Source organism: Acomys russatus, chromosome 4, assembly GCF_903995435.1.
Source record: "Acomys russatus chromosome 4, mAcoRus1.1, whole genome shotgun sequence".
Classification (NCBI taxonomy): Eukaryota; Metazoa; Chordata; class Mammalia; order Rodentia; family Muridae; genus Acomys; species Acomys russatus.
The window spans coordinates 17,527,831-17,598,920 of record NC_067140.1 but is presented as its reverse complement, the minus strand read 5'-3'; the positions used below and the strand labels follow the sequence as shown (position 1 = coordinate 17,598,920).

The window sequence follows — 71,090 nt, the reverse complement described above, 5'->3', positions numbered from 1 at the left end:
GTCTTCTGCATGTACCTCCAGCTGGTCAGCCTGGACGCAGTCATCACACATTTCTGTCCTATGTCTTCTGCATGTACCTCCAGCTGGTCAGCCTGGACGCAGTCATCACACATTTCTGTCCTGTGGTCTTAAGCAGTGGGATGTTTTCCTTTGACGTCTGCAAAGCTTCGCTCCTGATCTGAAAAGCAGTGTGTGAGTCACTCCACCAGGTTACTGTGTCCCTTCAACCGCTTAGGGCTCCAAGCACCTGGCTCAGGGGGCCGAGGAACAAACAAGGCAGATTCCCAAGTAGGCTGCAGCCTCGTTGCCTCCAGTGCCCAAACCCAGCCAGTGACCATTTCCTGGACCATGAATTACTCCTTGGCTCAAACAGCTGGAAACAGAGCCTGGACCTCTTTATCCTCTCGTTCTAAGGCAGTAATAGGGTCGGATACAGAAACCCCCAAAGCTCTTCTCTAAGTCAGCTTCTACTGAGCTGGAATTAATATTAATAAGTAGATAATTATAGCCAATGCTCATTAATAATGCCAACAAAATCACATGCATCGAGAGCCTCCCACACAATACTTGACATATTGAAGAAACACAGCCAGGGTTTCTCAGCTTTCAAAAGAAACTTCAAATTTACATTTTTGTTTTGTTTTGTTTTTTTTTTTTTGTTTTTCGAGACAGGATTTCTTTGTGTAACAGCTCTGGCTGTCCTGGAACTAGCTCTGTAGTGCAGGCTGGCCTCGAACTCACAGAGATCCGCCTGCCTCTGCCTACCAAGTGCTAAGATTAAAGCCCTGTGCCACCACCGCCCGGCTTATTTTGTTTTTTGAGACAGGGTTTCTCTGTGTAGCCCTGGCTGTCCTGGACTCATTCTGTAGACCAGGCTGGCTTCGAACTCAGAGATCCACCTGCCTCTGCCTCCTGAGTGCTGGGGTTTAAAGTGTGTACTATAATACATGGCTTCAAATTCACATTTTAACATGAAGCTTTCTTTTATTTTTCTTTTACTATTTTTGTTTTATTTTGTTTTTCTTCTCAAGACAGGATTTCTCTGTGTAGCCTTGACTGTCCTAGACTTTGTAGATCAGGTGGCCTTGAACTCACATTGATCCACCTGCCTCAGCCTCCCAAGTGCTGGAACTAAAGGTGTGCACCATCATGTCTAGCAGGCTTATTTTTTTTTTTTTTTTATGGTTTGATTTTGAGACAGGGTCTCACTATACAGCCCTGGCTGGCTTAGAATTTATAAAAATCCTCCTGCTTCTGTTTCCCGAGTGCTGGGGTTAAAGGCGTGTGCCACCACACCTGGCCTTCACTTTGTTCCTGAGGAAATTCAGATGAGGCTGGGCAGGCAGGCCTGAGGGAGGGCCCCAGGGGTCCTTGTCTCTGCCTCCCCAGCACTGAGGTTCTAACTATACACCACCACATACAGCTTTGTATTAGATGGTCTGGGTAGCCGGGCTGTGGTGGCGCACACCTTTAATCCCAGCACATGGGAAGCAGAGGCAGGTGGATCTCTGTGAGTTCAAGGCTAGCCTGGTCTACAGAGCAAGTTCCAGGGATAGCCAAAGCTACACAAACAAACCCTGTCTTGAAAAACCAAAACCAAAACCATGTTCTGGGGACTGAACTCTTTATGGCCCCCCAGACTTTGGGAACTGAGCCATCTCCCCCAGCTTTGAATCTGCATTTTCAGCTAGGGCTCTGAGATAGCCACGGAGTGAGAGGTCTAGGACCAGTGTGCGCATGCCAGAAGTTGTCCTCAGCACCAGCCTTCTTTCACTTCAGGGTACAGTGATGGCCTCACACTGGTCCTCCCTTCCTTTGAATGCTGTGAGGGCAACATGGTCAGCACACTGTGGACATGGGGTCGGGGTGTCACTTGTTCTGTATTCGTGGTCTCTCAACAATCCCTGCTCCCATGGCCTGAGTAAGTGTGTTCCTTAAAGGACAGTAGGAACCAGTGACTCTCTACAAGTGGAGACGGCTGTCGCTAGCATCTTGCTGGTGTGTCCACTTGACTTCCATGTTGCTGGCTTTGATGAGGTAAAGGGTCTTGCAGGCAATGAGGGCAGCCTCCAGCCAGCTGCAGATGAGGACCAGAGGACCAATGGGTGAGAGGCCTTGCACACGATGGAAGAAGATCCCACCTCAACTTGGCCTTGGCCCAGAACACACCCATCTCTCATGGCAAGTGAGCAGGGTTTTAGGACAGCCAGTGCTACGCAGAGCAACCCTGTCTCAGAAAAAAAAAAAAAAAAAAATAACATAAGATAAAAAATAATGTTTAAGGGAAAAGCGGGGAACCACTTATGAGTCACAAATACTTGGAACAGCCTGGTATTGTGGGACACATGTGCAATCTTTTTTGTTTTTTTGTTTGAGACAGGGTTTCTCTGTGTAGTCCTGGCTATCCTAGACTCACTTTGTAGACCAGGCTGTCCTCGAACTCAGAGAGATTCACCTGTCTCTGTCTCTGCCTCCCCAGTGCTGGCTTAGTGCAATCTTACTACTTAAGCTAAGAGGTGGGAAAACTGAACATTACCTGGGTCAGCTTGGGCTATGCTTACCTAGGTCAGCCTGGGCTATGCACAGTGACTTCTGTGCTAGCCTGGGTTACATAGTAAGTTCCAGGACAGTACAGGCTAGAATCTCTGTCTCAAAACAAGACAAAACAAAACAATAAAACCACTTTTAAATGGGAACCCTCCAAAGTGGGAGCCTCCCCTGTGATGGGGATAGGCTCTCCACACCTGGTGAGATAACACATTCCATCCTCAACACCCTGTACAAGGAGGAAAGACAGAACCGACAGCCTGGTTGCCACCCTCACCTGTGTGCTCTGTCACTCCTCGCCCCTACCCCCACAAGAGTGAATATAAATTTTAAACTTTAAAAGGAGAGAAAGGGCCGGGTGTGGTGGCCCATGCCTTTAATCCCAGCACTGGGGAGGCAGAGGCAGGTGGATCTCTGTAAGTTTGAGGCCAGCCTGTTCTACAAAGTAAGTCCAGGACAGCCAAGGCTGCACAGAGAAAACTCTCTCTTGAAAAACCAAAAACAAAAGGGCGGAGGTGCTGGGGGGACAGGAAAATCCATGTTTTGTATTTTTTTGCTTTGTTTGTTTGAAACAGTGTCTCATATGGTCCAGATTACTCTTAAATTCCATGTAGCCAAGGTTGGCCTTGAACCCCTGATACCTTTGAACCTCCCAAATGATGAAATTACAGGCATGGGCCTCCTTGTCTGTCTTTTTGTTTTATGAGGCAAGGTCTTGCTATGCAAACCCTGGCTGGCCTTTACCTAGGCAATCCTCCTGTCTTAGCCCCTGAATACGGGGACTACCTTCCCAACCACGAGGCTTCATCTTGTTCATGAATAAACAAAAGAAAGGCAGGAGAGCTGGTTCAAGGTCACAGGGTTAGTAGGAGGTGGAAAGTTCCAGATGGGGTGGCTCTGAGCCTGGCTTGGTACGGGAGGCGCACAAAAGAGCTGTCAGGGCTGAGCTGGATACAGCTCTAACAGACCAGAAGCATGGGAGGAGGGGGCAGGGGGCAGGGGGCGTATTGGATCTCAGATTCAGATTCAAATGCTTCCCTTTGAGCTCATAGTTTCCCATGAAAACCTAAAAGGACCACCTCACAGGCCACAGCTAAGGCTGGGGACATCTGCCTTCTGGTTAACCACAGTTCCCACAGCTCCCTTTCGTCTCCCCGCCACCATGGAGTCCCCCTGGCTCAGAATACACCTTCTTGTAGAGGAGTCTGAAAAAGGAAAGCTCTTTGCTCACACCCCGCCCACTCTCCTTGTCTTGTGACAAGGCACCTGAGTGTGCAGGAGGTGCTGAGGAGCCTCCAGAGCCTGACATCCAGAAGACCCCCTCCTCAGCCTCTCCTCCTACCAGGGGGACCTGAGTTGAGAGTGCTGAGGTCATCAAAGACAGCTGGCTGGCCGGCATGACTGGGCCTCAGGAAGGACAGCCAAATGTAGCCTCTGGGTGGAGGCCAACAAGGAAGTTTTCTCCATTTCGGTTGTGAAGGAGGTTCAAGGCAGGCGGTGGATGCTCTGGGCACAAGTGGGCCTGAGGCTCCTGGGCTCTAAGTGCCCAGAGGAGCTGGCCAAGTCCCAGGGAGCTGCAGGCCTTGGGAAGCCACGCATTTCACAGCACCGTCCTTGTGACTGCCTGCTGCCACCATGTCTGGGTTTTGTTTGTTTTGTTTTGTTTTGTTTTTGAGACAGGGTTTCTGTGTAGCCTTGGCTGTCCTGGACTTGCTTTGTAGACCAGGCTGGCCTCGAACTCACAGCGATCTGCCTGCCTCTGCCCACCACGTCTGTTTTTAAGACAGGGTTTCATATAGCCCAGTCTGGGCTTCTACTTCCTAAGTGCTGGGATGACAGGCATGTGTCACCAGGGTCTTATAAAATTTGGGATTGGCCCAGGGGTGGTGGCGCACGCCTTTAATCTCAGCACTTGGGAGGCAGAGGCTGGTGGATTGCTGTGAATTCTAGGCAAGCCTGGTCTACAAAGGTAGTCCAGGACAGTCAAAGCTACACAGAGAAACCCTGCCTAGAAAAACAAACAAACAAATAAAACAAACAAACAAAACCCCCCCAAACTTGGGATTGGACCAAGGCTTCCTGCATGCTGGGCAAGCACTCAACCAACTGAGCTACACCCCAAGGTAGGCAGTGGTCTTCTGCTAGGAAGGCACCCATGGCATGCTGGGACTTCCCTGGTCCCCAGTCCATGCCATCTTCCAATTCTGCCTTCCCTGGGAGCCGGCAGTCCCCATGCAGCTGCCATAGAGGACCCTCAGTTCTCTGCGTTCCCTACTCTTTCTCCCCAGAGGGTGATCTGAATTTTCCTCCTCCTTCAAGCCCCAGGTTCACCATCACCTGCCCCGGCTGCCCAGCCTTCCTGTCCCTAGGCCAGAGTGCTCTGCTCTGAGCTACAGCTCCCTACAATCTCTCTCATTATTGCCCCCCACATCAAACTTCTGCTCCAAGATGCGGCTTTACCCACATCAGCCTCCCTTGTAGACCAGCGCCACACTTGTCTTCCCACAGGCAGATCCATGGAAGGCTCAGAGTCTGTTAGTAATCTACCCGCAGACAGTACGAGGCCTAACTTGGTGTCTGATCCCATGGAAGCAAGGACGGGCAGAATCCATTTATCCCCTAACAAACCAGGCCTGCTCAGCCCACCAGTTATCCCAAGCTGTCAGCTCTCACCTTGAACTCTGGTAACAGCGCCCTGACACTCCTGTAGCTCACTGACATTCACTGTTGTGCCCAGGGAGGGCACTGACATGTCCAGTCAAGGAAGTCATGGTCCTGGCACAAAGCAGGTGCTTAATTAACACCCAAGCCTGCGTTGCCACTTCTAGTTTGGTTTCTCCGACCCCTCAAGTCACCGTCCACAGGGGCTGAACCCTCACTATTTCCCCTTCCTGGGCCTTGTGCTCTGGGGACAGCCACACTTTGGACGCCTCACAGGAGGGTTTCCTGGCTTCCTTTCATAAACTTGGGGTCTTCTAAAAAATTCTATGGTTGCCCTTAAGGATTCTACACCTGGCTGGCCACTGTCATTGGGGAGCCTTATCTTAGAGCTTCTTCCTCACCCGTCTCAGAGGATCTGATCTAGGAAACCATGGTAGTGGAAAGGCCGAGAAAGCCCAGGGGATTGGGAGGAGAACTTGACGGAAATAGGCTGAGGGCTTCTGCCTGAACTAGAGGCCTCTCTGGGGCCTCACAGGCCTGAAGCCATTTCCTGGCGGCCTCCATGTTTGCAGGGCAAGCTCCAAGGAGCTGAGGAGAGTTAAATATAGTCTCAGGCTCCCCGCTGCTCCTCTACCAGCATCCGCACCCGAGAGTGCCACCTTGTGGCCGGCTCCAGGCTCCTTGGTGGGATAGAAACCATCTCATGGGGAAGGAGTAAATCAAGATGGCTGCCTAGGAAGCACTGGAGGGGAGGGGGGAGGAGAGGGGAAGGAGGGGGAAGGAGGGCAGACACGTGGCTCTCCCTCCCTGCTGGCCACAGGCCCATTCCTACGGGTTGCTAACTCACCCCCAACATGGCTTCCCCAGAAAGCCCCAGTTAAGGCCTGGAGTTTTGGAGCGAACTCAGACCTCTAGAGCCGACCCTCACCAGTCAGTCAGGCTGCAAAACCCTTCCCAACCTTCCGTCCTCCTCACCCGCAAAGACAGCATCCTGCCATCAGCAATGGTTTCCAGGGAGATAAGCCCCTTCTATTTTTTTTTTTCCCCCTTGAAGCAAAGAATTAGGACTAAGGTGCCCAGCTCCTTGCAGACCCCCCCACCCTTTCCCAAAGCTCCTTAACCTTGTTTAAAATAGCGGTAGCTGGCAGGAAGCTTGCCCCCCCTGTCCCCCCACCCCCACCGAGGGCTGGTTAAGCCACCTCAGGCCATCCTCCCCACACACCTTTCAGAAGAGACAGAACAAATAAACACTATGAAGAAATGGCAACGGGTTGCCCTTATCCTCTGCAGTGTAATGCTGCTGAGCTGGCAGCCCAGAGAGGGGACATAACTAGCCCGAGGTCACATACCTAAAGTAGAGAGGGCAGGAGTCCAAGGTAGGCTGGAGTCCGCAGCCTTCAAGCCTGAGCTAATAAACACGGCCTGGAGACACGTTCCCAAGCAACTGGAGAGGAAGAAGCAGGTTGCAGATGTCCTTGAGGCTGGGGAGATGGCTCAGTGGGGGAAGGACCGCTGCATAAGCATGAGGACCTGGGTTCGAATCCCTAGTAACCATGTAAGACGCAGGGCACTACGTGGCACACCTGTGACCCTGGTTCCCTGGGGATGGGGTGGGGGAATCTAGGTAGGAGGATCTCCTGGGGTTCCCTGGCTGGCTTGTCTAGCCAAAACAGGTGCGCTCCAGGTTCAATGAAAGATCTTGCCTCAAAAAATAGGTGACGAATGAAAGAACTCCCATGTGGACCTCTGGGCTCCACATATGCCTACATGGCTGAGTATACGTAAATGCAGCTCATACAGAAATTGTATAACATTTTTTAAAAATTTATTTGCTTGGTGTAGTGGTCGATGCCTTTAATCTCAGCATTCAGGAGGCAGAGGCAGGTGGATCTCTGTGAGTTTGAGGCCAGCCTGGTCTACATAGTGACAGCCAGAGCTAGATAGTGAAATTCTTGTCTTGAAAAATAAAATATTTGTGGGGCGTGGTGGTACACGCCTTTAATCCCAGCACTTGGGAAGCAGAGGCAGGCAGATCTCTGTGAGTTCGAGACCAGCCTGGTGTACAAAGCAAGTCTGGGACAGCCAAGGCTAACATGGAGAAACCCTGTCTGGAAAACCAAAAAAAGAAAATATTTATTTATTTTATGTTATATGTGAGAGTGCTTTGCCTACATTTATGCAAGTACACTATGTGTGCAGTGTGTGGTAACAGCAGGGACCGGAAGAGAGTGGGACTCCCTAGAACTGGAGTTAACAGATGGTTGTGAGCTGCAGTGAGGGTGCTGGGAACGAGTCTTGGGTTCTCTGCAAGAATAGCAGATATCCTTAACCACTGAGCCATTTCTCTAGCCAGTGGTTAATTAATTCCTTAAAAGGGAGAGCAAAATGGCTCAGAGAATAAAGATAGTTACAGGCAAGCCTGATGGCCTGAGTTTAATTCCCAGAGCCGCCTCTCACGCCGCCCCCCCAATGTAATTCTTTTTTTTTTTTTTTTTTTTTTTTTGGAGACAGGGTTTCTCTGCGTAGCCGTGGCTATCCTAGACTTTCTTTGTAGACCAGGCTGGCCTTGAACTCACAGTAATCCACCTGCCTCTGCCTCTGCCTCCTCCAATGCTGGGATTACTTATTACTTTTTGTATTGCTTTTTTTTTTTTTCAAATATAATCTTTTTTTAAAAGACAAGGTCTTACTATAAAGCCCTGGAACTTTCTAAACAGACCAGGCTGGCCTCAAGCTCACAGAGATCCATCTGCCTCTGCCTCCTAAATACTGGGATTAAAGGTATGTGCCACTGCCATCTGGCCCACTTAAAATTATTTTTTTATTATTATTTTTAGAAACAGCAGAACTCTTTGAAACCAAGCACAGAGATAAGCAAGGAGGGGAAGAGAGGGACTCCTACGACCTGACCCTGAGGGACTGCAGCCAGCAGCTGTGCTCGTCCTAATGTTACTTGGTGTGGGTTGGAAGCTAGTCCTGACTTATCAGCAGTCCCTGGCTGCTGGAGCTCTGTGCAAGGCTGCACCCTGTTAGGGGCTGGGTGCTGGCTCATACAGGGTGCTTGAATGTCTGGAGCTGGGGGAAGCCTCCACAGCCGGGCAGTGACAGCTGAGGGATAGGGTGGCTCTGTGGTACAGCACAGTCCAGGTCTGACTTAGCAGGCAAGTGGCCCTGAGCTCTCTCGCCACAGCTCCACAAATAAACCAAAACAAAAATAAATGAGAGAAGTCAGAAATTCTAATTTTGTGGGAAATATCCTAGTGATTTCCAAATACTGATGGTTTGTTTTTTGAACCAGGGTCTCACTGTATGGATTTTTAATGTCCTGTAGCTCCCTATGAAGACCAGGCTGGCCTCAAACTCACAGAGTTCTATCTGCCTCTGCCAGCTTGGTGCTGGGATTAAAGGCACACGACACTACACCCAACCAGCACATATCTTTTAACTAGTCACAGGCCAAACCAAACATGACCTTGCTTAAGGGGCCCTATGGGTACCCACTGGTGTCCTGACCTCACCCATTTGTGCAAGCATGAGTCTGGGCCCTTTCGCCTGAGACATGGCTCCTGTACTCACTGCCAAAGCCAGCACGGGCAGCCTCTCTAATTACTAGACAAGGAGGACCAAGCTCACCCAGGCCACGCCGTATTTCTTCAGCTGACCCTGTCACACCTGGAGGCTCCCAGGCACGCACTTGTCCCCCTGAAGGGGGCCTGTACATCAAGTACAGCTGCCACCAGCAGGAGTTTGTGTCATGCACAACAGAGACAAGTGTGCATCCCAACAACACAGGCCGATATGCAAACATCTCTCCAGGTATAAACAGGGCCCAGTTGTAGCTTTAAACCCTGGACCCATACTATAGCCAGAAGTATTTCTGGGTTGTTCACCATAGAGTCTATAGGAAAGGGTCCTCAGTAAAGAGGAGGCAGGGGCATGTTAGAAGGACCCAATCCCCAAAATACCTAAGGGATCACAGGTGATGGCGGGTCAGTGAGGACAGAGCCAGGTGGCCACTTAGGCAGGCGAGGAGAAGCCATAGTTCCTTTGACCCATGGAAAGCAGGAGATTGGGTGACAGGGTGCTGGGGACATGTCAAGCTGTCAATCCTGGCTTTGTCTTTCCCAGCCTACCAAGGCAGAGCTGATCCAGAGAAGCCTGCTATTTATTATTACGTATACAGTGTTCTGCCTGCATGTACACCTGTAAGCCAGAAGAGGGCATCAGATCACATTATAGATGGTTGTGAACCAGCATGTGGTTGTTGGGAATTGAACTCAGGACCTTTGGAAAAGCAGGTGGCACTCTTAACCACTGAGCCATCTCTCCAGCCCTCTGGTTTTGTTTTTAAAGAAAGGTAGTTAGCTCACAAGGACTATTTCCTGAGCCCTCACTTCTGCATGCTATTCACCCATCGCATCATTGTGAAGGGGAGCTCCCCTTAATGGACTTGAGTCTCAGTCACCACCCAGGTCAGGAGGCCATCTAGCCCTGGTGCATTCACTCCCCAGGTCTGGGCTCTGGTGTGTGCTTTTTGTTTGTTTGTTTTAAAGGTTTATTTATTAAGTATACAGTGTTTTACCTACGTCTAAACCTGCACACCAGAAAAGGGCACCAGATCACATTATAGATGGTTATGAGCCACCATGTAATTGCTGGGAATTGAACTCAGGACCTCTGGAAGAGCAGGCAGTATTCTTAACATCTGCGCCATCTCTCCAGCCCCGATGTATGCTTTTTACGATAAGACTTGACTCGTCAAACTGTTTTCACGTTTGCGGGTGCATTCTTTTGTGAGATATGGAGATCTGTCTTCAGACCAGGGGCCTGGACCTCAACGCAATGCTCCAGAGAGCATGCCAGGTGGACCCCGTGGCTCAGAGCTTGCCCGGCACGCCTGAGGCCCAAGGTCCAGCGGGGAGGGGAGGGAGGGAGGAAAGGAAGGATGGAGGAAGTGTGTCTGTCCTGGGTGTGAGTCCACCTTCCCTTCAGCCTACAGGGCAGCCTCAAGGGACCCACTTAGTGGCCGCATTTCTGCTGCTGCTTTTGTGACAGGAGCTACCACTCTCTTGAATCAGAGTTGTCACTCTTGACTCAGTGAGTCCGGCACCAGGTCTTTGGCACAGGGCAGGGACACAGCAGAGAAGTAAGATGGGGTAGTCCCTTGTAGGGGTCACCTTGCCTCATTTTCAGGAGAACCCTCAGGCAGGTGACGCTATTGCCATCAGTCTGTATGGGCTGAGGAACCAAGGCCTTGCATCACTTGCTCGGGGGACACACAGCTGATAAATACTGAAGGCAGAATGTGACCTTCAGTTTTCTGGCCTCAGAGCTGACATCTGTAGCCATAAGAATTCTCGGCCACAGGAACTGTGCTCTTTTGGTTGATTCCCGTCAGCTCTGGTCTCTCTCTAATGTCCACCTCCCAGGACCTAGGGTGGTGCCTAGAAGCAGGAAGCACACAGACAGGCTGACTGACTGGCCCACTAATAGAGGAGTGATCCCAAAAATATTTCCATGCCACAGGAAGCACTCAAGGGCAGCCACCCCCACCAGGCCCACAAATCACTCACAATTTTCTCAAGATAATCTCCTAAGTGGCCTTAGAAAGGATCCCGCAGGCCACAGCCCACGCGTCTTTTCATTGGCCCCTCTCTGTTCTTTGTAACTCCCTGGGCATAAATGGTTCTGCTCAGAAGGGAAGGGGGCACAGCCTCACACATAAGGGGCACTCAGGGGACAACCAGTCAACATTTTCTCTTTCTTCTTTCCTGTTGCCCCTTAAGCTAAAATGTCACTCAAAGCTTCCAAGCTGGGTCCGCCAAAAGCCTGGAGGGGCTGGCCCTGCCTAGAGTGGAGGTATAAAAGCTGCTCCACCCACCATCCCGCCCACTTAAAAGCAAAGACAGGCGTCCAGTTGCTGAGGTCAAACACCTCCGAGTTTGCCGGGCCTCCTTTCTCTTCAGTTTCCAACCATCCAGTTGGGGCCACAGTTTTTACCTCAGAAGGAAGTCTCCCTCCTGCCACCTCGCTACCAACTGCTAGGACTGGGACCTGAGGCCCTCTTCTGACCTCTGTGGGCACCAGGCAGGCAGGCATGCAGACATACATGCCAGGGAAACACCTAGACACATAAAACAAAACATAACATTTAAACTAAAAGGGTAGAAGTCTGCCAGGCAGGTGGTACATGTTCACCTGGGGTGGGGGTGGGGGTGGGGGGACACAATGTTACGAGTTCAAGGTTAGTCACGGTTATGGTGGGCCAGGATGGACAGAGGAATTAGACTCCACAAAGGCTGTCAATGACCTCCACATGGGCACCATGGCTGTGTGCACCTGCACTCACACAAAAGGAGAGGTTTTAAGATGTATTTTTGTGTGTATGAGTGGTCGGCTTCTGTGTACGTATGTGCAATGTATGAATGCAGTCATCTCACAGGCCAAGAGAAGGCGTCAAGTCACCTAGAATTGGAGTTAGAGGGTGTGGAGGTTTGAGTAAAATATGGCCCCTGTTCTTGAGGGCTTGGTCACTAGGGTGTGGCACTGCTTGAGAAGGACTAGGAGGTGTGGCCTTGTTGGAGCAGGAGTGGCCTTGCTGGAGGAAGTGTGTCACTCGGCTTTGACGTTTCAGAAGCCCATGTCAGACCCAGTCTCACGCCCTCTGCCTGTGGATCAAGGTGTAGAACTCACAGCTACTCCTCCAGCGTGTCTTCACAGCAATAGAACAGTGCTTAAAGCCAGGTGTGGTGGCGCACACCTTTAATCCCAGAACTCGGGAGGCAGAGGCAGGAGGATCTATGTGAGTTCAAGGCCAGCCTGGTCTACAAAGTGAGTCTAGGACAGCTAAGGCTACACAAGTCTATCTAAACCAACCCCCTGGACAGGAACTGACCTTACACAGCACTTACTAGTCACAGAGGAGCTCATGGCAGGCCACAGGGCTCTCTCAGCCCTCTCGGCTCACTCAAGCGAAGGCCACGCATGTAAGAATGTCTGGGACCCTTCTTTCCCTCCATTCCTGGCCATTCTGTTCCCTTGTAAGATGGAAAAACTGGGCTGGGCGTAGTGGTGCACACCTTAATCCCAGCACTTGGGAAGCAGGGGCAGGAGAATCGCTGTGAGTTCAAGGCCAGCCTGGTCCAGGACAGCCAAGGCTGCACAGAGAGACTCTGTCTGGAAAAAAAAAAAAAAAAAAAAGAGGGAGGCGCTGGGGAAAACACTGTCTATTTTTCTTCCTAAGGTCCAGATAACAAATCACCCTGAAAGCCAATGAGTTTATTGGGCTGACTTAACAGAGCAAGGATGAAGGAGGGGTTGCTGGCTGGAGGGTGAGTCTACTTTGTAGGTCTCAACCCACTGTGGCTCAAGAGTAACCCCTAGCTGTGTAGATGGGGCTCCTTTCTTTCTTTCTTTCTTTCTTTCTTTCTTTCTTTCTTTCTTTCCTTTTTATCCTTTTTTGTGGGGGGAGGTGTTTCAAGACAGGGTTTCTCTGTGTAGCCTTGGCTGTTCTAGACTCACTCTGTAGACCAGGCTGGCCTCGAACTCACAGCGATCTGCCTGCCTCTGCCTCCCAAGTGCTGGGATTTAAGGCGTGCGCCATCCATCACCACCCAGCCAATGGGGCCTCTTCAACTAGCCTCTCCCAGCCTATACGCTCTAGCATCCCCACCCAACCCTCAATTAGAGCAGCCTTGCATACAGCCAGGTGTGGTGGTGCACACCTTTGATTCCAGCACTCGGGAGGCAGAGGCAGGTGAATCTAGGTGAGTTCGAGGCCAGCCTGGTCTGCCAAGCGAGTCCAGGCCAGCCAAGGCTACACAGAGAAACCCTGTCTGGAGAAACAAACAAAGTAAGCATAGGTGAAGATACTGGCTGTTTTGCTCTGAGGACCTCTACCCAGAGCATGACAAACATGTCCTTGTCCTAGCAAGAAGAACAAGGCTGCATGGACGAATCTGGTCCAGCGGGAGCCCCGAGCCACTTCCCTCTCCAAACACCTGGCTCACCTCAGCCAGCATGTGCACTTCCAGAGACCTCCCCATAACTGCCTGTCCCCCAAAGAGGAGGTAAGAGAAGAAAATGTGAGACTAGTAAGGTGCCCATCAACTCGATTCCTCCATCCCTGGGAAGCCGGTGTCAGGTGCCTGCACAGCTCCACCCACTGACCACCCTCGGCTCCCACTTCAATGGCGGCCCTTTTAACCAGCAAATCTCTCCTCCACCCGGTTCTAACGCAGGGCCTGTGCAAGGACAGAGCCCCAGAGTAAAAAGCTTTGTATTTTATTTTGAGCCTGCTCTCCCCGAACTATATTTCTTACATTGCTGAAGACAGGGCATGGAATCCAGGGCCTGGAGTTTGCTAGGTAGGTGCTCAGCCACTAAACTGTGACAAGCCTCCAAATCAACTGTTACTTCTGCTGGGGTGTGTGTGTGTGTGTTTTAGTGTATGTAGCTGGAAATGGCACCCAGGGCTTTTGAGCACAGAGGACTAGAATTCTATACCAGAACTACCAGCCCAGACTTTAATTATCTGAGACAGGGTCTTGCTATATATAGCCCAGGCCTGAACACCTCCAAGCACTCTACCAACTGCGGGCACATCAACAGCTTTCTCTCTTTATTTCAAACACTTCTGTACCACTGTGGGGGTCTTAAAAGAGCCCGGGTGGAGAACTTGGGTAGGTAACTTTTTCCATACACCTCAAGACCGCCCGCCACAGCTGCAGAGTCTAGTTTTAGAGCTACTTTGTGTTTATGCGTTTAAAATAGAAAATACAACCAGGACGCGCGGTATTTTTCTTCTTAGCAACCATAGCTGCCCGTCGCCTCGGGGCTTCCTGGAACCCACACGGCCCCACACACAGCTCCAGCATCTGGCTCAGCCTGCGGAGAGCTGAGGGGGCTGAGATCCTTGCAGGAGATGAAACAGGGCGGCGCCGCCAGGGCCCTGCGTAGCACAAGGTGGTAGCTCTGGGCGCGCTCAGCCGGGAGTACTGAGTACTGGAAATGTGGAGATGCTGGGGTCCCTGAGCGGAGATGAGACTCTCCTGGGGTGGGTCCCAGGTACGGATGGGACCAGGGTGGTGAAAGATCCCAGATGAGGATGGGACCAAGGTGGGGATGGGTCCCAGGTGGTGGGATCTGGTGGAAGTACGACTAGGGACGAGGATATGGACCCTAGGTGAGGATGGAACCTGGGTGGGGCTGGGCCCCAGGTGGGATAGGACTAGGGGAAAGAGATCTGGGCCTGGAGTAGGATGGGAACAGGAGGAGGAGACATGTGCCTCAGGTGCAGTTGGTCTTAGGTAGTGATAGACCCGGGAGGGAATGGGCGTTGGTCGGCTGCAAAAGGCGGTAGGTAGCTCTGAGCGGCCACAGCTCCGGAAAGGTGACCTCCCGTCCCCGGTCCCGTTGACTGCGCGGGAGAAGGCATTCTCGCTCCCGCTTCAGGGCCACGATCGTCAAGCTGAAGACCGCGCTGCTCCTCCGCACCCACCGGCTTTACCTTTGCCCCGGACTCCGGGTCAGGGAGAGCGCAAATTCCACTGCTCACCGGCTCAGACCGGTCGGCGTCCAGGTGCCCTGTCAGGAAGATGTCCTGTCCTAGCCCGCCTTAGCCCCGAGGCCCGCCTGGCGGAGGCGGAGCAGGTGTGGTCGCACGACCCGACGCCAGCCGAGCGCGCAGCGCCGCCCAGTGGCGGCCGGCCCGCACTGCAGCGTCCGCAATCCGTGAAGCTCGTGCTCGGAGCGCACACCTACCTGGGCCTACTGGATGCCCAAAGTTGATGCAGCACTCTGGCATCTTCTATAGCCAAGAAGAGCGGTTGGTCGTAAACCAGCTCCGGCTGCAGGTTAGAAACTCACAGGGAGTTCTGAAGCCAGACCAGGTGTTGTGCCTCACAGCACTCTCCGACAGGAGGAGGATCAAGAGTTAGCATCATCCTTGGTTACATAGTGGGTTCCAGACCTGCCTGGGCTACATGAGACCTTGTCTCAAAAGCAGCATCTGCCTACACACACACACACACACACCTAATTAAGAGTCCTTGAAATTAGGAAAGCCTTGGGGAAAAGGTAGCTCTCTGCCCCCTCCCTGCAGTATTCACTTATTTATTTATATTTATTTAGAGTGTGTTTGTCCTTCCAGCTAGCTTTCTTTCTTTCTTAGGTTTTTTGAGACGGGACTAATCTGTAACAGTCTTGGCTGTCTTGGACTCGCTTTTGTAGACCAGGCTGTCCTCGAACTCACAGCGATCTGTCTGCCTCTGCCTCCTGAGTGCTGGCATTAAAGGCGTGCACCACTGCACCTGGCTGGTTTTTGTTGTTTTCTAAGTCGGCTCTCTTCCCACTTCCAGATGTATGGTTGCCGATTTCCCATATCCATTGGGAATTTCCGGCCTTCTGCCCACCATCTTCTGGAAAAATCCTTGGCAAAGCTTTGGGTCCCAGATGCTTAGCAAGTGAATATAGGAATCCCCTGGGGCCACGCACGGCCATCCATCACGAGTATGACATGACCCGCCCTCCAGCAAGCCTCCCAGGGCTGGGGAGGCCCAGGCTGGCCTTGGGTTGGCCAACAACTCTGAGTGGCACAAGCCACCACGTGCCTCGGTTCATCTGTGGCCTAGCCACAGGACAGCGGAAGCGGGAGACATGGAATTGAGCCTTCATTCAGCAAAGTGGTAATTTTGGGGTGAGAGAGGAAGTTGAGGAGGAGTGTGCTCAGGGTTCAAGTATCTGTAAGGCCTATTTCTTTGGTGAAACTGGTTCTAACCAGAGTCCCCTGGGGAGGCTGTCTCAGAAAACCAGCCTAGAGTATAAGTTTAAACCGTGAGTGGCTTGGGAGGCAGGGAAATTGTTCCTCCATCTTACAGAGTCATACCCTAGGTGCAATCCGAGAGATAGCAATCACTGTGTTTCTAGAATCTGGTGCCCCACCCCACTTTTTGTACTGGGGACATGGGAGAATGGGGGAGCTGGCCTGCCCGTTCCTCCAGGTCAGCCACTGATTGGTTCTGACACACAAAGTATTCGAGTCCTCCCCAGGCCGGGCTTCCTCTGGTCCCTCAGTGTGCCAGAGACCCTGCCTACCGCCACAGGAAAGATTTTAAACAGTTGAATTTGCACAGGGTCTAGTCTCCCAGAGGATGCGTGGCTACCGCCGCAGGCCCTGCTCCCAGTGTTCCTGCCCAGGATCCCCAGGCCCTGGAAAGGCCTGGAATGCAGTCTGCAGAGGCCGCACCCTGCCCAAACCAGTTTGAACCAGCTGTGGGAAGGAGCCAGTCCAGTCCCCTAGAGCTCCCCCTGGCGCCCAAGCTGGGCTCAGAACTGCTGCCGGCTTTAGAGGTCCCTTGCGGGTGGGGGCGGGGCGGGACGGGGCCCCAGCAAGGCCTGGGGCTGACCGGGGATGGCGATGGCGGTAGGTAGTGGGATGGGTCGAGGTGTCTGTCCAGGCTCTGCTCAGTGTGGAGACTCCCCTGAGCCCCGAGCTGAGCCCCAGGTCACGCCCTCCGACTCCGGCGTCTTCTGGCTTCACCTCTCGGACACAGAGGTGTTGATTTGTTTTTCAAGGATCTCTCAGCTCAAACTTCAACACACAGGTCTAACTAAGGCCTGTGGTAGTGCACCACAGTAACGCCCCCTAGTGAGCGGCAGGGGAAGCGCGGATTCAAGGGCATTCTTGGCTACATAGCAAGATCTAGGCCTTGTTATGTATAGGGTCCTATTTCACAGAGAGGAAAAACAGAAACCACACAAACGTGCACAGTGGAAAGGATTTAAATTTAAGTTTGTATTACATTTGCTTTTTTTTTTTTTTTTTTTTTTGGAGACAGGATTTCTCTGTGTAGCCTCGACTGTCCTGGACTCACTTTGTAGACCAGGCTGGCCTTGAACTCACAGCGATCCGCCTGCCTCTGCCTCCCAAGTGCTGGGATTAAAGGCGTGCGCCACCACCGCCGCGGCGTATTACATTTACTTATTTGTTGCGTGTGTGGGTGTGCAAGTGTGGAGGTCAGACGGCGATTTGGGGGAGTCCTCACCTTCCACCACGTGAGTCCCAGGGATTGAACTAACATGGGATTGGCTACAGACCTTGTCCAGGCCAAATCCTGACACTGTGTTAACTGGTGTGGGATTCGGCCTTAGCTTTGAGCTCTGGAAGACCCCAGAGTTAATCCCTTGTGCCAGGTTCTGGCCCTGCTCAGCTGGTGGCACTTCTGGGCTCTGCAACTGTCATCACAGTGGTGGCCCGAGTGCCACCATGTGCCCGGCACTGTCTGAGAATGTCAGCGCTGCCATGACCCCCCTGAACAGAGGTGGAGACTGAGGCATGAGGAGCTCCGGCCTCCCACTCACGGCTGTTTGACTAATCCGTGCGACCACGCCCTGCCCTGGGACAGTCTAGCAGGGGAATGAACAACCACCATGCCTCCCCCTCATCAGAGCAGCTGCAACGACTATCCAACTGTCCGCAGGTGGACTGTTTCACCTCAGGAGGGCAGAGGGAGGGGCCCTTACCTGAGATTCCAGACAACACCCCCCCCTCCCAGCTGCGTGCCACTCTGTCCCAGTGGCGAGTGCTCTAAGGAGTGTGTAGACCATGGCTGAGCATTTGGCCCTGTTGTGTGCTGGAGCTTCTTCTGGGTACATCCACAAGAAGCTCATTATGACGGGCGGATCTGGGCCCAGGGGTCCTGCTCAAACTATGGCACCAGCCAAAGACAGTCCCTGCAGTAAACATCGAACCCCTATCCAGATCTAGCCAATGGACAGGACATTCTCCACAGTTGAGTGGAGAGTGGGGACTGACTTTCACACGAACTCTGGCGCCCCATATTTGACCATGTCCCCTGGATGGGGAGGCCCTGTGGCACTCAGAGAAAGGATAGCAGGCTACCAAGAAGAGACTTGATACCCTATGAGCATATACAGGGGGAAGAGGTCCCCCTCAATCACAGTCATAGGGAAGGGAGTAACGGGAAAATGGGAGGGAAGGAGGAATGGGAGGATACAAGGGATGGGATAACTATTGAAATATAATATGAGTGAATTAAAAAAAAAAAAGGCGGGCGTGGTGGCACACGCCTTTAATCCCAGCACTCGGGAGCCAGAGGCAGGCAGATTACTGTGAGTTCGAGGCCAGCCTGGTCTACAAAGCGAGTCCAGGACAGTCAAGGCTACACTGAGAGACCCTGTTTCGAAAAAAACCAAAAAACCAAACCAAACCAAAGAGCATATAGAAGAGCCACTACATGGTAGCACCTGCCTGTAATCCCAGTACTTGAAGGGTAGAGGCAAGTGGATCTCTGTGAGTTCAAGGCCAGCTTGATCTAAAAAATAAGTTCCAGGACAGCCAGGGCTATACACAGAGAAATCTTGTCTCAAAACAAAAACGAAAACAAAAACAAAAAAAGAGTGTAAGGAGTGGTGGCACACCCCTTTAATCCCAGCACTTGGGAGGCAGAGGCAGGAGGATCTCTGTGATTTCAAGGCCAGCCTGGTCTCCAAAGTGAGTCCAGGACAGCCAAGGCTACACAGAGAAACCCTGTCTCAAAAAACCAAATAAATAAATAAAAATTAAAAACCAAAAAAGAAAAAGAAAAGAGTGTGTAGAAGGGCTGGAGAGATGGTTCAGTGGGTAGGAGTATTGTCTGCTCTTCCAAGGGACCCAAGTTCAATTCCCAGCACCCACATGACAGCTAACAACTGTCTGTAACTCCGGTTCCAAGGCATCTGATTTCCTTACACCAATGCACATAAAATAAAATTAATTATTAAAAAAAAAAAAAAGAGTGTCGGGGCTGGAGAGATGTCTCAGAGGTTAAGAGCACTGGTAGTTCTTCCAAAGGTCCTGGGTTCAAGTCCCAGAAACCATGTGGTGGCTCACAACCATCTAGAATGAGATCTGGTGCCCTCTTCTGGCCTTCAGGTGTACATGCAGGCAGAGCACTATACATTATAAATAAATAAATCTTTAAAAAAAAAAAAGGATGTGTAGAAGATGGGCAGGTGACTGAGGGGAACACCACCTATGCAGCTATAGGGAAGACATGAGGAAAGTGGAATGAGAAATGTCCCCCACAGGCTCAGAGATTTGAACACTTGTTCTCCGTTTGGTGGCGCTGCTTGGTGGGGAAGGGAGGGAGCTACAAATCTTTAGGAGGTGCAGCCCAGCTGGAGGAAGGACATCAGTTGGAGAGGGCTTTCAGGGTTATGTCTCACTCCGCTTCTGTTTCCTGTGCGCAGTTGAGAATTGATCTCTCGGCCTCCTGCTGTGGGCTCCTCTGGAACAGTAAAAGCCGAACCAAACTTCCTTCCTCCAGCGGCTTTTGCGCTTGGTGTTTTACCATAGCCACAGAGAAGAAACTCGCATGCGTTTTAGTGACTCCGCAGCCAGTTGGGCGTCACCCAGGCTCCTAGTTGAAAGCCCAGCAAGCTGCGCTCAGGTAGAGTGACTGCTCTGGCTGGCCGAAGCGTCTTAGCCAGAGCGAACAGGGATTCACTCACTTTTCTCCAGGCAAGTTTGCACAGCCAGGCCCTGGATGGCTAAGGCTCATGCGCGTTGGGTAGCAGGCTCAGGGTGAGCTGGCATGTGCCCAGCTTTTCTGCACAAAATATATGGCTATCCTCCTCTACTGTGCTCAGCGAGGCGAGGCTGCTGCTCATCAGGGAAGAGTGTTTGCCACCAAACCTGAGGAGTTGGATCCCCAGGACACACATGGTGGAAGGAAAGGACTGAGGCGTGTTGACCTCTGACCTCTGCTCGTGCTGTGACACGTGCACACCCAAAATAGATACTTGTCTTCCTTCCTTCCTTTTTCTCTGTGTGTTTGTTTGTTTTGTTTTTTTTCGAGACAGGGTTTCTCTGTGTAGCCTTGGCTATCCTGGAACTCTCTTTGTAGACCAGGCTGGCCCAGAACTCCCAGAGATCAGCCTACCTCTGCTTCCCTTAGTGCTGGGATTAAAGATGTGCGCCACCATGCCCAGCTGCTTCTTTTCTTTTTAAAAAGGGCTGAAATTGCCAGGTGTGGTGGCACAGGCCTTTAATCTGCACTCAGGGAGGCAAAAGCAGGCACATCTCTGTGAGTTCGAGGCCAGCCTGGTCTACAAAGTGAATCCAGGACAGCCAAGGCTACAGAGAGAAAACCCTGTCTCAAGGAAAAAAAGGTGGGGGTGGGTGGGCATGGTGGTTCACACCTTTAATCCCAGCATTCAGGGAGGCAGAGGCAGGCAGATTGCTGTGAGTTCAAGGCCAGCCTGGTCTATAAAGTGAGTCTAGGCCAGCCAAGGCTTCACAGAGAGACCCTGTCTTGAAAAACCAAACCAAAACAACAACAACAACAAAATATATATACATACACATATGGGTGGGGGGAGCTGAAATGAAATGTCCTCGAGCTCTGGAATGTGTCCTTTTTGTTGTTTTGCTTTTAAGGCATGACTTCTCTAAGTAGCCCTGGCTGTCCAAGTATAGGGACTAAAGCTATGTGCCACCTCGCCTAGCTAGCTCTCCTTGAATATGGCAGGTAGCTTCGGAGAGAACCAGTTCTGGAGGGCACCACACAGCGGGTAGACTCAAGCTATGTGGGCTCATATAGTTGGCACACAGCTACCCTGGGTGGTCTTGGTAAAGTTGTTTAACCTCGCCGTGCTTCATTTCTTCCTTCGCTAGTTAATGCGTCCCCGATCGTGAAATGGTGCTGTGTGCTCACCACCACGTAACCGGCATGCAAGAGTGTCTTGCACGGAGACATCTTCCCTCACTGGGAATGGAATGGGCAGCTAGTGTTTTCAAGAGAGGACAAAGTTGGCCAGGTCAACATGTAACAGGTGAACCTGCCAGGCAGGGTCTTTGTCAGCAAGCATGGGTTGGGACTTCTGAGACACTGGAGTGCCAGGAGCGGTTGCCGAAGCTGCAGAAACAGATTCCCTGAAGATGGTGGTGGGGAGGGCTTCGGTGAACTCTGTGTGGTCTCTGGAAAAGGACTCCTCCAAGTGAACCAGAGGCACAGCGCCCAACCGATTGCTCAGGTTGGTCGGTTCCGCGCCCCTGCCGCTGTTCTCTGGGCACCGAAGATGGTGGGCACCGAAGACTGTTCTAATTTGGTCCCAGGTATCCTCCTTGCTCCGACGTATCCCTGCTCCCGCCCCCTGGTGGACATATCTGGTATGGCACTCTCCCGAAGCCTGGGTGATGATGGTTTAATTAGTTGTTTGGGAATTCATCAAAGCCATTTGTCTTGATGAGAACTGGGAGGTGGAGAAAGGTTTCGTTGGAAGACTTCAGTGAGGTTCATTCCAGCTGGCCAGGGAGGAGGGAGGTGGCCTCACTGTGACCTGCTTGGACCAGAGCCAGGAGCAGCAGGTGCTCAGGGAGTCTGGGCCACAGACATTAGTTAGCTATGGGCACGCGGAGGATCCCACAGCCGGGCACTCGGGAGGCAGAGGCACATGCAGGGGGCCGGGGCCTGAGCTTTGCCTGGCCACACGCAGCCTGTACTCAAGACATTTGGCTCCTCCCGATGCCAGGCTCCCTTCGCCCTGAACCGGTGAAAACCTAGCCAAAGGTGGCAGCCTCTCACGCGTCCTGACACATACAGATGGCGTTTGTGCCTGGAGTGAAGGTGACACAGCACAGTGGAGACAGGGGTCTGTCTCAGACATAAAAGTGACCCGGGGCCCTCAAGTGAGTGACAAACCAGAAATTACTATGTGTACAAATTAATGTGTGTTGGGGGGGGCATAGGCACATGTGTGCCACAGTGTGAAAAGGGAGGTCAGAGGGCATTTAGCCAGAGGGGACTCTCTTCTTCCACCACATGGGTGGCCAGGCTCAGACGCAATCGCCCTGAGTCGTTTTACCAAGTCTGCTTGGGGATTTGGCTGACACGGTGCCTGAGCAGCTCGGGGTGACAACCTGACAGCTGTTGTTCTCCACAAAACGCTGAGGAGAAGATGGTAGGATTTCTGGTAGCCTCAGAAAGACTTTTCTTTTTATATGTGTATGGTGTGTGTGTGTGTATGCATATTTACATGTGTGGGTATATGTGTATGCACAGGTGAACCTTACCGTGTGTTTGAGTGTGTGTTTTTATGTGTATGTGAGAGTGGGGTGTATGTGTATGCATGTGTGTGTTTGTGTGTATGTGTGTATGCGTGTGTACGTGTTTGTGTGTATGTGTGTATGCATGTTATGTGTATATATGTTTGTGTGTATGCATGTGTGTGTTTGTGTGTATGTGTGTATGCGTGTGTACGTGTTTGTGTGTATATGTGTATGCATGTTATGTGTATATATGTTTGTGTGTATGCGTGTGTATGTGTTTGTGTGTATGTGTGTGTATATGTGTATGCATGTTATGTGTATATGTTTGTGTGTATGTGTGTATGCATGTGTATGTGTTTGTGTGTATGCGTGTGTATGCATGTATGCGTGTTATGTGTATATATGTTTGTGTGTATGTGTGTTTGTGTGTATGTGTGTGTGTGTAGGCCAAAGGCTGATGTTGAAAATCTTTCTGGCCGGGCGGTGCTGTCACACACCTTTAATCCCAGCACTTGGGAAGCAGAGGCAGGTGAGTTCGAGGCCAGCCTGGTCCACAAAGCGAGTCCAAGACAGTCAAGGCTACACAGAGAAACCCTGTCTCAAAAAACCAAAAATAAATAAATAAATAAATCGAAATAAATAAATAGATAAAGTGTGTGGTTCAGGGCTAGGGATTCGTCGCTTGGTACGGCACCTGCCTAGTGTGCACAGAGCCTGGATCCCTTTCCCAGCACACACTAACTGATTCAGTCTTGTAATTCCAGGACACTGCAGGGGGAGGCAGGAGGTCCAGGGCTTCAGCTGGATAGAGATGGCAGGGCCAGCCTGAACTACATGAAATTCTGTGTTAAAAAGAAAAAGAAGCTGAGTATGGTGGCACACATCTTTAATCCCTGCACTTGGAAGGCAGAGACAGACAGCTCTGTGAGTTCAAGGCCAGCCAGGGTTACACAGTGAGACTGTTTAAAAAGGAGGAAAGAAAGTGTCTTCCTTGCTTTTTTTTTTTTTTTTTTTTTTTTTTGGTTTTTTGAGACAGGGTTTCTCTGCATGTATCCCTCTCTGTCCTGGACTCACTTTGTAGACCAGGCTGACCTCTGCCTCCTGAGTGCTGGGATTAAAGGTGTGTGCCACCATGCCTGGCCTTCCTTGCTTTTCTATTGTGAAGAAATGCCCAGACTATGACAACTGTTATTGTTGTTACAGGGTTTCTCTGGGAATATCCCCAGCTGTCCTGGTCTCACTTTGTAGACCAGATTGGCCTCAAAGTCATGAAGATCTGCCTACCTCTGTCTCCTGAGTGCCGGGATTAAAGGTGTGCGCCAGCATGCCAGGCTAGGGAAAACATTTAGTTGGGGCTGGCTTATAGTTTCAGAGGCTTAGTCCATTGTCATCATGGTGGAAAGCATGGCGGCATGCAGGTGACATGGTCCTGGAGAAGGAGCTGACACTTCTCCAATGGCAGCAGGCAGAGAGAGAGACAAGCACTGGGCATGGCCAGGCAGTGGTGGTGCACACTTTTAATCCCAGCACTCGGGAGGCAGAGGCAGGCTGATCTCTGTGAGTTCAAGGCCAGCTTGGTCTACAAAGAGAGTCTAGGACAGCCAAGGCTACACAGAGAAACCATGTCTCAGGAAAACAAACAAACAAACAGACAAAAACACTGGGCCTGACTTGGGCTTTGGAAACCTCGCAGCACACAGGTGTTACACTTCCTCCTATAAGGCCACAGCTGGTAAATCTTCCCAACTGGGGACCAAGCATTCAAACATATGAGCTTATGGGGTCCGTTCTCAGAAGTGATGTGACTTCAGAAGGCATTTGAGGGGGAAAAAAAAAATAACAGTTGGGAGGCGCATAGCTATCATCCCCACTGTTGGGAAGCTGAGGCCAGAGGATTGCAAGTTTGAGACTTAGCTGCACAGCAAGACACTATCTCAAACAAAGTCATCTCTAAGTCCACATCCAGGCTGGAGAGATGGCTCAGTGTATACAGTGCTTGCCACCAAAGCTGTTGACCTGCGTCCATCCCCAGAACCTACATGGTGGAAGGAAGGAAGGAAAGAATGGAATTCTGGCAGATTGTCCTCTGACTCTGCCCCCTTGTATTGGTTTGACTAAGAGTGCCCTCCCCCCAGCTCTACCCCCACCCCTGCTCTGGGTGTGGTGGCGCACACCTTTAATCCCAGCCCTTGCAAGGCAGAGGCAGGCAGATCACTGTGAGTTTGAGGCTAGCCTGGTCTACAGAGTGAGTCCAGGACAGCCAAGATAACACAGAGAAATCCTGTCTCTAAATAAATAAATAAATAACAAAAAGAATGGCCCCCATGGATTGATATATTTGAATGTTTAGTCATCAGGGAGTGGCAACACTTGAGAGGGATTAGAAGGTGTGGCCTTGTTGGAGGATGCCACTGGGGGTTGGCTTTGAAGTTTCAAAAGCCCAAGGCGGTCCCAGTGTGTCTTTCTTCTGCTGCTGCCCATGGACGGGGATGTAGGGCCCTTGGCTACTCCTCCAGCACCGTGCCTGCTGTCATGCTGCTCCCAGTGATGATGGGTGATGGACTAAACCTCCAAACCCATAAGCCAGCCCCAATCAAATGGGTTCCTTTGTAAGAGTTGCCTTGGTCATGATGTCTCTTCACAGCAATAGAACACTAAGAAACCCTCCACCCCTCCCACACACGCACCATGGTATACTTGCATGTGCACATACACACACACACACAAATAAATAAAAGTGCAAAAACAAGAAAAGTCATGGAGCACAGATGACCATGCAACCCCAGCCTTTGGTTCATTTTTGTAGTTCTGCCCCTGGGAGCTTGACACAGGATGATAATTATAAGTTGGAGGTTAGCCTGTGCTACATAATGAGACCCTTTCTCAGAAACAAATCAAATGAACCATACGACCCAAACGGGTGACCGCTCCAGTTTCCCAGCATGCACCTGCATCGAATGCGTGTCTTGACAACATCAGGTGCACGGCATGGAAGCATTGTGGGTAGCTTGCTTTTGTTAAGAGGGCTGTGAACACCTGTGTGGCTGCTTCCTCTGCCTCACCCGGCAGACCAGCTGTCCTTCTGTAAAACCTCGCCGCTCTCTGCTGTTATCTGCTGACTTAGCAATGCCAGAGCGGGAGCCGCGGTGAGCACCTCCGTCTACACTTGTCCAGTGTCTCCTCGGGAGAATTCCCAGAGGAGGAATTGCCAGGTGGAAGCAAATGCTGCTTTTGGAAAGGGGGAACTTCTTTCCCTCCCTCCTCCCTCTTTCTTTCTTTCTTTCTTTCCTTCCAGACAGCATGTCTTACAGTCCGGTCTAGCCTCATACTTGCTATGTAGCTGAGGGTCACCTTGAGCCTCAGATCTCCTCCCTCTCGAGTGCTGGCGTCACAGGTGCGCCTCATCACCCTTGGCTGGTTTACTTTGCGGCAAGCAGTGCTCATATACAGAAATACAGCTCAGGAGGAGACTAGGGCATGCGGCCTGGTAGGACGAGCGCTCCGCTTGCCTCACCTCGCATTAAACCCTGGGTCGCATCCCCAGCGCAACACAGACTGGAGATGGTGGTGTATGGTCCAGTGGCGGCGGCGGTGGCCGAGGATCTATTTGTTGAATTTTAGGCCATCCTGGGACACATAAGACCCTGTCTCAAACAAGAGTAAACTAAAACCAAGTGTTTAAAATTTCTTTTTTAGTTCTTGTGTTATGAGTATGTGTAAGCATGATGGCGCCCACATGGGGGTCAGAGGTCAACTTGAGGCCCTCTATTCCTCCTTCTATCCTATTGCCCCTAGGGATTTAACTCAGGCCCAGCAGGCCTGGCAGCAAGTGCCTTTACTCACTCACTAGCCCCACATAAACCCAAGGGCCAGACAGGAATACAACAAACTGTAGTTTTTTCCTTTGGTTACCATGTGGATGAAACAATAGTGGGCGCTGGGCTGTGTGTGACTCAGGGCCTCAGTGGCAGGAGGTAGCTTTCTTTCCTAACGTGGGAGGCCTTCTGTTAGATGCTCAGCACGGAGAAAGAAACCAAGGGGACATGATCATATATATACCTGTCCGCGTGTCAACAGAAGAATGTACAGTGACCATCAGGAAGAGATGTCAAGGACGCGGGCCAGTTGGCTGGGTGTCTGAGGAGCCCTAAGGAGGCGAGGCCGAGGGCCGGAAAGGAGCCTCAAGCGGGGTCATGAATTATATGCATGACGGCTGTTAAATATTTCATCCACTTTTAAGCACGGTTTGTCTTAGCACAGCTAAATGAGAAGGAAAAAAAAAAAGTTGTGGTCGGAAGCCGAATCGGTTGTCTAGTCATCTTCCTGGGATGTGGACCAGGCAGCGAGATCCCAAAGACACCATTGCAGGGGCACACTGGCGGAAGTGAGAGCCCTCAGGGTGACCTTTGCCTTCAGTATGGTGAGGCTTGGCAGAGTGGCTTCCCCTTCCCGTTCCGGTCCATCAGCCTTCATGATCAGGGCCATATTCTTTGGCTCAACACGCTGTTTTCAAGATGGTATGCAGGGTTCCTAAGGGGTCTGAGTCGCCCTGGGAGCCCTACAGCGAGCGGGGCAGTCCAGGAGGATGTGTGCACTTCGGGAGAGGAGGCGGGAGGCGCTAGCCCGCCTGGCCTTCTGCCCAGCCCGGCTGCTTCTGGCGCTTCTCCCTTCACCGCGGATTTTCTCCGGCTCCCCTGGCTCTGTGTGCCCCGGCTGTCGGAGGCACACGCCAGCTCCACTGGGCACGGGTACCGGGAACACAAGCCAAGGCCTCCTGGGGAGGAGGGCAGCGAGGCCAGCTGCCAGGAAACAGGTTCCTGGGATGCAGCAGAGTTACACAGGCTTTCCCGAGGCCTTCCACAGGGGCTGGGACAGCCGTGGGGAGAGCTTTGCCTGGCATTTGCCAGTGTGTGCTGTGTAGGGAGCTTAACTTCACATCCAGTAGATCGTGTGTGTGCGGGTATGCATGTGTGTGTTTGTGTGTGCACCCAGTTCAAAATTTACTGATCAGAAATTGGGCTGGCTTAGTGGATAGTGGCAAACACACACATACACTCACGAGCAAATAAAAGCAATGAAATAAAAATTACACCAGGGAGATAGCTTTCTATACTGAGTTCAAGCCAAAGCCCAGTCTGAGATGGGAGAACAGAGACTGCCTTCACAGAGTGGTGTGCGCCCTCCACACACACTGCAGCGGCGCACACTCTCCCTTCCCCGACTGAAAAAACAACAACAGTAACAAACTAACCAAAAGAAAATGAATCAAGAAAAGTGGGCATGTGGTTTAGAGATCTTAAGTAGCTCATTATGTAACACAGCATGACCCCCACTTCTCAATCCTCCTGCCTCAGCTTCCATGGCCAGGATTACAAGTGTGTACTCTCACTCCTGCCTTCGTGGATTTATCAATTTATTGATAGGGTGTCATGTAGCTCAAGATGGCCTCAGATTTGCTATGTAGCTGAGGATGACCTTTGAACCTCTTACCCTTTGGCCCTAGCCTCCAGAATACTGACAGTCCAGGCATGTACCAAAAAACTGCGTTCCGCTCTGCTGAAAACGGGACCCAGGACCGTGTAGCTACTAAGCAAGCCCTCTACCAATGGAGTCATATCCCCGGGCCCTATGTGGTTTTATTTTTTTTATTTTTCTCTCTCTCTCTTTTATTTTTTGTGTTTATGTGTTCGTAGGTATGTGTACACCCTAGTATGTATTTGGAGGTCACAGGACACAACTTTCAGGTTCTTTCCTTCCGAGATGTGGCTCCTGGGGATCAAACCAAGGTCATCAGACTTGGTGGCAAGTGCCTTTCCCTGCTGAGCCACCTGTGTGTTTTGAAACCAGAGTTTACCCATGATTCGGCAAACAAAACAAAACAAAACAAAACAAACAAACAAAAAGCAATTCTTTGCCTGGGAGTCCCTGTGGGTTGTTGAGTTCCAGCAAAGGCTGCTCACGTCTCTCTAAGAGCGCGCTGGCACTGTTGCCCTCACTCAGTACTGTGCTGGCATCCCTGGAGGGCGGCCACTCCACGGCCCTCCAGCTATCTGCTAAGTTAATGATTTAGTTTCTGAGTCACTAAGCACACACTGGGACCGTCGCTTAGGGCACATACCTGGGACAAGCTGCCGAGGGCTAGAAACAGACTCATTTTATCTCTGTCCTTCCCAGCCAGGTAGGCTGGAAACAAGTTATGATCTGAGGAACTCGGTGCAGGCTGCATGCTTGAGCTGAGCCTGCCTCGGGTCTTAGAAATGATGGCAGGAGAGCTATGTGCTCGTGTCCTTGAGCACCCTGGGAATCTGGACTGAGACGGCTGTGCTGATAGGCACCAGTGGGCTGTGCTGGGGCCGCTGCCAGCTCTCCTCCTAGCAGATGACACAGCACAGGAATGCAGCCCGCGCTTCTTAGGGCCTTGTTGTCTGCATGCCTTCAGCGGTTCCCCACACTGCTGTGGGGAGTTGCTGGAACCGTCGGAACTGTTTCTGAGGGGGCCACAGCCCTGTCCCGCCCGCACCTCCCTCACCTGCAGGCCAGGACTGCTCTAGACCAATTTGAGTTGCTGCAGTGAGAATGTCAGCCACGCCAGGGGGCTAGCCTTGTCTACACAGCCAGCCAACGACACCAGTAGAAATGAGTTTCGGGTTCTGGGAATAGGTGCTCTCCTTGAGGGAACAGGAAGCTGAGAGGTGTGAAAGACAAAGCCCTTGAGGGCTTATTAAAGCTAGAAAGTATGGTGGGGGGGGGGGGCTGAGAACCCCAGTCAGTGCTACAGTGCTTGCCCAGTCTGCTCAAGTTCCTGCGTTTAGATTACAGGAGACCCTGTCCTAAAACCAAAGAACAGCCAGAGGCCACTGGTTCAAACCTACACTCATGTTGGAACCAGTCTGATCTACAGTGTATGTTCCAGACCAAGCAGGGCTACGCAGTGAGACCCCATCTCAAGACAAAAACAAATTAACTGAGTAAAGCAATGGAGAGAGAGACTGGACTCTTGAAAGCTGCCCAGTGACCACTACAAACACACTGTGGCTCTAAGCCGCCCCCTCTCACACATATACCATACACACAATCGAAATAAGTAGTAAATTTAAAAAATACACATATCTTTGAAAATACTAAATAAATACAGATATGTTTGAAAAATACCACAATGGAACTCATTACTTTGAATGCTAGCTTTAAAAAAATTAATGGGAGCCAGGCGGTGGTGGGAGGCAGAGGCGGACAGATCTCTGAGTTCCAGGGCAGCCTGGTCTACAGAGCAAGTTCCAAGACAGCCAGGGCTACACAGAGAAATTCTGTCTCAGAAAACCCAAACACGGGCTGGAGAGACGGCTCAGAGGTTAAGCGCACTGACTGCTCTTCCAAAGGTCGTGAGTTCAATTCCCAGCAACCACATGGTGGCTCACAACCATCTGTAATGTGATCTGATGCCCTCTTCCGGCCTGTATGTGTACATGCAGGTAGAGCACTGTATACATAATAATAAATAAATAAATACTTACTAAAAAAAAAAAAAAAAAAAAAAAAACCCAAACCGGAAGCAGTTACTGGCGTTTGGAGAGATGGCTCAGAACTTAAGAGTACTGGTTATTCTTGCAAAAGACCAGGTTCAGTTCCATCTCTCATCACTGCTATTCTTCCATCCAGTTCCACAGGATCCAAGGCACTTTCCCCATCTCTGTGGACACCAGGCATGCTCATGGTGCGCAAACATACATGCAGGCGCAACACTCATACATGTAGAATGAAAGTTTAAAGTAAATAAAAATTAGTGAGGGGGAGCCTGAAGAAGTGGTTCAGTGGTTAAGAGCACTGGGGGCTCTTGCAGAGGACTAGAATGCTCCACATGAAATTGTTGGGTTTCTGGAATCCCCCCAAAAGGCAGAAATCAGACAGCCTTGTCCCCCCTCCCACCAGCACCCTCCCCCCGCCCACCAAACGGTACCAGTTAAAGTGCTAACTCCCTGCTCTGGGGTTAGGGAGAGCCTCCATTTGTCAGTCCCATCCACTCGGTCCCCACTCCGGCCCCAGGACCCTTGAACCAGCAAGAAAACTGTTCACACTATATACTCCCACTGTAGAGGGATGTTATCTATTTTATATATGAGATTTGTGTCAAGAAGTGAGTGTCCCGTGTGTGTGTGTGCCTACAGAGGCTGGAAGTGGGCCTGGATCACCTGGAGCTGGAACTACAGGCTGTTCTGAGTCACCAGACATGGGGCCCGGGAATCGAACCCGGGTCCTCTGGAAGAGCAGCCACTGCTCTTAACCACCAAGCCATCTCTCCAGCCACTGTGTCTGGTACATTGTGTATTTTTGCTGTATTGAGACAAGGTATCTGGCCTTTAATAGCAGCACTCAGGAGGCAGAGGCAGGAGGATCGATGTGAGTTCGAGGCCAGCCTGGTCTACAAAGTTGAGTCCAGGACAGCCAAGGCTACACAGGGAAACTCTTGTCTGGAAAAACCATAAACCAAAAAATAAAAAGTAAAAAATAAAATAAAAGGAAGGGCTGGAGAGATAGCTCGGCTGTTAAAGGCTAGGCTCACAACCAAAAATATAAGAGACAGGATATCTGTACTTAGTCCTTCCTGTGAGACTGGTACCCTGATGTGAGGGACAATGCCTCCCCAAGGTCAGCCCAGGCAGCATATGTCCCAGGCAAGGGCAATGAAGTCACTGGGCTTGCTTGGCTCAGGCCCAGGGTGGCTCAAGAACACCAAGGAACAGACTAGGATGGAGTCTCTGTAGGCCACCTTCACCACAAAGAGGGGACCTGCCTCAGAGAAAGGCTAAGTGGATGCAAAGGAGGAAGCGGGGAGGGTCCTGTTTAGGTTGTAGTTGGCAGCCACTCATTGTTACCGTGTTGTGTTGTACATTGTGTAATACGTATGCAAACTAAAGTGTGGAGGTCGGAGGTTGACACTGGATGTCTTCTCAATGGTTCTACACTTCTTTTCTTTTTTTTTTTTAAGATTTACTTATTATTTATACACATTCTGCCCAGATGTGTGCCTGCCTGCCAGAAGAGGGCACCAGATCTCTTTTGTAGATGGTTGTGAGCCACCATGTGTTGCTGGGAATTGAACTCAGGACCTTTGAAAGAACAGACAGTGCTCTTAACCTGGGAGCATCTCTCTAGCCCTACACCTTACTTTTCTTTGAATATTTTATTTACTTTTAAGAATTTGTGCTGAACAGGGGTGGCGCACACATCTTTAATCCCAGCACTCAGGAAGCAGAGGCAGGTGGATCTATGAGTTTGAGGCCAGAGTGAGTTCCAGGACAGCCAGGACTACACTAAGAAATCCTGCCTCAAAAAGCCAAAACCTAGCCAGGCGTGGTGGCGCACACCTTTAATCCCAGCACTTGGGAGGCAGAGGCAGGTCGATCGCTGTGAATTCGAGGCCAGTCTGGTCTACAAAGTGAGTCTAGGACAGCCAAGGCTACACAGAAAAACCCTGTCTCGAAAAACCAAAGGGGGAGGGGGGAACCTACCAACCAACCGAAAAAAATATGCACACGGACACACAAGACACAAAGGCACGCGCGCGCGCACACACACATACACGTGCGTGCCACTGCACACATATGCACATATGGTTAGAGAGAGTTGGTCCTCTCCTATAATATGGACTCTGGGACTGAACTCAGATTGTTAAGATTTGGCAAGCATCTCTGCTCACTGAACCACCCTGCTGGCCCTCCATCTTATTTTTTTTGAGACAAGCTCTCTGCTGAATCAGAAACTGATTCCACCAGAGTAACAGGTCAGCCAGTCCCAGGCAGCACCATACAGCTCCACCCGGCTCTTCCTCATGGGTACGGGGGATCTGAACTCAAATCCTCATGATTGTGTGACAAGCCCTTTTATTGAAGGAACTGTCGCCTCAGTGCCCCATTTACTTTCAGGTACTGGGGACAGAACCTACAAACTCAGCCATATTAGGCCAGCTCTCTCCCACTGACATGCCAGAGCTGTTTACTTTTTTTTTTTTTTTTTTCCTTTCTTTTTCGTTTTTCGAGACAGGGTTTTTCTGTGTAGCCTTGACTGTCCTGGACTCACTTTGTAGACCAGGCTGGCCTCCAACTCACAGCGATCCACCTGCCTCTGCCTCCCGAGTGCTGGGATTAAAGGCGTGTGCCACCACTGCCCGGCCCATTAATGCCTTTACTCAGCAACACAATGGTACAAGTCCTCTCTTGGGTGCACTGCATGCACACACTCATTCATTCATTTTGGAGACAGGGTCTCACTGTGCAGCCCTGGCTAGTTTAGAACTCACAGGGATCTTCCTGCCTCTGCCTCCTGGGTTTGAGGGCATGGGCTACCACGCCTGGTTATTTTTTTTGAAATGTTTTACTTGCATATGTGTATGTGTACTGTGTGCACGCCATGCCTGGTGCCCGTGGAGGCCAGAAGGCGGTGTCAGATGCCCTGGTACTGGAGTTAGATGGTTGCAACTGCCATGTCGACGCACGGAATCAAACCAAGGTCCTCTGGAAGAGGAGCCACTGAAACTGGGCTGGGCCATCAGACAGCTGAGCTAGAAATCCTTGCCATGGCGGGTAAGGTGAGATGGCTCTGCCAGCCTCAGTTCAGCCACTCCGAGTTGTCACACTTAAGTGCCATGTACACATTCACATTAATAAATTAGAAAAACCCAGGAATGCTAGACTCAGCTGTTCAGTTCCACAGGCCAGGAAATCTCACTGGCTTTGGGGTTACTCCAATCCCCAACCCACCATGATAGGGCCTCCTGGTGCAGGCCCACGACCACCACACTGTTCACACACTGGTGTGATAGGGGCCATGACTCAGACCAGGGCCAGAGGATATAGTCTGCAGGTCTAGAAACTCACACAGACAAGGACCACTCAAGAATACTCACACAGCCTTAGCAAGGGGGCTTGGTGGCAAAGTGTACTTATTCCTAAGAGCTAGCCATTGACCTCTATACCCTTCTTGTGGCCCACCCACTCCTCCCCACAAAATAAAGGATACATATGCCTGTGATCAGACCTCAGCTTCTTGGAAGCCCAAGTCAGGACAACATTGAGTTGGAGGCTAACCTGGGCTACATAGTGAGATCTCAAAAGAAAAAAACAAAACAAAATCAAGCCATGTGTGGTGGTGCATGAACTCAGTGAATTCAAGGCTAGCATGGTCACCTATCAAGTTCCAAAAACAAAGACAAGAAAGAAGCCAAGACTGGTGACACATGCCTGTAATACCAGTGCCTGAGAGTGGAGGCAGGAGGATAGAAAGCCAGTTTCATATAAGTTCAAGAGACCTTTTCAAAGTAACTGCCCTCAGATAAAACAACAACAATGCCAGCACTTGGGAGGCAGAGGTAGGTGGATCGCTGTGAGTTCGAGGCCAGCCTGGCCTACAAATCAGGTCCAGGACAGCCAAGGCTACACAGAGAAAATCTGTCTCAAAAACCAAAAAAAAAAAAAAAAAAAAAAGGGAGAAAGAGAACAAAATAATCCTGAAATCAAATAACATAAATCTAAGGGGAAACCACACCAGCCCTCTGACATCTTAGAGACAGAGGCCTCCAAGAGAGAGGACACAGCAGGCAGAGGCAGGACCATGACTTTCAGGCTAACCTAGGCTACATGAAGAGACCTTTCCTCACACAGTATCTCCTACAAGCTGTTCATCGGACATGCACAAGCATGCTGTGGCCTAGCACCCACACATACACAATTACATGTGTGCTTGCATACACAAAATAAATACTTTATTTCAATAACACATGTTCTCACAATGTAGCCCAGGCTGGCCTGGGACTCAGATATCCAACTCTGTGATCCCCTCTGTCTCCTGAGTGCTAGGGGTTAAAGGTGTGTCACTGCACCTGACCTAAAACTAAAATAAGCAACCCAGGTGCCTGCCATGCCAGTTGTGACCACATGAGTTTGGGGCCAGCCTGGGCTAATGATACCAGTCTCAAAATACGAAAGCAAAATTGAGGCTTGGTATATGTGGCGACTGAGAGGCCCTGTGCTCAGCACTTAGTCCTGGAAAAGGGTTAAGCAGTTGACTGTGACTCAGTCTCCCTCCCGGTACCTAATGGATATTTGTTAAGTATTCTTTCCTTTTTATTTTTGCTAAGTATTCCTAAGTACCCTTCTCATATAATTTCAAACAAGAAAGTAGCCTTTATACAAGTCCATTTTTATTTGTAAAAAATATGTAACTAAAGCTAACTTGATTTTTAAAATCAAAGTTCATTTAGTGATAATGTACATTTTATAATAAAATTGTAGTAAAATACTGACATTTGATAGTTTAAACAAAGTATCATTCATGTAAAATTCATGTTATAGCATGTAAAATTTAATTAGAAAATTCATGGTTCACACAGTACAGCATCTTGTTGACAGAGTTGACTGAGGGCAGAACACAATTCACAGTGAGGCTCGACGCTGGGACAACAGAACTGCACACTGAGCGGCTGACATGCCTGGAGAACTGAGCCGGCAGGACAGGATCCCTGTAACCACGGGTCGACAGCCTTACAAAAGGTCTACAGCTCACTTCATCGGCTGCCAGCTCTGTTTTTAACTAAGCATCAGCAGCTTTGATCCCCATTTTCAGACAGAAGATAGATCTGTGTTTTACAGTTAAAATTTTTACAAAAGTCAAGCCCTGAAGTTTTTCCCCCAAGAGAAAAAAAAAGTTCTGGTGTTAAAACTGTTAAAAATAAAAAAGAGGAGAGAGAGAGAGAGGTAGTATGTGGGAGTATTTTTACTTACAATGTTGAGCCCGTGCACCACGCAGCTCCTGTGTGCCTAGGTCACCTTCCACGCGAGAGCCACACTGCGCGGCTCACAGCGCCAGAGCAGAAGGCTGTGAGAGCGAGTGGTGCGGTGTGAGAGGAATGGAGCTCAGTGAACTCAACAGTCACTGGGTCGCTGCAGCCAGCCTCCGCTAGGTGCTGCAGATGTCAAGCTCAGCAGCGGTGGAGCCCTGCGCCTTTCCCTGGGCCAAGACGTCACTTCTGCCAGATCTCACTGTAGAGGAGAAAAGTCCTTCAACTCGGAGTCATCTTCGCTGTCTTAATAGTACACAGCTGTGAGGTGTCCACACTCCCCACCACAGGGTCAGGCAATAAATAACCGTCCACCTCAGGGACTCTGGGCAGTCTGAGTCCACACATGTAGATGGCGGTGGCTGTGCATACAACACAAGGGTGGCAGGTGAGGGAGGACAACCGTTGTCCCCTCATCCTGAATGGACGCACAGGACAGAATCCATAGATGCGGGCAGTGAACTTGACACAGGCTTCCCCAATTACAGGCAGCACCCTGGAGTCCCCAGGAAGAAAAACTCCGTCTTTTGTATAGAAAGTGCACATCACATCTGTCCTGTGTGTAAGTCTCTTAACCTGGGGGCCTTTTTATCCAGAACAATCTGCACTGCCTGGTGTACTGGAAGAGTATGGGAGCACAACTATACACTGTAAAACACACACACACACACACACACACACACACACCAACGGTCTGGGGATGAGGAGGCCAGGAGGTTAAAGGGCGATCAGCAGGACTGTAGCACCCTGCAACTGTAATGCTACATACAGGGTGGGGACAACAACAGGGGGCGCTCCAGAGCTGGGTAGCGGGAAGCACCCCTAAACATGACCAGCTAGTTAAAAGTCTTAGAAAATGAGAAAACAGAACAAAAACTGCACATGAAAAAACAATTTCTCACAATTAACAGAGGAACATTTTTAAGTCGGGATATGTCGACGTTGGGAATCTAAGAACTGAGGTTCCCACTTCACAGAGGGCAAAGAGCAGGCTCCGCGTAGCAGGTGGAGAGAGGCCACCGCAGCGGGGCTCCAGGCAGGAGCAGCATCCAGTGTCGCGGAGAAGCAGCACCTACCCCACCGCAAAGGCCTCGCACTCACCCCTTTGTAGTCTGTGTCAGGGTCACCCCCCATCCCGGCCACGCTTTAGGCTCGCCATGGACCATCATGGCTTGGAGGTCCACGTTGTCGTTGGGTGGGTGTGTGTGCCATGTTTACAGCGCTCCACACACTCAGAGAACACAAGTGGTTCACAATGTTATGATTGTCCCATCTTCCTCTAAGAGTTTCTGTTCCTGAGTGCGGGTTTCCAGCTCCGTGTCCAGGCTGCTGGGCACAGGTGCCAGGCTTGTGTCCTGCGGTGGGGAGAACCCGTTCTGTTCAGACTCAAAGCTGAGCTCGATCTGAGTCAGGGACTCCAGGCTCTGGGCCTCTGGGGCGGCCTTCGGGATCTGCTGCGGCTCGCCGCTATCTTCGATTATGATGTCGTCCTCATCGCTGTCCTGGTCCTCTGGCTCGAAGCTGGCTTCCAGCTGCGGCGGGTAGCCCAGAAGGCTGTTGTCGGTGGACTGGCTGGAGCTGCCAGAAGTCCTACTGTTTCTCACCACGTTGTTTCTCTGGTTAGCCGGCCGCACGGTGATGATGAGGTTGCGGCTGTTGGCTATCATCATGTCAGTCACCTGGTCCAGGCTCTTCCCCGACACCTCTATACCATTTACTTCTAAAACTTCATCGTTGACAGCTAGCAGTCCTGTGCTTTGGGCCAGACCCCCAGGGACAAGCCTAGATATGAAGATTCCGGGGACTTTCTCTAAGCCATGCGGTGTCACCCGGACGCTGGAGCCATCCCGGATGTAAAAGCCCAGGGGCTTTTCCGTGCCATATTTGTACAGTCGGACCCTTCGGTGTGTCTCCGGGAGGATGTCCACATCTATGATGGATGACACAGGCCGGAAGTCCTGGGGCATGCTGATGACGATGTGGGGTTTCTTCCTATGGTTGTCGGGGCGTAGCACATTGCTCAGCACATTCTTCTTCCTGATGAGGGTGTCTGTACCAAAGGCACTGTAGTCAGCTTCTTCTGTTTGGAGAAAGCAAACACAGGACAGTTACAGACCACTGGGGAACACATCTGCCCACAGCTGCCTGGCAGAGGACGATGTACAGAGACCAGCGGCTGAGTGTTAGCTTACTTAGCCAGACCACAAGAACTGCACCAGTGACTGCCACACCATGAAAAACCACTAGGGGGCCCTCTCAGACACATCTCAAAGGCCACTAACCACTGATCATTAAGTGGCTAGTGGATTCTGATACAGCCAGGCATGGTCCACACACCTGCTGCCACCCCAGTACTGAGGCGCCTAAGGCAAAAGGTAGGAGGAGCTCAAGTTCAAGGCTAACCTGATCTATATCCTGAGATCCTTATCTCAAAATCTGAAAACACCCAGAACAACAACAAAACAAATTGTGGTGGACCTCACAGGCACAAGTTTCCGTCCTCCTTTCCTCAGGTGGAGTCTCACACTGCTGGGCTAGCCTCAGTCACCCAGGCAGCTGAGACACTGGAACTACGGGTGTGGGCATGTGACATCACCACTCCTGGCTACAACTTCATCCTGTCCCACTTTCCTGCCCACAGGGTTTTGCCTTGTACTGAAGGCAATCCTCCTGCCTCAGCCTCCTAAGAGCTAGGATTACAGGATGTACCACAATGCTCGTGTTACAAAGTCATTTTTTATTTTTATTTTTGTTTTTCGAGACAAGGTTTCTCTGTGTTGGCTGCCCTGCACTTGCTTTGTAGACCAGGCTGGCCTTGAACTCACAGCGATCCACCTACCTCTGCCTCCCAAGTGCTGGGATTAAAGGTGTGCGCCACCACCGCCTGGTTTACGAAGTCATTTTTAAAAATCAGCTTGGGCTTTCAAAATGGCTCAGTGAGTGGCAAAGCTGCCAACCCTGATGACCCGAGTTTGGTTCCTGACCGTGTGGCAGAATAAAGAATCAACTCTTGTAAGTTGGCACACTGTACACATATAAGTAAGTAACCTTAAAGCAGGCGTAATGGCTCATACCTGCAACCCCAACCCTTGTGCAGCAGAGGCAGGAAGATCAGGAGTTCAAGGGCAGCCTCAACTACACAGCAAGTTTAGTACCAGCCTGTACTACATGAAAACCTGCCCCCCCCCCCCCGCAACAATTTAAAAAATAATTTTTTAAAAAGGTTTTTCAAGACAGGGTTTCTCTGTATAACAGTCCTGGCTATCCTGCACTTGCTTTTGTAAACCAGGTTGACCTCAAACTCACAGTGATCTGCCTGCCTCTGTCTCCCCAGTGCTGAGATTAAAGGTGTGTGGCACCACGCCCAGCTGTAAATATTTTTAAATTAAAAAAAAAATGCTGGGAGTGGTGGTGCACGCCTCTAATCCCAGCACTCAGGAGGCCAGCCTGGTCTACAAAGTTGAGTCCAGGACAGCCAGAGCTACACAGAGAAAGCCTGTCTCGAAAAGCAAAACAAAACAAAAATATTTACATGTATGGGACTTTTGCCTGCATGTGTGTATGTCCACCACAAGCGTGCTTGGTGCCCACAGAGATGAGAAGAGGGCACTGGATGCCCTGGAAGCGGAGTTATAGACAAGAGCAATCCTCCTGCCTCTGCTTTTGCTGGGCTAGATTACAGAGTTGTCCCAACATGCCCACTTAAAACAGCTCCTTTAAATGTGTTTTCCTTCATTTAATTAAAACACCTCTACTTTGCATGTTTATCACATTCAAAACAAGAACCGGGGAAGAAAGGGACACCCATTCCAAGGGAATCCAAAGAGCAAGACAGCTGGGGCGTGGCAGGGGGAAGGGCATTTGCCTTGGACTGGTGAGGCCCTGGGTTCTGTTATGGCACCAGCACCGGGAAGTGTGGGAGGGGCAGAGGGAAGGAAGAGAGCTAACCCATGCATCAGCACTCACAGCTTAATTAAGTGAAGCCAGGAGGCCGCAAATGACTCCCTTCTGCCCATGGGCTCTGCCTCTCTCCCCACTCTGGCAGAAGTAGAGGTGTGGGACCTTTCCTGTCTTCTACATGGTGTGACATCAGTGCTGTGACAGACTGGGGTGCAGGGTGGGAAGGACTCCGGCAGACTTGGAGCTCCTACCTCATCCTAGTTGCACCCCCTGTCTCTCACTCAGTTCCCAGATATCCCCGCCCCCATGGTGGCGGCCTTGTTTTCAGTAAAACTTCCTGTTCTGCTGGTGAGATGGCTCACTGGTTAGGGTGCTGGCTGCCAAGTCTGATGACCTGCGTTTGAGCCCCCACGGCCCATAAAGTAGAGAGCCAACTCCTGCAAGTTGTCCTCTGCCCTCCACATGTGCACATGCAGCGCGCGCACACACACACCACGCACACACTAAATAGAAAGAAGAAAGGCCGCTGACACCTGCAGCTGGATGTTCTCAGGTCAGTCAGGTGCTAGAGACACTGGGTCCCAGACACAGATGAAACACCAGGAATGAAGGGCAACAAAGGAAAAGGAAATGAGCAGTGGGGGAGCTGAGGCCACGTCAGGACTGGGCTTAGAGCGCAGGCCCGCAGTCCCAAGGCTGTCAGAGGCTCAGACAGGACACCTGAGTTAGAGCCCAAGACGGGCTCCGCCAGGGACCTTATCTCAGAGGGCAAAGCAAAAGCCTAAACCAACCAGAGCCACCTGGGAAAGCAGAGAGTAAACAAATCGATGCTTCAGCAGTGCTGGGTGTGCAGGGCTTGAGACATGAAGCAGGCCCCAGAGGCACGAGGCCACCCTGGACTACACAACAACAGCCAAACAACAACAAAACCCAAGCCCAAACCTCTCACGTGCTCCTCGATCCCCTGGAAACTCTGCTTATAGACAGCCTGGGCCCTGCAGAACTGTAGCTGCCTTCTCACTAGCCAGGGACACCCATCGTCACCTTCTGTTCCCAGCTCAGAGGACTAGGAATACAAAATAATCTGAGACAGGGACACCCTGTGTAAGCATCTTCCATCTTTATCTTCTCACAAAATCTGTGCTGTGTCCTTACGCAGAAGGCTGCTTTATAGTTTGGTTTGAGAAATAAATCCAGGCCGCGTGTGTTGGCACATGCCTTTAATTCCAGCACTGGGGAGGCAGAGGCAGGCGGAGCGCTGTGACTTTGAGGCCAGCCTGGTCTACAAAGTGAGTCCAAGATAGCCAAGGCTACACAGAGAATCCCAAATATAAAACCAAAAATAAAAAATAAAAAAATAAAGGAATAAATCCGCTGAAGCAGGAGGTTTTGGCAAAATCTTGCTAAAAGCTGTTAGGATTAGTCCTACACTGAACTGTTTATCTCAGACCAACCAGGAGAGGAGGCCCGCGTAACATGTCCCGGGAAATTCCAGACCACAAAACTGAGATGGCCACCAAGCTGCCTGCCTACATGCCTGATCATGGGAAACCCTACCGAGAAAGCCCAAATCTGCATAATTTGGCACGGCCTAAGACTCCCTCTGAATGCCCGCTCTAAATTCTCAGAAGCACTACAAGGCACAAAGGCACCTCTGTTCTCCCACCCAGCTAATCAGTTTCCAGCCACTGGGAAAGAAACAGGCTGGCAGCAGGCCAGGGCACAGGGTGTGAGTGTAAAGTGTAAAGGTGACCGTCCAGGAGGGCCCAGCTGGAGACCAAGGTCACTCCCAGAGGCTATGGGAGTAACAGAGACCCAGAGCGGGCCAGACCCAGGGCATACAGCAACAGCCAACAGAGAACTCTGTCCCTCAGCCAACAATCTCTGCTGGCCACCCTTAACAAGGACCCACCCAGAAGCTTCTGAGCAGCCAGAAGGGATGCCTTCCCCAAACACAGGCTCCCTGCATTCTTAACGGTGAGCCCTGCAGGGCCTTCCTCTGAGCGGAGACCTCTTTGTTGTTGTTGTTTTAATTTGAGACAGGTCTCTATGTAGCCTTGGCTGTCCTGGACTCACTTCTGTAGACTAGGCTGGCTTCGAACTCAAGCGATCCACCTGCCTTTGCCTCCCGAGTGCTGGGGGTTACACGTGGGCCACCGCACCCTGCTGTGCTGAGACCTCTTTAAACATTACTTCTGGAAGATGGTTCCCTCATCTGAGCTCACTTGGGGTCCAGACTCACACCTGGCTGAGGGTAAGCCAGGGCCCATTGTGATGGTGGCACACAGAAGGAATGCCCACACTGAAAAAGCCAACCTGGTAAACAAAACCTTCAGAAGGACACAAAGCATTGCCGGAAAAGAAAACCCAGCAAGCACCTGAACAGTCCTCAGGGGGCTCAGGAGCTCGTCCCATTGGAAGTTCAGAGGAAGACAAGCCCGGTGGACCTACTGGCATGGGTCTGCGAGCTCAACTACACAGAGGCTGAAAGGCTGGAGAACTGGCTCCAGGCCAGGCGGGATACCTTATGAAGACCTTGTCTCAAAACAAAACAAAAGGGGTTCGGCATGGCTGACACGCTCACTTATACCCCAGCACTGGGGGAAGAGATAAGAGGATCGGGAGCCACTTTGTTACAAGGCAAGGTTAAGGCTAGCCCCTAACGAGGTGGGGTAAGGCCGGCACAGAGCGCTCAATGGTAGGATGCTCGCCTAGCAGGCTTGAGGTCATGAGTTCAACCCTGGTAACAAGAAAAGAGTGAAGAGTGCAGGCATGTTGGTGTTTACAATACTCAGAGCTGAGGCACTGGGGGTGGACACAGATAGCTGTGAGTTTAAGACCAGCCTGGGCTACACAGCAAGACCTTGTCTAGTTTTGCAGAATGTTCAAGAATCTCTTCTACAACCACCCGGGGCAATATGTAAAAGGAAGTAGTACATAAATGTGTTTTAAGAAAAAGTGGTGGGGCTGGAGAAATGGCTCAGTGGTTAGAGCAGTGACTGTTCTTCCAGAGGTCCTGAGTTCAATTCCCAGGAACCACATGGTGGCTCACAACCATCTATAATGAGATCTGATACCTCCTCTGGCCTGCACATGTACACGCAGGCAGAGCTCTGTATACACAATAAAATAAATAAATAAATAAATCTTTTTTAAAACTTTAAGCTGGCGTGGTGGTGCATGCCTTTAATCCCAGCACTCAGGAGGAAGAGGCAGGTGATCACTATGAGTTTGAGGCCAGCCTGGTCAAGTCCAGGATAGTCAAGGCTACACAGAGAAACCCTGTCTCAAAAAACAAAACAAAACAAAAATAAAGAAAAAGAAAAAGTGGTGCATGCTTTTAATCTGAGCACTTTGAGAGGCAGGTGGATCTATGTGAGTTCAAGGCCAGCCTGGTCTACAAAGTGAGTCCAGCACTGCCAGGACCACACAGAGAAACCCCACCTCGTAAAAGGAAAAAGAAAGAAAAAAGAAAGACACTGTCCCCAAAAACATGAGGCCCAGTTTGCCAATCCCTCCCAAGGCATAACAATGAAATGAAAGATACCTGGCAACTTGAAAAGGGTTGAGCACCACGTTAGCCAACGTTCAAATGATGCAGACCCCTTCGCATGCCCCATGGAAGCAGCACTCACCTACACTTCGCAAACCATGCCCGACACCATGCTCTGCAGTACAGCCAGTGATGGAAGCACACGGCCATGTTGGAGGTGCAGATAGAGCCCTTGGGAAGAGCTATGGCCTAGGGACTTTAGCCTTGGGCTATGAGCCCAGACACGGTAATCTCATCTGATTTTTCCAGAAAGCTCCCTGATGCCAACTGGAGAGACTGGGCTCTGTAGGCACTGAGGATGGTGACCAGCCTGGGGCAAAGGCAGCAGGGATGGGACACAAATGTGGAAAACAAATCAGCAAGCACTATGGTCTTGGTGACTGAGGACAGGTTGGCTAGGAGGTGGGAATCACAGCTTCTGTCGGGAGCAACTATGATGTCTTGTAAACCTCGGCTCCACAGTTTCTAGAGTAAAACCTTTCGGGGGGAGCATCTGTACCTGTTTTTATTTAGAGGCTGGCCCTAAACTCACTTCCTACCAGGATTACGGGTTGTGCCACTACTGCCTCTTGTGAAAAGTAACTACCACGTATCTCTTGAACTATATTAAAATTAAACCCTGGCTCATTAAAATGCAACCTTGAGACAGCCAGGTCAAGGTATGCGAGCTGACTTTCTGCCGGTTACAGGTGTGTGAGATACAGAAACCATGTCCTGAATGAGACCCAGCAGAGCTAGAGGCCCTGCCAGTGCTGCTCACACACCCTAAGACACAAGTACATTTGTGTGACACACAGACCACGGCCTGTGTTCTAGCATGTCTTTGATCTCAGAACAAGCAGATTTGGCAGGAAACACACCACCCTGCTCTGTTCCAACCCTACAGGAATGGTCAAGTGGATCTATTGTTTTGAGACAGAGTTTCACTATATGTAGCCCTGGCTGTACTAGAACTTTCTATGTAGACGAGGCTGGCCTGGAACTTAAGAGATCTACCTGTCTAAACCTCCTGAGTACTAAAATTATAGGCGTGTAATTAGTGCCACCATAGCCAACACATTCATTTATTGTATGTGGCAGTGTGTATGTGTGTGCACGTGTATATGCCAGGGCACAGATGTGGAGGTCAGGCGATAACTTGTGGGAGTCAGTTGTCTCCTTCTGCCGTGTAGGTTCCACGAATTGGACTCAGGCTGTCAGACCTGGTGGCAAGCACCTTTACCCACCAAGCCACGCTGCCGGCTCGCAGGAAACACTGGTGCTGGTGTTAAGGTCCCCATGCTCAACCTGGGGAAGTTTTAAAGGCAATCTTCAGCGTTTCTAACTGCACATGGAATAACCAGTAAGCGACAGAGCTGGTCTGGGCTGTCTCACCCTGGCTGGGCCACACTGAGAGAAATTCCAACCCCCAAGGAGGGAGCTAAAAGCCCTCTGTGAAAGTAACTTTTCAGATATCGGGTTTTGTTTTGTTTTGGCTTCCATGATAACAGTGCAAGAAACAAGAGTATGGGATTTTTCTAACAGAAAATTGTTACAAAGCAATTTTCCAAAGTGTGTGACACACTCAAGCACCAGCTCTCATCCCAAAGAAACTTAATTCAGTAACATATCAGATTCTAAAAGAACACATGGTTTTTAAAATATCAATGGCTTTGCTTTTAAGTTTTTGGGGAAAAAAAAAAATCATTGAGGGCATGAGGGTACAGCTCAGAGCATGGTGCTTGCCTAGCACGGTGAAGACTTAGTTTCAAAACCAAGGACCACCACAAAACAGAAAAGACAAAACCCACAGCTAAGAACGCAGACTGAGGCCTCGACTTACTCCAGCACACAGGTGGCAGAGGCAGATATGCCTCTGAGTTCAAGGCCAGCCTGGTCTATGTAGCAAGTTAGCAAGATCCAGGTCTGCCAGAGATAGACAGGGAGACCCTGTCTAGAAACAAAAACAAAACAAAACAGAAAACAGACTGCTGCTGTTGTGCGGTAAAGCGCGACTAGCCTCCACCCTCTGCAGGCTCCTCCCAGGGCCACCAACAGGAGGCAGCATCCTGCTGCAGCCTCTGTGCGTTTTGCCTCTGACTCTGACACCGGGACCTGGTGGCCTATGCCTAAGCAAGAGTTGCCTAGATGTGCAAGGGAAACTGGTCAGGGAGGTCTCAGGAGACCCAGCAACAACAGAGGCAGAGAGCAGCAAGCTCCCAGGTCCCAGGGCAGAGTGAGGCACTGAGGCAGGTGAGGTGTGTGGTGGTGGGGTGCTCGGTTCCCACCAAGACTCTATTAGCCGGAGTAGATGCATCTCAGGGTGTATCAAGCAGAGCTGATAGGCTGACCTCCTTCCAACTGCCACTAAAGCCACACAATATAGTCCAGATGTGTACGCTACATCCACACACTCTGTGCTTTAAGGATCCTTATCATTTATGCACGTCAGTGTGCGCCATGGGGCGCTTGTGGAGGCCGAAGGACAGCTCAAGGAGCTGGTCTCCTTCTTCTACTATGTTGGGGATCAGACTGAGGTCATCAGCGTTGGTGGTGAGCGCCCTTCCCTCGCTGAGCCGCCACACTGGCTCTCACTGTGCACTTGAGGCTGACCTGGAACTATGTAGCCCAGGATAGCCATCAACTAACTCCCAATCCTCCTGACTGCTGTGATTACAAGGGCCAACCAGCACGCCTGATACGCGTGCGCACACACACACACAGAGAAACGTAATATATATATATCTCGCATCTATTCACTTGCTCTGTGTGTGCACACACGCCACAGCACACATGAGGAGGTAAGAGAGGAAACTGCAGAAGTCAGTTCTCTCTTTCTACCATGTGTATCCCAGGGATAGAAAAACTCATGCTTAGTGCCAAGAGCCTGTATCCACTGAGCCATCTTACCGCCCCAAGGTCTTATTTTTAAACACTAAAAATCTCGCAGGCATGGTGGTGCAAGCCCTTAATCTCAGCACCTGGGAGGTGGTACCATGGCATGCATGTCCCTCTCCCCTCACAAAGCAAGTAAATGTAGAAAATACAAATACTGGGCTGGAGAGATGGCCCAGCACTGACTGCTCTTCCAGAGGAGCTCGGTTCATATCCCAGCAACCACACGGGAGCTGATAACTGTCCACAACTCCCAGATCTGATACTCTCACACAGGCACACATGCTGGCAAAATATCAATGCATATAAAATAAAGGTAAATATATTTTTAAAAAGATGCATGATTCTTTTTTTATTTTATTTTATTTTAGTTTTTTTGGAGACAGAGTTTCTCTGTGTAGCCTTGGCTGCCCTGGACTTGGTCTGTAGACCAAGCTGGCCTTAAACTCACAGCAATCTGCCTGCCTTTGCCCCCTGAGTGCTGGGATTAAAGGCGTGAGCCACTACACCCAGCTAAGATGCACGAGTCTTTATATTTGTTTGTTTGTCTGTTTATTTATTTTGGTTTTTCGAGACAGGATTTCTCTGTGTATCCTTGGCTGTCCTGGACTCCCTTTGTAGACCAGGCTGGCCTCAAACTCACAGTGATCCACCTGTCTCTGCCTTCCAAGTGTGATGAGTCTTTAAAAAATGTATATGCATGCTTACACATATATAGCTTTTAATTAAAAAAAAAAGGGTCATTTTCAACCAAAATGACCAAGTTTGCTTAAAATGATGATTTCCATCAATTCCTTGTCCTCCTCTCACCCATGAGCCATGATCCACAGTTCCCTAGGTATGACCTGCTCTCCAGTTCTGCTGTCCTACCAGCTTTTATCTTGGTTTTCTCTGTCTTTTTGAAACAGGGTCTTGTTATGGAGCCCATGCTAGCCTCAGACTCACAGTACTGTGTCTGCCTTGGGCTTGTGAGCTGAGGTCACAGGTGTGGGCCACCGAGGACATCGGCCATGCTTCTGCTGTCAACCCCGGATGTCGGTCCACACGGGGTGGTCAATCCTGAAGACTGCCGAGATAATCTGTTAAGCCCGGGACCAAACCCACCTCTCTGCCGGATTCTAACAGGATACTGGGCTCTGCGTACAGAGCTGTGCCCCTCGCTGTCACAGCCTCTGCCCACAGTGTGCCTGCTATGGAGTCCCCCACCCTCCTACGGGCACTTGGGACAGACTGCAGCCCATTAGCAGATGGGACCGGCAGACTTGAGCTTCTCCAAACCCACAAAAGCAGAGAACCCAGGCTAAGGGTCTGTCAAGAGCCCTGGGAGCACCCGCCTTCCTTACAAGCTACTTTCTGGGTCTGCCTGAAAACTGCAAGAGCTTTATCCCATTCCAGCTCAAAACTCCCCTCCGTCATCTTATATTTATTTACTTTTATGTGCATTGTTTCCTTTTTTCCCCCCTTTCTTTTTTTTCTTTTTTTTTTGCCTGAACATATGTCTGTGTAAGGGTGTCAGGTGCCCTGGAAGTGGAGTTACAGACAGCTATGAGCTGCAATGTGGGTGCTGGGAATTGAACGTGGGTCTTCTGGAAGAGCAGCCAGTGCTCTTAAGTGCTGAGCCATCTCTGCAGCCCCTGGCTCAAAGCTCTTAGGTAGGCTTTTGAAATCTTTCACTTACTGAGGAGAAAGGAGTGAGTGGTCAACAGGACAGGTCTATCCTTCCTACTACAGTCTCTCTGCAGCTGTCTCTTTGTCTCACACACAGGGTAGGAGGCAGTATAAAAGGGTACACCACCAAGCCCAGCACTCAAAATACTCTCTGAGAGACAGTATTAACAGCCCCCAAAGTCTTCACTTCCTTTCTCATACCCAGCTAGTTTTATATTCATAGTAATTTTGTGAATTAAAAAAAAAAAATCTAAGTTGGACGTGGTTAATCCCAACACTCAGGAGGCAGAGGCAGGTGGATTGCCGTGAGTTCGAGGCCAGCCTGGTCTGCAAAATGAGTCCAGGACAGCCAAGTCTACACAGAGAAACCCTGCCTTGAAAAACAAAAAAAACAAAACAAAAAAATTTTTTTCTAAAAGTCGGCATGGTGGCATAGACCTTTATAATCCCAGCACTCGGGAGGCAGAGGCAGGTGGATCTCTGTGAGTTCCAAGTCAGCATGGTCTACAAAGAGAGTTCCAGCACAGCTAGGGCTATTACAGAGAAACTCTGTCTCAAAGAACCAAAAAAAAAACCAAAAAAACAAAAAACAAAAAAACAAAACACCAAATAAGCCAGGCCAGGCATGGTGGTGCACACTTTTAATCCCAGCACTTGGGAGGCAGAGGCAGGTGGATTGCTGTGAGTTCAAGGCCAACTTGATCTACAAAGGGAGTCCAGGACAGTCAAGCCTACACAGAGAAACCCTGTCTCAATCAAACAAACAAACAAACAAACAAAAACCAAAAGACAAACAAGCCAACCAAGCAAACCCCTATAGATTTTCTTCTATGAACTCAGAGGGCCTGAGCGTTAGTTAAGCCAGCTATACCACCATGCTTTAGCTCCTTGTTCTGTCGGTGTGAGATGTGCACTAGAGGCAGACCCACGAGGTCAGAGGCAAAGCCGTGCACCCCGCAAGGGAAAGTGGGGGCTCCACACAGAGGCACTTACCCTTCTTCTGTATAAAAATCCTGAGCAGCGGGTTGGCGGTGGAGACCGCCTTGTGGTAGTTATCGTCGTTGTTGATGGGTAGCAGGTCCCCGTGGATGTCCGCGTAGCCCACCAGCACCTCCACATTGGGGATCTTGTGAACATGTTGCAGCAGTCCATAAAACTCCTCAAATTTTCCAGGCTTGGATCTTTCCAGCGAAAACCGACGAAACTCGGCTCCAAACTACAAATGTAACAAACATATTGGAAGATAGAAAGTTAGCCGGGTGCGGTGGTGCATATCCTTAGTCCCACTTGGGAGGCAGAGGCAGAGGCAGAGGCAGAGGCAGGAGGAGCTCTGTGAATTGGAGGCCACAGAAAGCCCTACCGTGAACCTTACTGCTATGAATGGAGGGCAGAGAGAGAGGCATAGGAGCTACTGCCACAATACCCGGTGCCCAGGTCTCACGGGGCAGCCCTGCATCAACTGGGCTCCAACCTTGTCTGGCAGCAGAGGCTTTCACAGGCCTGCTTGCCACTACCGCAGTGACACCACCATAAAAGAATTATCTTTTCCTGGGCTGTAGAGTCAGGTCTAAGTGTATCGAAAGGACTTTGAGTGTCTTGGCATGAAACAAGTGACGTCATTATGTAAGAAATATGCTTAAAGACAGGGACAAGGCATCTTCCCCATGTTAGTGTTAAAAAGAGAAAGCTTATTAGCCGGACGTGGTGGCACACACCTTTAATCCCAGCACTTGGGAGGCAGAGGCAGGTGGATCGCTTGTGAGTTCTAGGCCAGCCTGGTCCACAAAACAAGTCTAGGACAGCCAAAGCTATACAGAGAAACCTTGTCTCAAAAAAACAAACCCCCCCCCACCCCCCGCAAAACAAAGAAGAAGAAAGCTTATTAACATATCAGCTTTAAATCCTGCCTGATCTGTTTAAGGAGCCTGTTTGTGCGCTGGGCTCCGTACTCTGTGCTCAGTCCAGCTCCAGGGACTGAGAGGCTGGGCTACTTCAAAAGCTCGGCAATTAGTGAGTGAGGAGGATAATCACCTCTGGGAGGCAGGAGATCACAGGACAGGCAAGAAGCACCCTCTGCCACCACCCCCCATTTACTTTCCAGGTCCCCCAAAGCCACATATTAATGTGCTTTCTAACTCCCTGTGGGACTGACGGGTATAGCACACTCTCAAGCGGGGAGCCTAAGAAAGGCTCATCTATCTTCTTCCAAATGAGCCCCCTCATATAACCCTAACCCCCTCTTTAGGAGTCACTGGGTGTACAGCATATTAAACGTTCAGCTAGACGCCAGGCTGGGCTGCAGTGATGGCTCAGCAGTCAAGAGCGTGTGCTGCTCTTGCAGGGGACTGGGTTCTGTTCCCAGCACTCACACAGCGGTTCACAAACACCTCAGACTCCAGTTCTAGGGATCCGATGCTCTCTTCTGACCTCCAAGGGCACCAAGCAGCACACACGTGTGCACATACACACATGCAGGCAAAACACTCATACAGTAATTACGGGAGAAAAGGGAGGGAGGGAGGGAGGGAGGGACTTTAGCTCATCCCAGGGGTGGTGGTGGTGGTTAAATCCTATTGCTACCTTTATTTGAGGCTGGAGAGGTAGGTCGGCGGTAGAGTATGAACTTAGCATGAGTAAGGCTCTCAGTCCAGAACCACCAAAAAAATGTGTAAATGTTCACCAAACATGTTTGACCACCAGGAAACATGAATGTCCCACACAGCAGGTGCCAGGCAGAGAAAGGCCTCACCCCAACAGGCATTCACAACCAACAGCAAGCAGGGCCCCCAGCCATCCAGCCTTTCATCCACCTACAGCCTACCCTCCTCTAACACACACTACTCACTATTCATGGCTTGACATTAAAAACAAATTTTACTGGCCACTTCTTGCTCTTGACAATTTCAAAGTTTCCAAAAACACATTTCTGAGATATAAACACTGACATTTGTCAAGAAAAATTAGGTGACTCATATTTAAAGTTCTCAAAAAAAGTCAAGTCACACCTACACATTTCAGAGTAAATAAAACCCAGGGAACACCCTTCATATCAGTCAGTCTTATGATGTTATCAGAGGCAGTTTCTCCTTCATTTTCTGGATGCCGTCTCTCTCGGCTCTCACAGGCCAGCCACAGTCCACAGTGCAGGCTGACTCACCCCAGGCTGTATCTATCACCTCCCCTGGAGTCTAACCAGGAATACACCTAATGACTTAACCCTTTAGGTCTCCCTAAAGCTGGCATGCCAGGTTCTTTGCTCAACACTTTCCTCTCTGGCTTAAATATTTAGATGCAAACAGCAGATGCCCTCCACCCCCTGCAAATGTTGGCGCGGGTGGGGTACTTCTCCCAGCAAAGCAGGGCTGGCTATAAGAACCATTTTAGGACATGAAGAAAAATTAGAGATCAAATTAACCCAATCAGCAATCATTCGCCGTGTGATTTTTCTGGCTTGGAATCCAGCTGTACATGAACTTGTTTCCTAGCATCTGTTGGAATATTCTAGAACTTAGGTTTTTTTTTTTTTGGTAGGGAAGAGGTCTGGATCCTGGTTTTCCACAAGAGCAGCCTGTGCTCTTAAGCACCAAGCCATGGATCTAGCCCTAATTTTGTTTGTGTAGCTTCAGCTGCTCTTGAACTGGCAGACAGGGTTAGAGGGGTGTGCTGTATGGACAGCATTAGGGTTGTATGTCTCAAGACTGTTCCAGGGCTCTGGGCAGGTGTCCTGGCTGTGGTGGAGATGAACCAGGCAGGAGTATGTCAGTCGGGCTCTACCGCAGCAGCTACAGCCCCCGCCCTTGGGACCAAGGTTACTTAAGGACATCGATATGATTACAGAGAACTTTCTGGAGAAACAATCAGGAAGATAAATCAGTTACAAAAAAAAAAAAAAAAAAAAAAAAAAAAAAAAATCACCCAGTAGCTGGTATCACACTTCCAACTAGATCTATATTTACACTACCCATTATTTTACTATCTGTCCCATGTCGCCCTTTCCAGAGCAAAGATAAGGAAGCTGACATTACTGTTCCTTTCTTTCTTTTTCTTCTTTTTGTTTGTTTTGTTTTGTTTTTCAAGACAGAGTTACGGGGGTTCCCTGTGTAGCCCTGGCTGTCCTGGAACTTCTCTGTAGACCACCAAGCTGGCCTCGAACTCAGAGATCTGCCTGCCTCTGCTTCCTAAGTGCTGGGATTACAGGTGGGCCCTGCAGCCCACTACACAACAGTTTCTGTGCAGGAGGTCCCAGTCATGATCTGTACACCATCCAGCTCTGGTTAGGATCTTTTAATTGTGATATTATACAACTGGTACTGGACCAGAAAAATGGCTCAATAGGTAAAGTGCTGGCTGTCAAGCCTCACAACACCCAAGACCCATGTGGTGACAACCAAGTTCCAACAGTTGTCCTCTGACCTCCACACTCACACTGTGGTATCCACAAATCCCCACACACTCATGCACAAGTAAATGATCAGAATGTAATACAATTTTTAATGAATTTTTACCATTCACATAGCATAAAATGAAATTATTTTTACAAACCCAAGCTAAGCTAAGACTAGTGACACATGCCTTTACTCCCAGCAGAGGTGGTCAGATGTCGGTGAGTTCAAGGCCAGCCTGGTCTACATAATGAGTTCCAGCACAGCCAGGGTTATGTAGAGAAACCCTGTCTCAAAAAAACAAAAACAAAAAAAACAAAAAACAAAATAAAAACAACAAAAACAAAAAACCCAACAACAACAACAAAGAGCACATATTAGGCGGTAGAGGCAGGTGGATCTTTGTGAGTTCAAGGCCAGCCTGGTCTACAGGTGAGTCCAGGACAGCCAAGGCTACACAGAGAAACCCTGTCTTGAAAAAAGAAAAAAGCACATATTGCTTTTCCAGAGGACCCCAAGTTTAGTGTCCACCCATGTCTGCTGGCTCACAAGCACAGGGGAGCTTCATTCAGGTCAGGGAACCAACATCGTCTTCTGGACTCCAGAGGAACCTGCACTCATGCATACAGAAATGTACATTTTTGTTTTTTTCTGAGATAGGGTTTCTCTGTGTAGCCTTGGCTGTCCTGGACTCACTTTGTAGATCAGGCTGGCCTCAAATTTACAGAGATCAGCCTGCTTCTGCCTCCTGAGTGCTGAGATTAAAGGCATGTGCCACCATCGCCCGGCCACAAATTTTTTGTTTTGTTTTGGTGTGGTTTATTGAGACAGGGTTTCTCTATGAAGCCTCGACTGTCCTGAACTCGCTTTGTAGACCAAGCTGGCCTTGAACTCACAGTGATCCACCTGTCTCTGCCTCTCAAGTGATTAAAGGCATGTGCCACCATGCCTGGCCCACAATTTTTTTTTTTAAGGGAAAAAATAAAGAAGGAAATCTCAGCACTTGGGAGGTGGACTGAGTTTGAGGCCAGCCTGGTCTACAGAGTGAGTTCAAGGAAAGCCAGAGCTACACAGAGAATCCCTGTCTAGAAAGAAAGGGGAGGGCCCAGTGCTCACTACAACTACAACATGCAGTTGAAATACACACCACATACTTTGGAAAGAGCTATGTAAAATATTCAAAAAGCAGTAGATGGAAAAGAAAAACAAAAAGCCTGAAATTCCAGTCCCTAAGAGCTCAGTTTCCTACCTCTAGCGACCCACTTCTACCTGAATTGTTGGCACACCTTGAATCTCTCATTTTTTTTTTTTCTATGATAAAAAAATTAAAAGACTCACTACCAAGACTGGGACCACAAACTGTTAGTATTATGCAACATCACAAGTGGTTTTCTTTTCTGACCTCAAGTCCCACAAGCCAAACGACAGAGAGATGCCAGAAGAGAGAGTTCATGTGCTGGGCCTGACACTGACAGGCACAACATAGCTAGAAAAAAAAGATGTACGTTTCCAGGGTCATTGTCACCTTTCTATTACCTTACTTCCTATGTGGTGGAGAGCGCAGCCCAGGAAGAGTATGTTCCTTACACTACCATACAGTTCTATTCTTAAAAGCAAAAAACAAAATAAAAACAAAACAAAACCCAAAAGTGTCTCTGTGTACGCAAGCCATGTGCAGGTGCCCTTGCTGGGAAGCCAGAACATCAGCTGTTCTGGGGCCAGTGAGGGGCTACCGCAGCAGGTACTACTCTTCCAGAGGCTCTGTGTTTGGTTCCCAGCATCCACAAGGTGGCTCACAATTTTAACTCCAAATCCAAGGGATCTGACTCCCTCTTCTGGCCCCCAGCACCAGACATGCAGGTGGTGCCCAGACATACATGCAGACACTTATACACATAAAATACTAAATTTTTAAAGCGTTCAGGTGATTGTTGTTTGACAGGGTTGCTGAGAGCTGAACGTGAGTCTCCTGTAAGCACACTCTTAACTGCAAGTGCCATGTGCAATCCCAACAGCCCTGTTATTATTAAACAGATCTGTGTTTGAATCTAGTGCCTGCTCTGGTATGAACGTTCCTCCCTCCCCTTTATTAAGTCTGGGTCTCACTGCATAGCTAGGCTGGTCTGGACTCTTCCAGTTTCTCTAGTCTGGCTACATAAATTAGTTCCAATCAGCCTGAGTTAGAAGAGATTAAAAAAAAAAAAAAGACATTAAAAGCAAATGTAGATCTGTAGTTCTTAGAGAACTTTGCTCTCAAACCCAGAAACCACTACACCTCACCAAGAGACTCCAGGCAGCTTTCCTCACCCAACTCCTGCGACCGATATTGCCCCAGGGGTCCCTTAACCACTACACTACGTAGTTTTGCCCTGGGTGTGCGCTACACGCTTCCTTCTGTGTCTCGCCTCAATTCTATTCTAAATTCTCACAGTCAGCAGTGCCCTCTAACCACTGCTCTACGGGTTGTTCAGTAAAAAGCCACCCGGCAAGACGTGGTCCTAGACCTAAGGGGAAGTCACATCCTTTAGAAGCTGGTCATCTCGTTATCTTAGCACTCCCAGGGAACCAGGTTATATTATCCTGTTCCTCCTGGGCTTTCAACGGCAAAGAAGCTTGCCGGCATGTTCAAGCTGCATCTGAAAAGCCCCTTTTTGGAAGAAAGCATTCCCTAGCTAATCCCCACAGGTTACTCTGCTCACCCGGCCTTAAGGCCGTGGAATTCCTCGGACACTGAACTCATTACCAGCAGACTAGCCGACCCACCAAGAGGGAAAAACACTCCAAGAGTCGGAATGAAAAGAGCAGCAGCTTTTTCATAGATTAAGTGCTGGAAAAAGAAGCTCTCCCGCATTCGATGTACCCCTGAATCCCGAGAAAGGGTTACATGGTAAGACAACAAGACGCTCCGAAAGCCTCTTCTGACTCGAGCCCTGGGTGAAGGGATTCCCCAAAGCTATCGCATCACCTGGCACTGACTGCAGCAGTCCCCATTCCACCCTCAAAGCAAGGCGGGAACACGAAGGATGGAAAACAGGGGTTGTGCTGCGGAGCAGACGCAAGCGCTCCCCGCCGCCGCTCTCTATCAAGTTTCTTTCCTACGTGCTCCGGCCAGCAGATCGCCCTCCGCCCGCGTTCCCACCCCGGATCCACCATCCCGCCAACCCGCCGCCCCGCCCGGTCGCGCACCTTGCTCTTCACCTCCATGGTGCCCAGGCAGCCGCTGCTCACCCCGTGCCGGTGGCCGCGGTTCATGCTGAGCGCCCGGCCGGCGGCGGCCTCGTCGGGGGCCGGCCCTCGGGAGCGCGGGCAGCGGGGCCGCGGAGCGCGGGCTCGGGAGTCGGAGCGCCGCACGGCGCCTCGTCACCGCACCTGCCGAGGTCCGGGCAGCGCAGTGTCGGCTGCTCCGCGGCGGCTTGAGGGTCGGACTGGCAGTGCGGCAGGCGGGGACACGGGTCCCTCCCAGCGAGGCTCCGGGGGGGGGGGCGGCGGCGGCGGCGGCGGCCGCGGTGAAGAGAGGGCGGAGCACAGTGCCCAAGCCGCCGCAGCCTAGCTTCCTTGGCTGCCTCCCCCGCGGGCGCGCGCGCGCGGCCTCGCTGCTCGCGCACCCAAGCAGGGCTGCAGCCGAAGCACTTGCGCGCGCTCACCTGCAGCCTTGCAAGCAGCCTAGGCGGCTCGTGCTCCGCCCACACCCAATAGGAAGCGCGCACCTGCGCTCGCGGCGCCAGCCAATCGGCACGGGGCTTGCGCGGCTCGCGCGGCGCGTGGGCGGGCCCCGTGTCTCGAGAGCCCCGCCCACAGCCTCGCGATTGGTCCTCCGTTGGGAGGGAGGGGCGGGATCACCTGAAACTCTGGGGCCTCTCTGGATTTGGGGGGGGGAGCAACATGACGCATGCGCCGGCTGTGGGGTTTCCGCCCCGAGAAGGCAATGGGGAAAAGCCAGCCGGAAGCGCGAGCGCACCTGAGCAGCGGCTCAGGAGGGGGGGGTGGGGGGGTGGGGGGTGGGGGGGGGGGGGTGGGGGGTGGGGGGTGGGGGGGGGGTGGGGCCCCCCGCGGGGATTCTGCGCATGCGCGTGAGCCTTCTTTTCTTGCTGGGTCGGGTCTGGAGCTCGTGCACCTTTGGCACAACCTAGTCACGGGCTTGGGATGTAATATGCGGGCCGTTCTCTTTCCGCGATGATGTGGGGCGGCTGGGCTCCGGCGGGTCCCTCTTCGTCCTTGGCCGCGGTGCTGCGGCTTTTAGGCGGCCCCCTGAAACTATTGTAAGATTCAAGTTTTCCCGCCTCTGCGGCAGTCACTAGAGTGGTTTGGTTCCGTGTGAGGAAGATGCACCTTCTAGATCAACGGTTCTGAACCTGTGGTCCTCGAACTCCTGGGGTTTGAACGACCCTTTCTCAGGGGTCAATTAAGACCATCGGAAAACACAGATATTTACATTAAGATGCATAACTAGCAAAATTACAGCTAATGAAAAGGCGAAAATGGTTGGGGGGGGGTGTCACCACAGCACGAGGAACTGTTTTAAAGGGTCTCAGCATTGCATTGGGAAGGTTGAGAACCGCTGCTCTAGACCTTGGCTGTCCCGAGGGTCCCCTATGTACCAGGAGAGGACCAGAGAGCTGATGCAGGTCCCTGCAGGCCTCACCATCCGCCCTCTGGGGCTTAAGTCATCTCTCCACCGAGCCATTTCTTGGCCGGTTGCTGTTTGTGCCAACGCCAGTCTCTGGGTTGTGTTCTGTTCCCCGAGTGACGGAGCTGTGGCCGGGGTAACACAACACCAAATCCTAATCTCTGAGCGCCCTGCGCTGGGGCTCCTGCCTCTCTCCTGTTTTGTTTACCCGTTGGCCCGTTTTGTTTACCCGTTGGCAGGAGAAAGGTGATGGTCAAGAGACCCTCTATATCCCCCACTCAGGGAGCGCTGAGGGCTTCACTCCTGTCCACTCTTTCCCTTGGTACCGAAGAGCCTAACAGCTATGTTCCCCTTTTCCGCGGTAATGGGAGCCCAGTTTTCCAATTTTCCATCTCGTATGTGAGTTTTTTTTTTTAAAAAACGTTCCTCCATGTATGGTGAAAGATCCCCAAAGGTGAGGACGCCCCTGCATTGCTTACAGAGCCAGCCTTCTGGCGGGCTCTTAGATGTGTCTTTGGGGACAGAGGAGCCAAGTGTGTAGCTTCTCCTGGCTACACCCTCACCCTAACCCTAACCCTAACCCTTCAAAGATGAGAAGCGCTTTTCTCTGAACGAATCGGCCCATCGGATGTTTTGGCAGATGACTTTAAGGCTTGCCTGGCCATTCAGGGGAGGAAGAACTGGAGAGAGAGAAACTATCCCAAGCTCAATCACAAAGGCTGCCTTCTTAACCCATGCCTTTGTGGTTGGAGCCCTGGTGGGCATAGCCAGTCCCAGGCCTGGAACCCTGCTTAACTGCACCAGCCCAGGAGTTGCAGCTATTTGGGTCCCAAGACCCCTTGAACTAAACATTTCAGGGGAACCTCGAAGTTTGTGGATTTCTATGAGTATTTATTGTACCGGAACAAAAACCGAAATAGGTATAAAACAATAACGCAGTGTGCATGCCAAGCAGTCAAAGATGATGTCATCATTTGTCATGTCCCTTCTGGAAAACATCATCATTTACTCTTGAGACAAGGAAGGTGAGAAGTGACACCTTAGAATCATGAGAACAATTTGACTTTGGAAAATACCTGAGCAAGGTTTCCAGGTGTTAATGGACCCATAAGCCACTCTTTTTTTTTTTTTGGTTTTTCGAGACAAGGTCTCTCTGTGTTAGCCTTGGCTGTCCTGGACTCACTTTGTAGACCCGGCTGGCCTCAAACTCACAGTGATCCGTAAGCCACTCTTAAAACTGGGAGGTGACTAGAAACATGTCCACCTGTGTAGACCTCCAACCTCAGCTCTCTCTGCCTGTGCTCTGAGCAGGGTCACTCCTGGAGAACTGTGGACCAGTGGCCCCGGCTGTGTGAATGATGGCTGGGTGGCTGCTATCGGGACTACTTTATCAGCTGCTTTATGGAGAAGACTCGTGGGTGCCAGTGCACCTGCGTGGGCACTGCATTCCTGAAGATGTCGTCACATCCGTCCCGCCTGTCCCCTCCCCACCTCTGGGTGTGGCATCTCTCTCTACCTGGACTTTCCTTTCTTGGAGGGAGGGCCAGTCCAGAGCTTCCTGGATCTCAGGCAGATCTGCTGTGAGCCAAGACTGAGGAAGGAATGTAGAAAACAGTTTGGGTTTGATAAAGGTGTTGTGGGGGAGGGGAGCCTTGTCAGCCTTGCTCAAGAAGCCTGAAGACCAGAGAAACAATGTGGATTAGAGCTTGACTCCTGCAGGCCTCTTTGGTTTAGAGAGGGAATCTAACCTCATTTCTCCCCCCTCGCCTCTCCCTCCCTGCCCCCAAATCCTCAAGCCAGAGCTGATCCAGACTGACATGGGGCCTGAGCAGCTGCGAGAATTAGTGGTCAGGGGGTTGAGAGATAAGTAAGGTAACTGCCTGACCTGGCTCCATAAATTACAGGCTCCTCAGACTAGTGGGTCACCAGAGCCACACACCCACACACCCCTGTCCCACCCCGAGACTACTGGCAAGTGGATATAGTGTCACAGTACCCTCTTCCAACATGGTCTTTCTTGTAAATTATAAACAGCCTGGCTTGTTGGCTCAACACTTGGAGTTCCAGCTCTCAGGAGAGTGAGGCAGGCGGATTGCCTAAAGTCAAGACCAATCTGTACTACAGATTAAGACTCTTGTTCTTAAAAATAAGGGTTGGACCTCACGTGGTGGTGGTTGGTGGTGGTACAGGCTTGTACTTCCAGCACTCGGAGGGGAGCGTGAGGCAGGTCTGAGGTCAAGGCCAGGCAGGACAGTGGGTGGCTGGCTGATCTGACACCAGTCCGACAACCTGAGTTAGATCCCCAGAACCCCACAGAAATGGACTCCCACAAGTTATCCTCTGCCCTCCACACAAATGCTGTGGCATAGACACACAGACACACACATGCCCACAAGATAAATAAATATAAACATACACACAAATAAAACACAGCCCAGGCATGGCTTATTGGTCATGTGCTTGTGCAAGCACAGGGAACTGAGGTGCATTCCAAGAGCTCGAGGGAGGGGGCCAGGGAATAATCAGGCCATGGTGGTACAGGTTTGTAATCCCAGCACTAGGGAGGCAGAGACAGGAGGATCCCTGCAGCTTGCTTGCTGGCCAGCCAGCCCAGTCTGTATGGCTATCAAAAAAGAAGGTGGGCCTGGCATGGTAGCCCACGCCTATAGTCCCAGCCCTCGGGAGGCAGAGACAGGCAGATCTCTGTGAGTTCCAGCCCAGCCTAGTCTACAAAGAGAGTTCCAGAACAGCCAAGACTACACAGAGAAACCCTGCCTCAAAAAACAAAAAATTAATAAATAAAAGAAGGTGGGGCCAGGCCTGGTGCCACATTCCTTTAATCCCAGCACTTGAGAGGCAGAGGCAGGTGGATCACTGTGAGTTCAAGGCCTGCCTAGTCTACAAAGTGAGTCCAGGACAGCCAAGGTTAACAGAGAGACCCTGTCTGGTGGGCGAGGGAAGGGGGGAAGGAGAAAAAGGTAGACAGCACTTGAGGCTGTTCTGTGGCCTGCTCAGGCACACACAGCCTTAAAACACATCCATGTGCACAAGCACAAACCAAAAACTACAGACACTTAAAATTCTTTAGAAGTCTATCTTGTATGGTAGAAACAGTTTGAGTTTGTAAATTTCCACAACTATTTTTTAAATTAACATTTGACATAAAGATCTTCCTCCAACTCTTAGAGAAAGGGGTATGGGGAAAACCCAGAGGTGGCACTAAGTTACAAACACAGGCCCGGTAAAATTTCTTCAAGGAATGTCTCTGCCAAGCTCTTTCTCTTTGGTTGTTCAAGCTGCAGCCTTGATAGAGCTGGTTAATGATTTTTTGAGAAAGAACTGAAGTGTATATTTATGAATCTCTGGCTACTCACCCAAGCATTTTAAGCCCTTTAGCCGCCGAGGTGGAATTCTGTCACATGCTCTCTTTTCTGGTTAATGGCTTATCATGCTTTACCAGTTTGGTGGGGGCCTTGGGGCCCATGGCTGCAGACTTGAATCCATGATTCCCTGTAGCCTGGTAGAGACCTGCTGCCTCTTTAGTTAGGAACACTGTGTTTTCAGGAGGCAGCAGGGCCAGGCTCCTGCCCCTGCCTTGGCCTTGTTGTGGTCCCTCGCAGGGACCCAGTTTCTCTGTGTGTACACTGGGGCCAGGATGAGGTCATCTTTACTGTTCCCCCCAACCCAATGCATTCTGGCTCCTTAGAGATCTCAGAGAGTGATAATATTCAACATTACCAGGGTGGGCAGGGATGGCAGACTAATCTTCCCATCGTGGCCCGTGGCCCAGCTGCAGTCACTGGCCATGATTGTCTTCCCGGGAGGAGCCGATGAGAATGATGGCATATTAGCGTTTTATATGAAACCTAAGGAGTGCCAAAACCGGGCCTAAGTGATTTTCCACGGAAGAACTGATTCAACCTTAATATCTTGAACTGCAGGAAAGAGTGGAGGCAGTCACTGGAAGCCTGGCTTGTTCTCGCTGGAGCCCTTGCTCTGCTCCTCACTGGCTGGGTGGTGGTGACCCTCGTGCTCTCAAGCACTCAGCACTCCCTTCTGTGAAATGGAACAATAGTGGTGACAATGAGCACACTTATCTGGTTGTCCATCGTTCAGGTGAGGAATGACACAAGACTGGTTGGCAAACCACTAAGCTTGGGGCAGACGTGCAGTGCATGACTCTTACCAACAGCTCTGAGGGAAATGCCTAGAAATAAAGTGGGAATGTGACAAAGCTCTTTTTGTTTTCAAAGGGTGTTACTTTGTATGTGTATGCTTCTTGTGTATGCATGTGCGCAGGTACGTGAGATCATGTGTGTGTGTGTGTGTGTGTGTGTGTGTGTGTGTGTGTGTGTGTGTGTGTTACGGTAGCCATATGAGTATACATGTGCATGCACCTGTGCTCACAGATGTAGAGACAGAGCAGGACTTGGATGTCTTCCTCCATCACTGTTCCCAGAGAACTTTCTTTTTTCCCCCAAGACGGAGTTTCTCTGTGTAGCCTTGGCTATCCTGGACTCACCTTGTAGACCAGGCTGGCCTTGAACTCACAGCGATCTGCCTGCCTCTGCTTCCCGGGTGCTGGGATTACAGGTGTGGGCAACCAACCTCATCCAGCTTGGTATGGTGGGTTTGTTTGTTTTTAAATTTTTCGAGATAGGGTTTCTCTGGATAGCCTTGGCTATTCTGGACTCACTTTACAGACTAGACTGGCCTCGAACTCACAGCGATCCACCTGCCTCTGCCTCCTCAGTGTTGGGATCAAAAGCGTGCACCACCACACTCGGCTCTATTTTTTTTTTTTTTTAATGTATGTGGATTTAAGCCTAGTGTATCTCTGTACTAAATACACCCTTGCTGCCTGCAGAGGCTAGAAAGGGCATCACATCCCCTGGGACTGAACTTCAGAAACTTCTGTGCCTCATGTGCTGGGAATCAAACCTCGGTTCTCTGGAAGAGCAGCCAGTGCTCTTAATGGCCGAGCTGTCTCTCCAGCCTCAAATAGTGCAGTTTTGTTTATTTCTGAGACACAGAAGTTTCTGAAGTTCAGTCTCTCACAAATCTGTTCCCCATTCCACACTTGGGATCGAAACAAGAACATGTTTATATCCAATACCTAGCCCACACTTGCGATCAAAACACAACATGTTGACATTCACTACAAACCTGCTTCCTAATAGAACTCAGGACCACCAGCCCAGTCATGGCCCCACCCACAATGGGCTGGGCCTTCCCCCATCAATCACTAATTGAGAAAATGCCTTATAAGCTTGCCTGCTTAGAGCCCAGTTTTCTGGAGGCATTTTCTCAATTGAGGCTCCCTCCCCTCAAGTGACTGTAGCTCCGGTGAAGCCAGCTTGGACTACATAGTTAGTTCCAGGCTATCTTAAGCTAATGAGACTGTTAAAAATTAATCAATGAAATAAAACAAACAAGAATAGTCCTCAGGCTACAGGTGAGGTCTGTGTCTGCTGCATGCAGCTGTGGGAAGGCAGTCAAGTTCTCTGAGACTCCATTAACCTATCTGTAAAATTAAGATAAGAGCTAATTGTCTGAATGCTTAATTCACACGCAACAAGCGTAGACCAGGTCACAGGAGTGAGACTCCACACTGGATACCTCTGCTTGCATTACTGCTGCCTAATTATTTTTATTGTCCATTGTCTTAATGGGCTTCATTAATGTAGTAAATGTTACCGCACCTCACATGTGCATGGAACACTGGTGAAAATAAAAGTGTAGCAATAACAGAAATGAGTTGCTGGGGTGCGGGTGGCGGTCATAATCCCAGTATTGGGAAGGCAGAGCACCTATAGACATTGTCTTAGAACCAGCCACTGCAGCCTCACCCCCCACCCCCTCCCCCCATTCCAGCCCTGCATGGTTCACAACAGTCATCTAAGATGAGGAATCCAGAGAAGATTCGAATAGTTTCTGTCTGATTAAACTCTTGAAACTTAACCATGGACTGTCCCTTGGAGGCGGTGGCCCAGGATCATGAACGGAGGGGACAAGTAGAGTTGACAGGAACCAGAGAGCACTAGGCAGGACCAGCTCTCCTTAGGGAAGAAGTGGGAGAAAGCAGCATCCACATTTCTCCACATAATAATATTTTCCAGTAACTAAGAAAAACATCACAAGAGTACCTGTTCTTGCTGGGCACAGTGGAGCCACGCCTTTAATCCCAGCACTCTAGGAGGCAGAGGCAGGCAGATCTCTGTGAGTTCGAGGCCAGCCTGGTCTACAAAATGAGTTCAGGACCGCCAGGGCTACACAGAAAAACCCTGTCTCAAAATACCAAAGAACGAACAAACAAACAAACCAAAACAAAACAAGCAAGCAAAACCCCCCAAAATCCACACACAAACAAAACAAAACAAAACAACAACAACAACAAAACCCAAACCCTGTTCTTCTGGTGCTGACCATGCAGGGAGACCAAACCCAGGTGAACTAATTAAGAACTAGACATGGCTCAGTAGGTGATGACCTGAGTTCTGGCCTTGAGACCCACATGACGGAGAAGGAGAACCAACTGCTACAAGTTATTTTCACAAACACATGCATGCACGTGTCCCTGGAGATAATAGCTCAGTGGTGGATCACTAGCCTAGCATGTGGGTTCAATCTCTAGCTCCACAAGGGGTGAAAAAGCAATAAAGAATAAGCTATGGCCAGGCGTGGTGGCGCACGGCTTTAATACTAGTACTCCTGAGGCAGAGGCAGGCGGATCGCTATGAGTTCGAGGCCAGCCTGGTGTACAAAGTGAGTCTAGGACAGCCAAGGCTAAACAGAGAGACTCTGTCTCTAAAAACCAAAAAATAAAATAAAATAATGAATAAGCTATAATATTTAAAATGAGTGAATTAATATGGTGAGCCACAGAGAAAATAAAGCAGAGAAGAGGCAGGAGTGAGGAGTGCAGGAAAAAGGAACCATGGGCCACACCTATAGTTCCAGCCAGTAGGGAGGCTGAGGCAGGGGATCACTTGAGCCCAGGAGTTAGGGCCACAGAGGAAGACCCTTGTGGATTAATTAATTTACTAGTGAGGCAGGGCTGCCTCTGGGAAGTCAGGTTTGTGAGTGTGGCTGGGGGCAGGGCAGCTTATGCAGGCCGAATGAAATGGCTAAAGGGTGCTTGCTCGGTGCCTGGCACTTTCGAGGGCTGGCAGGAAGACACCAGCTGCTATTTTGAGCTATTACTCAGAGCTCGCTCAGGCCAGGGAGAGGAGAGGTAGAGCAGAGAGAATGACTAAGTCAGCTGGAGGATGAACTGTTTGCTGGGTGAAGTGGCCAGGCAGGAATGAGTGGGAGTCGGCTGGGGAGGGGTGGGGGCATTCCAGGGCCAGAGAGCTGGGGAGGAGGGCAGGGAGCTGACAGGGTGGGCTTTGAGCCAGCCTGGGGCCTGGGCAGGGGCAGGAGGAGATCTCTGTGGAAAGTAGGTGGGAAGCAGATGGAGAAGCCTCAGAAGCTCCTAAGATGCTTAAATCTGGGGGTTGGAAGAATCGGATTTGTGTTTCCTTTCAGTAAGATCTACCCTACAGAGGGAGACAGGCAAGGGGGGGGGGCGCAGAGGCGGGATGTGGTGGGGGAGTTAATGAGTCCAGCAGGCTGGGTGTGATTAGACAGCCAGATGAGTGGGGTGGCCCGTGGGAGGAAGGGCATTTCTTCAGCTATTAGCTTGTATGTATGAGTGTGAGTGTGTGTGTGTGTGTGTGTGTGAGAGAGAGAGAGAGAGAGAGAGAGAGAGAGAGAGAGAGAGAGAGAGAGAGAGAGAGAGAGAGAGAGAGAGAGGCGAGAGAGAGTCTACTTAGGATGGGGCATGTAGGGGAATGTTTTGTTTCCTTTTGTTTTTTGAGACAAGGTTTTTGTGTGTAGCCCTGGCTGTCCTGTTCTGTAGACCAGGCTGGCTTTGAACTCATAGGGATCCCCCTACATTTGTCTCCCAGGTACTAGAGTTAAAGGCATGTACCACCAATGTGTGGCTCAAAGGAGACTTCTCTCCCACTCCCTTCTCTTTGTTTTTTGTTTTTCGAGACAGGGTTTCTCTGTGTAGCCTTGGCTGTCCTGGATTTGCTTTGTAGACCAGGCTGGCCTTGAACTCACAGGAAGCCGCCTGCCTCTGCCTCCCAAGTGCTGGGATTAAAGGCGTGAGCCACCACATCCATCTCTCTCTCTCTCTCTCTCTCTCTCTCTCTCTCTCTCTCTCTCTCTCTCTCTCTCTCTTTCTTCCCTGAGACAGGAGGGTTTCTCTGTGTAGCCTTGGCCCTGGACTTACTTATATATAAGTGTGGCCAAAGGAGACTTATTTATGACCCATAATGTTGCTGAGGTCAGGAGGGAATCTGTGACAAAAAGCAAGGACCAATGCAAGAAAACCCTCAATGTGTGTGATGAAGACAGAAAACCCATGGGCTCGGGTGTCATGTCTCTCTAGTGTGTACAGTCAGGGCCTTGGAGGAGGAGGAAGAGGAGAAAAAGGAAAAGTCTAGACCTGGAGCTTGGCGTGAAGGAGAATGGCTTCCCACAGGTGTGGCCATCCCAAGGCAAAGTGGGTTTTATTCTGAGGCCCATGAGAAGCCATCTTGGTATAATTGGAAGTTATTCTCAGGAGCTGGGAACTTGGCTCAGTTGGTGGAGCACTGGTCTAGCATGTACCATGGTCTAGCATGCACCATGGCCTAGCATGTACCATGGCCTAACTTGTATCATGGTCTAGCATGCACCATGGCCTACCATGTACCAGGCCCTGGGCTCCATTCCTCAGCATGGCAGAAAATGTATCTGGTAGCTCACACCTGTCATCTCAACACTTTTTTTGTTTTGCTTTGTGAGTGTTTTTTTGAGACAGGGTTTCTCTGTATTGCCTTGGCCATCCTGGACTCACTTTGTACCCAGATTGGCCTCAACCTCACAGCGATCTGCCTGCCTCTGCCTTCCCAGTGCTGGGATTAAAGCCGTGCACCACCACGCCCGGCTCATCTCAACACTTGGAAGTAGATGCAGGAGGAATGGCATCTCAACGTCATCCTTGGTCATGTGACAAATTCAAGACAAGTTCATGATACTGTCTCAATATATGCATATATATTTTAATCTTATTTTTATATTACATATATCTATATTTTATACATTATATCTTCTATAATATACGTACTATACTATATCATAGTATATTACATATTGTTATCCATTTAATACATAAATACATATATTTAATATATATTAGAGGTGTGTCACACGCTTGCTAAGTGTGTGATACACACCATATATATGTGTATGCATGCGTGTGCATGCACATGCCAGGTGAGGTGATACACACCTTTACTCCTAGCAGTTGGGAAGCAGATCTTTGGGAGTTCAAGGCCAGCCTGGTCTACAGATTGTATCCAGGAGCCTGCATGTGCAACACGTGTGCTGGGCCCGTGGAAATCAGAAGAGGGTCTGGATCCCGTAGAAGTGGAGTTACAGGTGATGGTGAGCCACCGTGTGGGTGATGGAACCAACCAAGCTGGATCATGTGAAAGAGCAAGAAGTGCTTTTAACCACTCAGCGATCTCTCCAGACCTCCCCTCTTTAAAAAAAAAAAAAAAAAAAGTAAAAACACAGCTTGAGCATATATGTGTCAGTGTGTGCTCGGGAATGCCTGGAGGTCAGAAGGGGCACTGGATCTGCTAGAGCCAGAGTTAAGGTGGGTGTGAGCCGAACCACGTGGGTGTGTGGATAGGCTGCACTCAGATCCTCTGAAAGGGCGGTAGGAACGTTTAACCCCCTGAGCCATGTAGAAATGTGTAGCTTTCCCGGCTCGCAACTCACTCTGGGAGTAAGCCCCGGTCCATAGGCCAGATGGCAACAGCCAGTCACACTCTCAAAGGCTGGAAGCGTGTGATCAGGGTTGGTCCCTTCTAGAGGCTCTTGGGGAACAGGCTGTTCCAGGCCTGTCTCTCAGCCTCCCATAGCTGCCAGTCACCGTGGGATTCCCGGAGGTTTCTCCCCACACCATATGTGGCCTTTTCCTGGTCAGTCAGCATGTCTCCAGTCTGTGTTGATAAGGGTACCTGTGATTGGTTTTAGGACCTACTCTGAGAAGCTTATCTTAAGGTGATAAGTGACTAAGAGACCCTGGGTCCCTTTATGACCTCCTCCTCGCTCCTTCTTTCTTTCCTTTCCCTCCCTCCCTCCCTCCCTCTCTCCCCAGAGCCAGGCAAGCAGCTCTCTTACTGCTGAGCTATATTCCCAGTGCTTTTTCATGTTTTTGAGACAGGATCCCACTATGCATGTGTCTTTTTTGAGACATCACACTAAATTGCCTAAGCTGGCATTGAACGCACGCCATGGTCCAGTGTGTTCCTTAGTTTTACAGCCCAACACAAGGAGAGAGGCATTTGGGGAGAGGGAAGCTCATGCCTCAATAGACAGGCCCGTGGGCAAGCCTGTGGGGCACTTTCCTGATTAACGTGGGAGAGCACAGCCCACTGTGGGCAGCGCCGCTCCTGGGCAGGTGGGTCCTGGGTGCTGGAAGAAAACAGACTGAGCAAGAAACCAAGAGCAAGACAGTAAGCTGTACTTCTCCGTGGCCTCCGCATCAGCCTCTGCTTGCAGATTCTTGTGTGAGCTCCCACCCCGATGTTCTTCAGTGACGGAGTGTGACCTGAGACTTGTAAAAAGAAATAAACCCTTTCTTCCCCAAGTGGCTTTTGGTCATGGTGGAGTTTTTGGTTTGCTTGTTTGTTTGCTTGCTTGCTTGCTTGCTTGCTTGTGACAGGGTCTCACTGTGTAGCCCTGGCTCTCCTGAAACTCACTGTGTAGACTATGCTGACAGAGTAGAAGTCACAGAGATCTGTGCCCACCTCTGCCTCCCAGTGGTGCTGGCATTAGAGGTATGTACCATGCTCCCCCGCACTCCACTTGGTTGAGCTGCTTTATCACCGCAGTAGAAACCTTAACTGAGGATGGTAGCGGTTGCGTTTCCAAAGGAGCCACATGGTGGATCACAACTGTCTGTAACTCTAGTTCTAGCGGATCCAAGATCCTCTTCTGGCCTCCATGGGCACTAGCATGCACACATTACAGCCATGGATGGGTACAGATCTCTACTTCCAGCATTAGGGAGGCAGACGCAGGTGGATCTCTGAAAGCGTGAAGCCAGCCTTGTTACATTAGTGAGGTCTAGGACAGCTAGGGCCACACAGTAAGACCCTGCCTCCAAATAAATAAATAAACCATGACAGAAATAAAGAAACCCTAATTAAGATCCCCAGGCAGCCTCTGAACTTGGGACCTTCCTGCTTCTGCCTCTCTCGGAGCTGGTGTCACAGTCAGTTTTAATTTACGGTAGGGGCATTCTGATGGAATGCGGTCCTCATCGGCCAGCATCATGGCAGCTGCTGGCTCTGAGGGAGGCATTTCCCAGGCATTCCAACAGAAGCCTGGTGTTAATGTGAGCTCTCTTCTCCTCAAAAGGGCCCACCTATGCTTGAAGAAGTCAGGGCCTCACCATGTAGCCCAAGCTGGGATAACAGATCTGAGCTGCTGTGAGGGCCCAGCTTTTTTATGTAAGTGGAGGTTAGTAATATATCTGCTCGGCTCCTCAGGCCTTTCTCCTGAATCTGATGCAAAGCTCCTAATACATCTGATACAATGCCCAGAGCACAGGAAGCTCTCAAAAACAAAAAACTAAAACAAAAATACCTGGTCTACAAAGCAGGTCCAGGACAGCCAAGGCTACACAGGGAAACCCTGTCTTGAAAAACCAACCAACCAAACAAACAAACAAAACAAAAAACCTGCCTCTGTCCTGGGCATGTGGCTCATTGGTAGACTGATTGTCTAGTGCATGTGAGACTTTGCCTTTGGACCCCGGCACTGAAAAGCAAATTGTCACTAATTCACAGCCCTTAAGCGACACAGAGGGCCTGCTAGAGGGCTCAGTGGGTAAAGGTACGTGCCATCAAACTTGATGACCTGAGTTGGATCCTGAACCTACAGGCTGGAAGCATCCTTTCCCACACTATTTCCTGTCACCTAGACACTCCCTTGACCAGCGGGCATCCCCATTAGCTCCTTCCCCAGAGTGTGGTTACTTAACAGAAGTCTGTCTCTCCCTCCCTCTCTCTCTCTGCTTTTCTTTTCTTTTCTTTCTTTTTTTTTTTGAGACAGGGTTTCTCTGTATAACAGCTCTGGCTGTCCTGGAACTCGCTCTGTAGTCCAGGCTAATCTTGAACATATAGAGATCCACCCGCCTCTGCTTCCTAAGTGCTAGGACTAAAGGCGTGTGCCACTGCCGCCTGGCACTCTCTCTGTTTTTTGAGACAGGGTCTCTCTATGTAATAGCCCTGGTTGTCTTGGACTCACTTTGTAGACCAGGCTGCTCTTGAACTCACAAAGCTCCGCCTGTCTCTTCCAGGACTAAAGGCGTGCGCCACCATGCCTGGCCAGGGCTTTCTTCTTGATTTCTTTTCTTTGTCCTCAGAAACCCTTACATTCTGAGCAAACTGCACATGATCTTCACAAAATTCATATACTGGTACTTTTACCCCAACCTTGTAAATTTGTTGTTGTTGTTGTTTTGGTTTTTCGAGACAGGGTTTCTTTGTGTAGCCTTGACTGTCCTAGACTCACTTTGTAGACCAGGCTGGCCTTGAACTCACAACAATCCACCTGTCTCTGCCTCCCAAGTGCTGGGATTAAAGGTCCAACCCTGTAAATTTGGAGGTTTGTGTTCATTTGTGGCACATAGCCCAGGCTAGCCTCCAACTTGGTATTTTGCCAAGGCTGACCTTAAATTTCAGATTCTCCTGCCTTCACCTCCTAAATCTTGAGATGACAAGTATGTATACATGCCCAGCTTGACTGGAAACCTTGTAAATTTACAAATGTAATCACATAGACGGAGAAGGTAAGTCCCTGGTCCCGCCCTGTTGGGCAGCACTACTGTTCTCTACTGCTTGTTATAGTGCACAGGGCATATAGACGTCCGTGGTTGGCTTAAAAACATTCTATTGGGTTTTTAATTACTTAAAAATCAATTTCAGCAGCCAGGCGTGGTGGCTCGCACCTGTAATCCCAGCACTTGGGAGGCAGAGGCAGGCAGATCTCTGTGAGTTTGAGGCCAGCCTGATCTACAACGTGAGTGCAGGATAGCCAAGGCTACCCACAGAAACCCTGTCTCGAAAAACAAAAAACAACCAACCAACCAACAAAAAAAATTAATTCAGAAAGGGTCTCAGCATACAATTCTCCATATAGACCAGGTTGGCCTTGAACTCACAGAGGTCGACCTGTCTCTGTCTCCTGAATGTTCTACCATCTTCTGGCCTGAATTGTTTATTTGAGAATGCAGAGAATATGTGAGTCTTTTTCCCTGCTCTTAAACAACGCTACAGGTAAAAGTGAGGCAAGACTAGGGTTGTAAGGCTCACTGCCTTCTAGAACCCTGTCACCCTCACCCAGCTTTTGCCTCAGCCTTGCACCTGAGGGGGAGGGAGGGGGTCAGCCATGGAGAAGAGACTAGAGATGAGAAGGAAGGGGACTGGACAGTTTAGAGAAGGCTTTTTTTTTTCCCTCTCAGAAATTTAAGAAGTGAACATTAAAAAAAAAAAAAATTCAAGGAATGCCAAGCTTAAGTAAAACTAAACCAGCAGTGGCAGAGGCTTGGGGACAACAAAGCCAGCCAAACACAGTTCCCAGGAGGGGACCTCAGAGGAGGCGTAGAAGCACACAGGTACACCCAAGTGGGTGGGGCTGTTTCACTCTCAGGTTCTGCCCCTGCCCCCCGCCCCCCACTTCCCTCCACAGCCTTCTACAAGCAGCTTGTGAGGACAGGGGCTTTGTGGCTTGATGTGTGTGCTTGCTTCCTTTATGTTTTTCTTTTGTTTGAGGCAGGTCTAGCCCAAGTTAGCCCAGAACATACTATTAACCCAGGGTGGCCTCAAACTTACAATCTCCCTACCTTAGCCTCCTGAGTGCTGGAATTGCAGGCGTGTCCCGTGACTAGCCTTTTGTTTTGTTTGATTTTTTTTGAAACCAGAGGTCCCCTTTCTAATTCCAGACCTGCTTGTGTCTGGACAGCGTGACAGGTATGCCTGGCAGGCTTCTTGACTGAGGCATTTTCCTCTCAAGTTCAGGCAAACATTTCTGGTACAGGTGTGTCCCGCCCAGCCCAAGGGCTTCAAGGCTGACCTGAAGACTGCCCTAGGGCCGAAATCTGCTCCAGCTCCACTTCACCCAGAGCCACTATCTAGGTATCTGAAGTGTGTCCAAAAGCCAAGCTCAAAGCCCAGGTTCCCTGCTGGGGCCTTGGGAGGATAAGGGGAAAGTTTGTCCCACGTGGGGTCCCTGTCTGATTCTTTCTTTCTTTCTTTCTTTCTTTGAGAGAGGGTTTCTTTGTGTAGCCTTGATTGGTCTGGGCTTTTTTTGTAGTCTAGGCTGGCCTCAAGCTCACAGAGATCCACCTGCCTCTGCCTCCTCGGTGCTGGGATTAAAGGTGGCTGCCACCACGCCTGATTCTTAAACTCTCAGCAGCCACTGACTTGTTGGTGTGTGGCCTTTCTCTGTCCTTTTTCTCAGTTGATCTGTTCCATGGTGTGGAGGAAAAATCCTTCCTGATGTCACCTTCAGAATCAAGGTATGCTGGGCGTGGTGATGTACTTAGGTTTGTGATCTCAGGATTCTGACAGTTGGGGCAGGAGAACTGCCTCAAGTTTGAGGGCAGCCAGGACTACTTAAGATTCTCTTAAAGAAACCCACCGATAAAGTCAGATTAAACAGACCTCATTTGGGATAGCCTGGTGCCTAAGGACAGAGCTGACAGCTAGACACTGTGATGAAGGCAGCTAATGTAGCACCACAGGTGACAGAGGCATAAATAGTGCCAGTGGACCCTGTGGGTTCTGTCATGGGTGGTAGAGAGAACGTTGGAAGTCATGGGACCTCAGGTCCCTCGTCATCAGAGAGTCTATGTCACAAGGTTGCTGAGTGCAAGCGATGCAAGGGATCAG

At 50.3% G+C, this 71,090-nt stretch overlaps 1 protein-coding gene across 1 annotated transcript; it reads right to left on the bottom strand.

Annotated features, from left to right (window-relative positions):
* Positions 1-36,219: 36,219 nt before the first annotated feature.
* Positions 36,220-54,773, bottom strand: Pard6b (par-6 family cell polarity regulator beta). Its single transcript, XM_051143846.1, has 3 exons — positions 54,651-54,773; positions 48,076-48,298; positions 36,220-37,167 (listed from the first exon to the last, which is right to left on the bottom strand). Exons 1-3 carry the CDS (start codon positions 54,714-54,716, stop codon positions 36,338-36,340), a joined length of 1,119 nt encoding a protein of 372 aa, XP_050999803.1. The 5' UTR covers positions 54,717-54,773; the 3' UTR covers positions 36,220-36,337.
* Between the last annotated feature and the right edge of the window lie 16,317 nt (positions 54,774-71,090).

Bases quoted from the DNA above. Each gene is read 5' to 3' on its own strand.
- Pard6b (XM_051143846.1), bottom strand. From the start codon at position 54,716: ATGAACCGCGGCCACCGGCACGGGGTGAGCAGCGGCTGCCTGGGCACC. The intron at 48,299-54,650 runs GTGCGCGACCGG...TTACATTTGTAG, and splicing joins CCATGGAGGTGAAGAGCAAG to TTTGGAGCCGAGTTTCGTCG. The intron at 37,168-48,075 runs GTAAGTGCCTCT...TTCTCCAAACAG, and splicing joins GATTTTTATACAGAAGAAGG to AAGAAGCTGACTACAGTGCC.